Source organism: Tenrec ecaudatus, chromosome 6 (assembly GCF_050624435.1).
Source record: "Tenrec ecaudatus isolate mTenEca1 chromosome 6, mTenEca1.hap1, whole genome shotgun sequence".
Classification (NCBI taxonomy): Eukaryota; Metazoa; Chordata; class Mammalia; order Afrosoricida; family Tenrecidae; genus Tenrec; species Tenrec ecaudatus.
In genome coordinates, this window is record NC_134535.1 from 15,093,873 (window position 1) to 15,165,961 (window position 72,089).

The 72,089-nt window shown below is 45.4% G+C and overlaps 1 protein-coding gene and 1 pseudogene across 4 annotated transcripts; both read right to left on the bottom strand.

Annotated features, from left to right (window-relative positions):
• Positions 1-5,562: 5,562 nt before the first annotated feature.
• Positions 5,563-49,464, bottom strand: HMGXB4 (HMG-box containing 4). Of its 4 annotated transcripts, XM_075551014.1 has the most exons (12): positions 49,386-49,450; positions 48,311-48,870; positions 44,907-45,003; positions 44,105-44,253; positions 43,201-43,279; positions 41,457-42,406; positions 21,888-21,969; positions 19,559-19,623; positions 17,546-17,651; positions 16,948-17,117; positions 8,297-8,419; positions 5,563-7,855 (listed from the first exon to the last, which is right to left on the bottom strand). In XM_075551014.1, the coding sequence occupies exons 3-12, from the start codon at positions 44,935-44,937 to the stop codon at positions 7,811-7,813; spliced, it is 1,800 nt and encodes a 599-aa protein (XP_075407129.1). In that variant the 5' UTR covers positions 44,938-45,003; positions 48,311-48,870; positions 49,386-49,450; the 3' UTR covers positions 5,563-7,810. The 4 variants fall into 4 exon arrangements, with proteins under 4 accessions (XP_075407129.1, XP_075407130.1, XP_075407128.1 ...); XM_075551015.1 differs by lacking the exons at positions 44,907-45,003; positions 48,311-48,870 and adding an exon at positions 42,980-43,094 and having other exon boundaries at positions 49,386-49,464; XM_075551013.1 differs by lacking the exon at positions 48,311-48,870 and having other exon boundaries at positions 49,386-49,455.
• LOC142450536 (ornithine decarboxylase antizyme 1 pseudogene) lies at positions 26,274-29,640 on the bottom strand (annotated as a pseudogene).
• Positions 49,465-72,089: the final 22,625 nt, after the last annotated feature.

Sequence of the window (72,089 nt, forward strand, 5' to 3'; positions counted from 1 at the left end):
AGGTGGCAAGGGGCAAGGGGTTACTCCCCAGTGAGAGGGAGAGCCAACTCAAGAGTTGCAGCATGTTGTCATTTGATGTCATGGGGACTCTTCCGACTGACAGTGACCCCCAGCACACCCGAATGCAGCATAGGATGGCAGAAAGCGTTGCTCTACTCCAGAGCAGGGCCTGGGGCCTCCAAAGAGTGCACTGACATCGACTCCCCCTGATGTTGGAACTAGATCAAGAATTCTTAACGTTTTAACTTGGTGACAGGTGCCCCTGAGAACTTGAATGTCACGAGTACGAGCCTTTCCGAGGAAAAGAAACAATTAGAACATCATGGGAACTCTAGAGTTCCTTTCGGACATAAGTGGACCCTAGTTAAGACTCTCAAAAGGCCTCTTTCAGTTTGGGAAGCTAGTATCTTCCTCTATCATCTGGTTGTATACCTGGGTTCAGAGAGGTTACCTAGTAGATCCCTGGAATGTTGGGTTATGGTTTGTAGTTGGCTTCTAATGACTTACACCCCAAAAGAAAGCAATACCACCGCAGTAGTAGTTTGGGCCCTGCAAGGTGCCTTAGTCTGCCGTTCAGCACATGAGATATTAAAACATGAAAACCTAGTAAATCCGTTCGGCCCAGATGCTGCGGGTGGGGGTAGTGGAAGTTGTACTTGAGAACAGCATCTCTTCCGTGTGGTTGGAGCAGCGTAGTGGTGGCATCCTTACTGGGGTCAGGCACTCTTGTGCTTTGCAGCGTTGTAACAGGAGGTACAAGACTTGTTAATAAAGTCGCTCCCCCACTAGTCTAGCTACTCCATGGGCACTGTTGTCTAGTACAATGACTAAAAAGAAACACTTCACTGCAGTTGAGTCAAATCTGATTCATAGCCACCCTACAGGCCAGAGTGGAGCTGCTCCCATGGGTTCCCAACACTGCGTCTCTTGAAGGGACCCCGTGGCTCCCACTCCAAGCCCTCTCTACCCTGACCCGGCCCTCCCAGCACAGGTAGCATGTAAAAACGTCAATCAGGGCCCTTTCAGAAGTGGTATTTGGATTCTGAGGGGTACATTTAATATGGGCCTGGTGCATGGACTTCACGTCTTTTTCCCATTTTAGCAATCTCACCTTGTCATGGGGACCCCCCAGCGATCTCACCTTGTCATGGACACCCGCCCCCCGTGCTGAGCAGTGCTTTGCTGGCAGCTCTTGCTTCCTTCTGTTTTAGAGTGATTACAGGCAGAAGGAGTGTCACGGCCAAGGACAAGGAAGACAGCTGTATTAAGACGAAATGCCTTCCCGAAGTAGGTTAAGCATGTCTCTGGAGACTGACACTCTGCATACATTTAATCGGCAGAATGCTTTAAGACACTTTCAGATGAAAATATACTTTGCATTCCAAACTTAAAATCAGAAACAACTCATATGTCCCAAAGCAGGAAGTGGAACTGCATCAACTCCCCAGGAATGGAGTGCTACACAGCTAAGACAGCAGAAATGGGAGCGTTGGCTTTGTCAATATGGTGCAGGGGAACATGAGTGGCCAGTTCTGTGTGTAGCACGGCACTTACACATGAGGGTTTCAAGGGTGAGCTAACAAGGCACAAACTCACTGTAGCAGCTGCATAATTTCATGTCAACATGAAGGTGTGTAAGTGTGGGGTGGTATCCAGACTGTTAGGTCACAGACCGATGGTGCCTCCTTGTGGGCCTAGGAAAACCCCCTACCCCCAACCCCCACCCCGCATTCACCTTCCTGTTGGCTGCTCCAATGACTGCCAGAGCCCTATGATGTTTCTAACTGGCCTGCGATCTTCCTCTATCTTTTATCATTCAGGTGGCTGCAGGAGTCTGAAGCGCGACTTATGGATTAGTACCATATTTACAGACTTGAGTTGGACTGGGATCCTTTCTCTCCCCGCCCCCCCCCCCCAACCCCTGGGTGGGTTACAAGCATTTTATTTATTTATTAAGACATCATTCTATTGGGGGCTCTTATAACAACCCCTACATCAATTGTATCAAGCCTATTTGTATCTATGTTGCCATATTACTTTCTAGACATTTAATTTCTATTGAGCCTTTGGTATCAGGTCCCCCTACCCGATCCTTTCTTGATATACCATTCCTTTTGATATAAAGCTCTTTCTTATCCATAGGAGTCCCAGGATTTGTTTCTCTCGTCCACCTGGCCTAACACTCATTCAGTAAAGTTTGTTTCCATTTGATTTTACTTTTATGTGTTCCAGCAGCCCCAAATGCTGCACAACCAGAGTCGGTCTCCATGCTGGCTACCCTGTAGGGCAGAGAATTGCTCCCTCAGGTTTCCAAAACTGTACAGGGGCACGCAGCCTCACCTTTCTCCCATGGAATAGTTGGTGGGTTCAAACCGCTGACATTGTGGTGGAAGGGTCTAATCATTTCTATCCTCGGAAATGTAGTTTATGCTACTGTTATCAGCAATGTCAATTCCAAATACTTTCTTGAGGGTAAAAATGGGAACAATGTGATCTGTTACCATCTTTAAGGAGCCCTGGTGGTTCTGTCTGGTAAGTGCTGAAGTGCTTTAGCTCAAGACTGACAGTTCAAACCCACCTGATGCTGCTCCGGAGAAAGTGGAGGCTGCCTGCTCTGTAAAGATTTATAGCTTTGGGAGCTGTGTTAGTCTGAGTACATTACAGAAACAAATCCACAAACTCATATGTATGAGAGAGTTTTTTATAAAGGGTAAGTGCACATCAAGAAAACATCCCAACCCAGTGCTGCCCAAGCTCACGAGTCAAACATTAACCCATATGTCCAACACCAATCCACAAAGTCCTCCTCCATCTCACAAAACACACGCAATGATGCCGACTGCAGGAGGAAAGCCAAGTCAGTGAATATGTAAGCATCTCAGCACTGGCAGGGGTCTCCACACGGCTGCTCCAGCACCCGGGGCTGCATCGGGGTAGGTCCATGCAGCTTCTCCTTGGGGTTGTCTTGCAGGAAGTGAGCCTTGCAAGCTGAAGCAGGGAACTGGCTAAGGCAGCTGCACCCTGGTCCAACCATCAAAAAGCAAGAGACCCGAGAACTAGAAAGGCAAGGCTCACCAAGCCATTTATCTTTCCGCCCTTCAATTAACCCATGTTTATCAGCCAGGTTGGCACAATAAACTATATTAATCCACCCCTTGCCAATTTGGCACCTGTACATAATTCTTTAGCCTCACAATTGCAATTAAGTGACACCTACACCTTAATCCTATGAATATGTTCCCCCACCTATGAAAGTTTGTAAGCCAACCACTTCATGCCTTTATCCCCCTAATTTTGGGTATCCAATTTATATACTGCCCACTTACATCAACCCAGTTCTCTGAGAAGACAATCATATTTTTCAACACGAAGAGTCTTCATTCCAGTTGGAACCTTGTGAAGTCTACATCCATGAGCAAAGTCACATCCGGACAGGCCATCCATGAAGTCAGCAACAATAAGCATCAGTTCACAGGCTTAAAAGTCTCCATCTGGACGGGTTCTGGTCAACTCAATGTGGGTTGCCTCATTCACCCTCTACAGGGTGCCCATTGGTCGCCTTGCCTTTAGACCATGGGCTCTCACCAATACTCAACAAGCCTAGCTCTCTTGTGCTAGATCATGAACATTAGACCAGTCAACCTGCTCTCGTCTTTTTTCCTGTAAACCAAGTCCACAGCTGTCAGTGGCCAAACTCAACCCGTCTCCTTATTGCCGCATCTCTTCCACTTCCACTCAACAAGTAGATCCAGGTGGTCACCTAGCAAGCCTTTCAGCCTGCTCTCAGGCTCCTTTTAACATTCAGTCCTAGAGGGGAATTTTCTTCATGGTTCCAGATTTTTTCCAGCTTCTGACAAATACCATTAGTTCCTGAGTACTTCAAAGCACTGTGTGGGGCATATCTTTTCAACGCTTTCTTTGCCGGCATAGCCCAAACCCATCTAAAAGTCAAATTTTAACGGCTGAAAGAAAGTGGGCTTACAAACTTTCTATTTTCATACTTCCCATATTTTCCCCAGAAAACAACGGAGTAAAGTGTGGCTTTATCTGACCTCTGGCTAGACAGAAGAAACACTACCATGAGGGAGAGGTCAAGCAAACATCTACTCCCCATCTTATGATTTGTTTCCCCAGTACCCCACTCCCAAGGTACCATATGTGTTTGTCTGGCTACTTTAGAGAAACAAATCCACAGAAACTCATATGTATGACAGAGTTTTATATAAAGGTTAAGTGCACATCAAGAAAACATCCCAACCCAGTGCTGCCCAAGCCCACAAGTCCAACATTAACCCATATGTCCAACACCAGTCCACAAAGTCCTTCTCCATCTCACAAAGCACATGCAATGATGCCGACTGCAGGAGGAAAGCTGAGTCAGTGAATGTGCAAGCATCTCAGCGCTGGCAGGGGTCTCCACACGGCTGCTCCAGCACCCGGGGCTGCATCGGGGTAGGTCCATGCAGCTTCTCCTTGGGGATGTCTTGCAGGAAGTGAGCCGTGCCAGTTGAAGCAGGGAACTGGCTAAGGCAGCTGCACCCTGGTCCGACCATCACAAAGCAAGAGACCCGAGAACTAGAAAAAGTGAGGCTCACAGAGCCATTTATCCCTCTGCCCTTCAATTAACCCCACGTGTGTTTATTGTCCAGGTTGGCACAATGAACTTTAACTATATCAGGAGCCCTAAGTGGAGTCTCTACAAACCAGAAGCAACCTGGTGGCGTGGAGAAAGACCCTAACGTGCATACACGTGTATGTACGGTTTAAGTGTGAAAATGTCCGTTTAGAGTCAAGGCTCTTTCTAGGGGTCACTGTGTTATTGTTCTTGGATTTGCCATTTACTAGTCGTGTGCCCTTCGAAAAAATACTTTTTGCATGTTTCCTCAACTGTGAGGTATGTACCTTGTCAGGCCTTTGGGAGGCTAACGGGATGAAGTCCGCAATTCCATCTATAAGGTAGTCTCTTTCTTGCCGCCTCTCCGTAAAGCAGCTTTGTAACCACTTAACGTCTAGCTGTTTGCATGGAAATTTTTACCTTGAAAGCTCAAACTGCCACACACTCCATGCTCAGAGTGACACTCCACACGCATGGCACGCTGACTGGCTGCGGGCTTTCATGGATGGAGCTTGGAAGCACGAATGGAGTTTATTCAGCACCACTAAGTCAGGCAGGATGGTGCCGCCGCCTGACTTAGAGGCAGTCCGTGCTCACAAGGAGAGTGGTCTCTTCTGGGGTCAGCTCACCACAGTGACATTCTTTGACGTACAATTCCCAGTGGATCAAGCCAGTTCTCAGGTAGAGCCACTGCATTTGAAATTTGCAAGAGAAAATAAAATGGTCCCTCACCCCAGACTCAATGGGGACCAAACAAGGGGTGTACAAGGGATGCGGCACAGGTTAGAAATAAGCCCTCTATTCGGGGCCAATGGCTCCTGCCCCATCTGATCCCCACCCCATCCCCAAATGATGGTACAATGTAGCGTGGAAAATGGAAGCTTTATGAATCCACAATGACTTTGGTTTGCAGCATGGAAAAGATAGCTGAGACTGGACTACAAATATTAAAAATGTGATTTTTTTAATATATAAGTACAAAATTTTATTTCTTTATACAACTGTAATGGGATTTGGATCAAACCACTAGTATTTAAAAAACAAAAATAAAACAATGATATAAAAATTGCAAGAAGGTCTGAATCCAAAGTTTTTCTCTACTAATACCCAATACTACGAGGTAAAGGTTATTATACAAATGTGTACAAATTTTAAATACAAATACAAGAGGGCTGGGGTGAAAAGAGCAAAAACAGGAAGCAAGTGCTCATCAGAATGGCATGGAAGCGGACAGACGCCGGCAGGACTGGTTCTTTTTGTACTAATCCCTGTCTCCAAAGCCCCTCCTTGAGCACCCCGTGTCAAACTGAAAGCTTCCATGGGGCAGACTCGAGGTGTGGACGGAGGGTCTAATCCATAAGTTCCCACACTAATTTGGCCTACTGCCCCTTTAAAAAAAAAATAGAGTGTCTCCCGGGCAAAGGAAAACGTCTGTCCTGTAGCCCCAAATCAAGGATAAAGTGTAGGCGTCTGCTTTTCCAGGTCCCTCGGATCATTGTAGGGCCTCCCAAGAGGCGGTCTCACCGTCTTTGGGAAACACTCGTTTAACCCAAGAAATCAAGATTCCTGCTCCTCTTGATTTCAGTTCCCACACACTCCCGAGGCTTTTGTCTCCCCAGTTAAATCTCAGAGCTGTCGAGCTGAGAAAGGCACTCAGCTGCCAGAAGACTGTTGAGAAATACAGGCCGTGTCGGGACACCCTGATGGGGAGAGGGGAAAGGAAGGAAACAGGACGCCCGCTGGCTGCAGCGTCCCCCAGGGCTGGCTGTGACGTCCGAGTGCCACGCCCAGGCCAGGGGAAGAGACACCCCGCTGCCTCGAGCTGAGCTCCTCAGAGCACCAGCTAACCTCACACCGAATCCAGCACAGTCCTGCCGTGCTCAACTATCTTCTCGCCAACTGGGAAGCAAAAGTCTGGTTTTGGAAATAAGAGGGGCTGGGAATGGCAACATTCTTTTTAATTTTACTTCCTTGACATTATTGAAGGACTTTATAAAAGTCTTCATAAAGATGCAGAAACCCAATATAATAATGATTCTTTTTGAGGCTGAATACCTTAAAATGTAAATGATTGGAGTTTTATAGCAGAGCAGAGGAAGGAAGGGAGGGAGGAAGGAAGAAACGGCAACTCTGTATCTTCCACGTGCTCCTGCTTGTGGAGACTTTGTTATTAAATTATATGTACAGAAATTTACAGGATAAATTAAAGTCGAAGATTTAAAAAGTTAAATACACAAAATTAAAACACATTCCCACGCGCACATAAATAAACCTCCGTGAACATCAAGTACTCTTTTTTCAACTCGTGTGTGGAATGCAAAACAGCTTAACTGCCCACCAGGGGGGGTGTAACATGTACCCAAGATGCCCGCGGGCAGAGCCTGCCCTCATGGCTCCCGCACAACCACGCAGCAAAAGGGGTGACGACTTGGTGGCGAACTAAATGCTGCCGACAAGAGACACCAGCTCTTAGATTATTCTGGGCCAGTTAAGTCCAACTGGTGGTATGGGCAACTTTGCCCTCTCCAAACTGTTGATGCTGCCAGAGCTTCCGTGACCCCTTGGCCTCTAATGAAGCCGCCAAAGGTATCAATGATTACAATGAATTTTGAGACATGGACACATATGTAGTAGGAACTGGAACGGACCCACCTACTCGGCTCCTAGTCATCTCAGTAGCTACAGGATGGGAATGCTTTTATCACCTTCCGCCGAGGTCACTTCAAGCTGCAGGGCTTTATGCCTTAGGTAATGGCCATCTTCCCATAAGTCTTTCCTATTAAATTTTAGACTACAAGACAGGTAAGGCAAATGGTCAGTGATGGGTCTGGAGGTACAACTGACTTTGGGAAAAAAACACCTTTTAGCTGTCCATAAAAGGATATACTCGGCACCCGGAACTAGCCCCCAGCCCCCAAGTTACATTGATTAAGGCAGATGGATCCACCACAGGAGAAAGGAGAACCCCAGCCCAGATTCATTCTAAGGTTTTACTCTTGGCCAAACCTTTGCCATTTCATAAAATTATTAATAACAACATCGTTAAAGTCCTATGTATATATTGTACATTATGTATATACACATATAAAAATTTAAAACCTGCACCGAGACCAGTGAAGGATGTGGAACAGTCACATATACACAGCCAGCCAGCAATGGGGTAGAATCAGGTTTCTGTCCCAGGATTCTTTGCTGTCAGAGTCCAGGCATGATGTAAGCAATGTTGTCTAGAGTGTTCGACTGTAAGGCAAGGAAAAAAGGTTCAGTTGAAGAGTACTTCACCCTGGTTTTCTGAGAACCGTTTCTTCCTTCAAGGGAGAGGGAGGAGGCGAAATCACAGTGGGGAGAAGATCCTGCTGTCTGGCATGCTGGGAGTTTCTCTACCAGCCTTTCCCATTAGTCTCAGGGTTAGAAAACAAAGGGCAGATGGGAATCACAGGCCCCCAGGGCTGGAAGGCTCTTCTCCTTGGGGAGAAGGCGTGCTTTCAAGCTTCCCTGAATGCAAAGCTCGGTTCCTCTGACAACATGGTCGCATTCTAGCGTCAAGTACCATGGGCTGACCTATGAAGGGGCTGCAACCTGGCATGAAGACTCTCAAGCCTTCGCCTGACAGTGCTTCTGGAAAGTCAGGGTTTCTCTTGCTCCCGAGGGACTCAGCCCCAAGATCCAAGGACAACTCACCAAGACTTGCTTGGGACAGCCGTTCAATTCAGGTAGTTGTGTGGTCAGACACGCCAAGGGGCCAAGTGCACAGATGATGGAATCCAGCAGCACGGACAGACTGCCAGACACAGCAACCATTCCCTGAAAGGGGAGCAGGGCAGGGCAGGGGAGGGAATGTAACTGACCCAATGTACTAGGAGGACCGCCCCCCCCCCCAAATTGAATTATTTTCACAGCTATGCATTTAATTTCTTTTTATAAAACCACCCTAACATCTTCAAAGTACTCGCTGTTACACTTCATACATTTGTCAAATCTGGGGTTTCATTCTGGGAAACACTTTTCACTCAGTGTTTGGATGTCTGACAGCACCTCCCTCGTTTGTTTTTTTTCCACCACTTATTTGTCATCAAATCACTGTCCTTTTCATGTTTCTCTTCATTTACAGAAACAAAAAGAAGTCACAGGGAGCGAGGTCAGGTGCGTGGGGCAAGAGAGGCATACTGTTTTCTTTTGCCAAAAACTGGCCCATTGAGATGGCTGCCCGAGCAGGTGCATTGTCGTGGTGGCAAACTGAGTCCCTGCCTGCCACAAGTCAGGCCTTTTTTGTTGCACACTGTTATGCAATCGTTTTAGAACCTCTAAATAGAAAGCTTTATTAACAGTCTGATCTGGTGGAACGAATCCCTTATGAGTCGACATTTTCGTCCGTTTGGGAAGTTGACAGACATCCAGAACCAGGTCATCAATAGATATTTCACCTTTTTTGAAACAAGAGAACCACGTGTACACTTGAGTTTTTCCCATAGTGCTGTCCATGTAAGCTGTGTTCAACATCACAACAGTTTCTGTAGCAATTTTCCCCAAGGAAGAAACAAAATTTAACAGCTGCATGCTGTTTGCTTAAATCAGCCATCACAAAAAACGAGGCTCAAATGAAAGTGCTTTTAGAAAAAAATTCACTGGGACCAAAGGGAACTTTCCCCGGCAACACCACTGGTTGCACTAACTCAGAGTATGCTGCTCGATGCTTGGCTAGCAGGAATAAAGTGTATTATAAAAGTTGTTTTGGGGGGTACCTCCTCGTATTTACAGGTTTCTTTTTATAGCCCTAAACCACATTACCCACTGGCAGTCACCTAACCTCTCTCCTGGAAGGTTCTGTTGCATCGAGCCACCTCTGACTGATCACAGCCCTGTGTACAACAGAAGGCAGCCCTGCCCGGTGCTGGGCACTCCCAGTCACTGTTATCTTCCTCTTCCTCTTCCTCTTCACTGACCCCTCCGAGAGGCTGACTGAGGAAGACCACAATGATGTGGAAGGAGGAAAGCCTTCGAGACGTTTAGTTGCCAATGGCGTACGACTCGACATGAGAAGAAAAAGCTGCAAGCAACAATGCGTGACTGGAATTTGGAACGTACGAAGTGTAAGTACAAGGAAACTGGAAGTTGTCAAAAAATGAGATGCATAAAAATGGTTATTCTACTGTTCCTGGCCATTTTGAATAAAACAATAATAATAAGGTTTACTATGCTGGGAATGATGGATTCAAGCGGAATGGTGTTGTACTCATCGTCAAAAAGATAGATCTTGAAATGTACACTGCTGTCTGACAGGATCATGTCTACTGGAATACAAGGAAGTCCAAGCAATCCAACTATCAGTGGAAATTATGGGCCAACAGCAAAAGCAGGTGATGCACAAACTGAAGAACTCTACTGTCGTCAGCCTGCAATTGATCAAACATGCAGACAAGATGCATAGATAATTATTGACAAATAGAACGGAAAAGTTGGGAAAAAGAGGAAGAAGCTGTGGTTGGAAAATATAACCTTGACAGAAACGAATCAGAGATTGCACAACAGAATTTTTCATGACCAATGACAACTCTTCGCACATACATTTTTGAACAACACAAATGGTTAATTACACACATGGACTTCTCCGGACGAAATACACAGAAATTAAACAAACTGGCTACATCTGTGGAAGAGACAGTGGAGAGAAGCACACATCAGGAGCCCAAACGGGCCAGGGCCGACTGTAGAATGGTTCTTCAATTGCTCGTATGTAAGATCAGATTGAAGCTGAGGGAAATTAAAACAAGTCCACTAGAGCCAAAATATGACCTTAGGTCTGTCACATCTGAATTTGCAGATCATCTCAAGGAACACGAATGACAGAAGACCTTATGAGCTGTGGGAGGACATCAAGAAATTTCATACTTCACATGGACAGCAGAAGGCCACGCAAAGGACAGGAAAGAAAGTAAAAAAGTGGGTGTCAGAAGAGACTCCACAACTTGCTCTTAATGGGAGGAGTGGTGACATGAAAGAACTGCACAAAAATGGAGAAAACTTCAAAGGGCAGCTCGAGAAGACAAAGTAACTATTCTAATGAAATCTGCACAGCCGAGAGGGGAACCAAAGGAAAGAACACACTCAGCACGTCGTGCAGGGAAGAGATTCAGGGTAAAACTCAAGCCTGAGTTGCAATCTTGAAGGACTCTACGGGCAAAATACTGCCTGATGCAGGAAGCTTCAAAAGAAGATGGCAAGAATTCACAGTCCCTGCGCCACAAAGGACTACTTGACATTCCACAATTTCAAGAAGTAGCATATGAGCAAGGACCAACGGTTCTGAAGGAAGAGTTCACACTGCACTGAAAGCATCAGCCAACAACCAGGTTCCAGGTATTGATAAAACACCAATGGAAATGTTTCAAAAGCTGAAGAAGCACTGGAAGCACACACTCATCTGTGCCAGGAGATTTGGAAGACAGCTACTTGGCCAACTGACCGGAAGAGATCCTTATTTGTGCCCATTCCAAAGAAAGGTGACTCATAAGAATGCTCAAATTACAGATCAATAGCAATGACATCACATGCAAGTAAAATTCTGCTGAAGATCATCCAACAATGGTTGCAGCAGTACATTGACAGGGAGATGCCACAGGTCCCGCTTGGATTCAGAAGAGGACTGGGCATCATTGCTGATGTCAGATGGATCTTGGCTGAAAGCAGAGACTACCATGTTCACTTGTTTTATTGACTGTGTCAAGGCAATGGACTGTGTGAATCATAACCAACTATGGATAGCCTTGAGAAACGTGGGGATTCCCCAACATTTCATCGTGCCCCTCTGAACTCATACACGGATGAAGAGGCAGTGGTGAATGGAAAAAGGGAAGACTACATGGTTTAAGATCAGGAGAGGTGTGCATGCTGAGCAAATCATCAGAGAAGCTGGCTTCGATGAAGAAGTGGCATCAGGATTCGAGGAAGACTGAAATCCTCACAAGTGGACCAATAGGTAACATTAAGACAAATGGAGAGTTGCAGTTGTCAGGGGTTTTGCTTGCTTGGGTCCAAAATCAATGCTCAAGGAAGCAACAATCAAGAGATCAAGACACGTTGCCCTGGGTAAATGCGCTGCACAGGACCTCTCTCTCTCTTAGGAACAGTTTTATGGGCACATAATTTACATATCATACAATTCAGTAGTTTAATCACTCAGTTATACCAAGGAGAGTTGGGCAATCATCACCATATCAATTTTAGAACATCCGCCCCACCCCCCATGGTTGAATCGTCTTTACAATGTGTTGTGGAGTCAGTCAGTTCCAGGGCTCCCTCCCTGCTCCTGCCTTCCTTTTTTAGTTCCTGAAACCCCCTTTCCCCTCCCTGCCCCTCACCCCGACCCCTACATCAACACTTGTGTTTGGTGTTAGCCTTGTTTCCAGTCCTGTGCCTCACAAGCTGGGAAACCCAACAGAAACAATAAAAACAAAATAGAAATAGGGTGGTAAGGATATAATAATAATAAAAAGACCAAAATACAAATAATGAGTAAGACAGATAAGACCCACCATTAACATCAAAAAAGCCAGGGAACCTGATTAGACCAGAGGATGCAGAGAGGTGCAGTAGGGATCTGGAAACACAGGGAGTCTAGGACGGATGAACCCCTCAGGACCAGTGGTGAGAGTAGGCGACACCGGGAGGGAAGGGGGTGTAGAAAGGGGGAACCGATCTCAGGAATCTACATGTAACCTCATCTCTGGGGGATGAGCAACAGGAAAGTGGGTGAGGGGAGACGCCGGGCAGTGTAAGATAGGATAGAGTAATAATTTATAAGTTATTAAGGGTTTGTGAGGGAGAGGGAGGGGAAAAAGGAAAATGAGCTGATTCCAGGAACTCAAGTGGAAGGCGAATTTTGAGAATGATGAGGGCAACGAATGTATAAGGGTGCTTTACTCAATTAATGTATGTATGGATTGAGATAAGAGTTGTATGAGCCCCAATAAAATGATTTATTAAAAAAAAGTCAGGAAAGAAATTTCTGTCATGGAACAACGAAGAGGTACTTGCACCCAGAACCAATTCAGGTAAGGTCTATAGGGAGGTCATCTGGCCAAGTACTGAGTTTGAATGAGCACATTCAAGATTACCATGGTCTCTGCCTGACAGTAAGGGTGTGACTCTTGGCTGCGGCTAGTAGAGCTGCCAGAAGCTCAGTCTGCCGGGATCCTCTGCAGATGGGTTTTGGGCTCTCACTGTCCTCCACAGCTTTCCACAAATCATAGGACCTCTTTAGCGTACTGCAAACCACGGATGTTCCTTTGAGGATTGTGGTGCGCCTGACCCAGGCCAGGTGTTTTCAAGTGCCTCACATGCATGTGAAAGTTGGACACTGAATGAGGAAAACCAAAGAAGACCGATGCTTTTGAAAATTGTGCTGCTGAAGAATATTCAAAGTACCATGGACTGCTAAAGGGACAAACCAATCTGTCTTAGAAGAAGTAAAGCCAGAGTGCTCCTTAGAGGCAAGGATGGCAAGACTTCATCTTGCATACTTTGGCCATGTGGTGAGAAGAGCCCAGTCCCTGGAGAAGGACAGCATGTTTGATAAAGGAGAGGGAAAGGCCCCCAAGGAGATGGATTAACACAACCGTGCGACAATGGCTCAACCATAAGAACTGTCAGGATGGCATGGAACTGATTCTGGGGCACCAACACCAACTCCCTAGAGAAGGGCATCCTGCGTGGTAAAGTAGGCCAGCACAGAGAACCTCAGTGAGATGAAGTTACACAGTAGTGCCCCAACAGGCCCCAACATAGCAACGATGGTGAACGTGGTACAGGACTGTGCAAGGTTTTGTTCTGTTGGACATAAGGTTGCTGAGTTATAATGGACTGGCTGGCACCGAGTGAAAACGAGACACAAAGTGTGATTAAAATAAGGGTTGGACTCAAGTGATTTCAGTAAGGATATGAGCAGGGTGGATAAGGGGAACCAGAGTAAAAGTGTGACTTGGCTCATACACTCTTGCAAGGCTGCGCCTCAAGAAAAAGCCCACACTAATCCTGGTGCCGAGGTGGTTACTAGTTAGGCGGCTAACTGCCAGCCATGGGGAAAAGGAAGGCTTTTCTACTCCTGTAAGCAGTGTAGTTTTGGTAACCCGCAGGAGCAATTGCATCCTGTCCTGTAGGGTGGCTTTAACTTGGAATGGACTCAACGGCAGTGAGTCTGTTTTTTGGTTTAATCCTGACTCATTAGCATATGGGGTTATGGCTTAGAACATATAAAAAAGGATAATTACGTGATTGCAAAATGGAGAGCATCTGCACAGTACTGCCTAGCTTAACCCTTCATGTTCTCCAATCGACCTTTAACCACTTAAGGCAGCACCTCCTACAGAATGAGAGTCCAGGACCATGCAGTCAATGCTGGTTCAAAGCAACCCTGCATAGGGTCTCTGAGGCTGTAAATCTTGAGGGAATCAGCCAGCCTTCCCTTTCTCGTGCAGAGTAACAGGTGGCTTTGAACTGTCAACCTTGTGGTTGCAGCACAAGAGGGTTGGAAATGGGGCAAACTAGACTCTTCATATCGGCAGCTTTCAGGGACTCGATCTTTCGGTGAGCAAATGGTACAGATCACCGTTCCCTAAAGTGTGGCATGCATTTCCAATTGGTACATCAATGAACACGAACTATTTCTCATAGTTATGTATCCATTGTGACACACCAGAAAAAGTTCCCTGGAATATGACACTTGTGATATTAAGGATATTTTTGTGCATGCACAGGCAGGTTGATTTAGATAAAAATACAAAAGCAATGAAAGAGTTTAAGTGGCATGAGCAAATTGCCAAATTGTGAGGATGTATCTAAATGACTAAAGTTCTAAAAAAAGCAAACCAGCAGGGTCAGGCAGTGACTGCTAATGGGTATGGGTTCTTTTGTCGCAGGGGGTGGATGTGTAGTGATAAAATGGTTCTAGAACTAGACAGTGGCGACGGATCCATGTTCTGTGAATACACTATTGTCGTTAGGTGCCACTGAGTCAGATCCAATCACAGTGACCATATGGTACGTGCAAGACAATGGAACAGTGCCTGGTCCTGCGGCATCCACTCGATTGTCGCCTACACTGCAGCGGCGAGGTGCCAGTCCACCTTGATGAGGGCCTTCCTCTTCTTGCTGACCCTTCGTTTACCAAGTAGGATGTCTGTCTCCAGGGGCTGGGTCCTCCCGGCAATGTGACAGGGGTGAAGTTAAGCCATCCTCACTTCTAAGGAGCACTCTCTGGCTGTACTTCTTCCAAGACATAGATTTATTTATTCTTCTGGAAGTCCATGGTATATGCAATATTCTTCCACAACACCGTAATTCAAAGGCACCGATTCTTCAATCTTCCTTATTGACATGCAGATGAGGCTTGAGTCAAGGGTGTCTTTTTTTACTTCTTTAAAGAGTGTCTTATAACATGGCTTGGGTGAGAAGAATCTTTGTCCCCAAAGTGAAATCTTTGCTTTTGAATATTTTAAAGAGGACTTCTGTAGCAGATGCCCCACAAGGAACACATTCTTTCTTTGATTTCTTGACTGCCACTCGCATGGCACTGCTCGTGTATCCAAGTAAATGGAATCCTCGACAACTTCAGTAGGTTTTACACATGGTATGAGTTAATACAGTGGTTAAAAAAACAAAGTGGAGTAGAAAATCTGAGACGCTTTCTGTTATGGTTATGAAGTATAAGTAACTCACTCAGAGAAGCTGGTTTGTTTTAAACGGTTAAATATATGTACTACGGGACTTGCAACACATTTGTGGGAAAATGATAGTATTTCTTAACTCCATTTCCCCGCAAACTTTCTGAAACCCTCCTGTGCGTATACAAAGCTGTGTAAGTACGCACACATATCTTTAGACACATCTGTCGTACACAGGGTTGCTGTGAATCAAAACCAAAAGATGGCACCTAGCAACACAGATGGCAAACTATGTACACACACACACACTTTCCAGCTAGACTGCAAACTTCCTGTTTATACTTTGCTAGTCACATTTTCTATTCCCCAAATTCTTGGAATAATACCTACGTACTCAACAAATATTTGCTAAACTAAATAGGAATATCAGAGAAAATCTGATATATGGAAAGTGTTTAAAAGAAATAATTTTTACTTCTAACTTGCTAGGAAATATGGGAAGGGCTAAGTATAAAAAATGAATAAAAATCAAACCAGATACAGTGTCAGGTCTTGAGGCCTTTGGTATTTTATTTGTTGGGTAACAGCCGATAAAAGGTGAAATAGCTAAAAATGGCTTCTGGGAGGGTGTAGTCTCTCTTTGCTGAAATGTTCTATTAGAACCACTGGAAAGCTAGATGACTTCACCACTGGGTTAGCCACAGGGGTCATCTGGATAGAAATTGAATATGGAAATAGAAATGGAACATGACAGCTTTGTAGGTTAAGTGATTTTGAAATTGAACTTTAAAAAGACAAAGATCTCCCCAGGGCACAAAACCCAATATAATTCGAGTGCAGAGACCAACAAAGAACTTGAGAATCCCAACTTCCCCATATTTGTTACATATTTTCTTTTTAATCATTTTATTGGGGGCTCATACAACTCTTATCACTCTTATCCATACATACATCAATTGTGTCAAGCACATTTGTACATTCGTTGCCATTATCATTCTCAAAACATTTGCCCTCTACTTAAGCCCCTGGCATCAGCTCCTCATTTCCCCCTTCCCTCCCTGCTTCACCCTCACTCATGAACCCTTGATAATTTGTAAATTATTGATATGTCATATCTTACACTGTCCGACGTCTCCCTTCACCAACTTTTCTGTTGACTGCCCCACAGGGAAGAGGTTATATGTAGATCCCTGTCATCGGTTTCTCCTTTCCACCCCACCATCGCCACTCTCACCACTGGTCCTGAAGGGATCATCGGTTTGCTACCTATTTTTAAAGAGGTAGAGGAACTCTTAACCTGACCTACACAATCTAGTCTGTTTACCTAAAATCTTGCTGTAAATGCACAGACAGGTCCATCTCTTAGAAGTTCAAGCGATCCAAATTGCCCTAGGATTTTTATTCATCATTTCCATGCTCCCCCACCTTTTAATAAAAGGATTTTGAGTGTGTGTGTGGAGCAGCATTTCAAGAGGCTAGTACTAGTGTAAATTTGAGAACCAGCAGGTCGATCCCAAATCTGCAGATGTTTCTTATGACCATGTGGCTTCTTCATCAGTGTGCCCTGAGCACCTGGCTGCACTGCCATGCATAGCCTCCATGAGTGCCTATGAGGTGAGTACGCGAATCTGTCATCTAAGGGCCTGGACTCGCCCCACTGACCGCTGTCCTTACCTCAGTTTCCTGCAGGCGGTGGCCAATGAGGCTGAGGGACTCCCCCAACAGCTGGAGGTGAGCAGCAACATCAATGGGCTCTGTTTCTGGGGCTTTGGCTGGTGAGGTTGGGAAAAGCATAGTGCTGGGTGGGGACTTCTTTTGGGGTGACAGCACTCCTGTCGAAGAAGCTGAGAAGAGAGGGACAAAACACACCAAATTTACCTGTGGTCGTCAACACCACAAAAATGTTCTTGCTAAAGTTTCTTTTTTTTCAGTGACTGACACCAGACTTGTGTGCCAAATCAGCCTATGACCTAGTTTTGTATGGTCTATAAGCGAAGAACGGTTTTGCTCTCTTAAGGAGTTGGAAAGCAAAATCACCCCCAGAGAAAACAACAGAGAAGAATGCATGACAGAAACTTGGGTGTGGCCCCCAAAGCCTAGAATAATTTGTATCTGGCCCTTCACAGTTTGGCTATCTCTGACCTCCATTTCCCAAATGTGATCATCACTTGGTGACCTGTAGCACTCAGGAACATTCCTGGGGGTCAAGATGTGCTTCTCCTAGAAGCTGCAGACCTCCAGGGGCATTGAAGGTGGAGGGACTCTGGCCTACCTTTCACTTTCATGGAGCCTTCGGAGCCGCATGCTTTTCTCTTCACGGTGGTCGCTTCTGCTTTGTTCTGCTTGTGCTGCAGGTATTGCGCTTTCTGCTTCCAAACCTGCAGTTGGGTCAGGAGCCAGTAATTTAAAAGGGCAAAGCAGTAAGAGGGAAGGCGGGCATGGGAGTGTGGAAGAGAATGCGTGCAGCCTGAGCTCTCCACAGGGCTTGGAAGAATGGCTCTAGTTAGAGAGAGAGCTCAACAGTTCTGAGAGAGAGATAACATCAAATGTACATGCTCCAGATGGAAGGCTATCCTCACAGCATTTCTCCCCCCTCCGCCCCCTAAAGTGCTACTTTAAAGATGCCTTGTACAAGTGCCTGGCTGCTCGCTGTGCAGCCGGAGACTACCCATCTCTGAGTGTAAACAAGTTTTCTTGTCTTCCCTGCTCAAAGGGCGGATGACCCCCTTCTGCTGCCTGCTTCTGATGCTGGTTGTGGGTTGTCCCTCCAATGAGCTTAGGGACATCCAAGAGTTAAGCCAATGCCCACCGTGTTACTTATGTGACTGATGGGGGCTTGCTAGTCCCAGGATGATATAAACCAGCTGAAAAATACATTTGCTCTCCTGATCCTGACATCGGGAAAGGTGAGCCCCCGCCCTCAGTCCCTGCTCTTTCTGTCTCTTTATTTCCCCTAATTGCACCATCGCTCCCGGGACTGCTTGGCTGTGGGGCTAGACCCCCTCCCCCCCAGAAGACCAAAATGAACAGCACAGGAGAGCAGGCAGGGTGTTACAACTGTTTAAGCTGAAGGCTACTGAAGAAGCTTCAGAGATTACGCCCACTCTTCTCGAACTACAGACACCTGTCAAAGCCGTGATACAACAGTGGCATTGACTTTGACATCACTCTAGGCTGAGCCTCAGGGACAATGGTGTTAAGCAATCGGTGGCAAACTAAAAGGCTGGCAATCACACCCAGCCAGCAGCTCCGTGGAAGAATGACCTGGCTGCCCGCCCTGGGAGGAGTACAGACTAGACTAGAGCAGGGGTCCTCAAACTTTTTAAACAGGGGGCCAGTTCACTGTCCCTCAGACCCATTGGAGGGCTGGACTATAGTTTAAAAAAAACAAACTATGACCAAATTCCTATGCACACTGCACATATCTTATTTTGAATAAAAACCAAAACAGGGCAAAAACACTGGGTGGGCCGGATAAATGTCCTCGAAAGGCTGCATGTGGCCCACGGGCCGCAGCTTGAGCACCCCTGGCCTAGAGAACCATCTGGAGCAGCTGTACTCTTGTCACATGAAGTTGGAAGGAGATGACACCGTGTGACCGAAGAACAAGGTTGAAATGCAAAATCATGGAGTAAACATCTGATTTCAGTACAACGTCCACATGGTTTAAATATGTCCTCTCACCTGTTGCTTGGGAGAGTGACAATGACATGGAAGCTAGAAACTAAGGGCTAACTATGCAGGCATTTCACCAGTTGAGCTACACCTTAAAGCAAGATGGTAATTCTAATCCTGAGACCATAATTCTAGTGCTCTATGATCCAGCTGGAAAGTGACTGTAAATGATTCTTCCAGGACTCTATTCCTTCCTGCTTTGCTAGCTCTGGGTGGTCGGGTACATTGTGTGTAACCTCGTCAATTCACCTCTATGGTTTTATTGCTCGAAGCGGCGATCGAGTGTTTCCCAGGCCTCAGACTACAGCCTCTGTACCAGACGGCTCTCATTCTGAATTTTCTTTCAACAGCACTCTAATCACTGCCCAGTTAAGTCATCTTTAGGCTCAAATGTATGGTTGTTGGGATAAAAAAAACCTAGACTAGTTTAGAAAAGAGAGGATCTCTGCTGCTAAGTTCTGCCCAGGGTGAGCTGGCACAGTGCCCTGGGCCACAGAGCCCATTTTCGTTGGCACTCTCCCTATTTTCAGTACTGTCTGTCTACAGGAGAATCATGCCCTTTGAAGGCGTACAGCAATGGTTCACAGTGCTGGTCAGGAGGCGTACCTACCAGTTTATCCTTCTCTGGCAATTGCTTCCACACCTCAGCCAATTTTTTACTTAGTTCCCCGAAATCTGGAGTAAAAGAGTAAAAAAGAAAACTGATATAATACATGGTTAACTATCAACAAAACACCAGTTTGATGAGAAGCAAAGACTGGAAAAGGTTTTTGAAGCTCATATTTAAGTAGCAGAAGATTCTCTCAAAAATGCCAATCCAAATGGACCCCATCCCCTTTCTTCTGATTCTTTCCTGCCTGAAAGGAGCTGCACTGTGACCATGAGCCAGGTTCCTGTTCCCACACACCTGCTTGCTAGGCGTGATTCCTCACACACTCTGCTTCCTCAGAATAGGGCTGATGAATTTAAGTAAAAGTGAATATGTATGGTAGAACTTAATAAAAATAAAGATGATGTTAGGGGCCTGCCAAATTTTAGAGTAACGGGAAAAATAACCCCCACAAACCCATAAAAACACATAAAACATAAGAAGCCCATTAAAAAACAAACTCACTGTCATCGAGTCTATGTTGGTTCCTAATGATCCTATAGGACAAGGTAGACCTGCCATTGTGAGTTTCCAAGATCATGTAACTATGGGAGTAGAAAGCCTCTTCTTCCTCCCAAGGACTAGCAGATGATTTTGAACTGCAGACCTCTTGGATCACAGTCCAACAAATAACCACTCCACTACCAGGACCCTGAATGATCCGAACGGAAGAATTCCTCTATACCAGCTAGAGACCAATCTTGCAGATCTGTCCGGTGAGCACCCTTCCAGTATTTGCATAGTGACTGTGTGCTTCAGAAAGCACATCTTCATCTTTTGACTACTGCACATTTGCCTCCTAACAAGCTCAGTAGTGGACTAGACAGCTATTTTACACAGCAGGCAAAAGACTCCCGCAGAAGGTAAGTGACTGTCCAAGGGGGGCGTGCTGCAGTGTTTTCTCACTTCACTAGCTTCGAGCACAAAGCAAAAACATGAGGGCTTTCCTAAAAGATCATGGAGACAATTCCATTCTCCATAAACTTTGTGAAGGCTCCTGGTATAACACGAGTGAGCTTGGCTGCAACTCTAACCCGGGGGAAGTTTAAGGGAAAGGTCAATTGTGGAGTCATGGAAAATAACAGCAGCCGACGTTCCGATGACAGGTAATCACACAGAGCTGCATCTTTATGCACATTCATGATGAGCTACAGGAGCCCAGCGGAGCACTGGTCAAAGTGCCTGGCTGCTAACTGAAAGGATGGCTACTCAAATGCAGGGAGGATGGAGCAGGTCCGCTTCTGTATGAATGAATGTCTTGGAAATCCGATGGTTTGCCTACATTGCCCCATAGGGTCACTCAGTCAGAAATGACTTGATGGCAATTAAAAAAAATGTTTTATTAAACGCATAAACTACACTTCAGAAAATTCAGATTTATATGAACCTTCCTCATTTGATCAGTTTAAGAGCTGCAAAGAGAAAACTTTACACTTTTAGAATGATGTAAACAGGCCGAGGAAAGGAATGAGTTTTGTATTCTTCTAATGCAAAAGGCAGACAGTGCTGCTGATTGAGCGATTTAGTTAATATACTGTACACAGTCCAATATATCTATTCACATACACTTCCGTAGTTCAGTCCCCTCAAGGAGTTACACAATCATCAGTGCTGTCAACTCCCCATCTCCCCCCGCCCCACCCTCCTTGTACCGTTACTTCTTTTACTCTTTCTGCCAGACTACCTACCCTAACTTTCATGGACTGAACAATCTTACACATACAAATGAGCAGGTGTGACTCCAACATGATTAATAAGTAAAACAAATAAATACTTTGATCGTAAGGGGAGGAAATATTGAGTAACTAGAGGATGGTTATGTGGTTCATCAGTGCACACCACACCCTGGATTTACCATCCCTTCTGAGAGGGACGGCCCAATACTTTGCAGACGGGCTTTGGGTCTCTGTTGTGTCCATGCCCCTTCACGTTGAGTTGGCTGTGTGTTTTTGAACATCTAACACCTCTTCCTGTTGACACCACATCATCGATCACACATGCTAGTGTGCTTCTTCCATGTGGAATTTGTTGCTTCCCTGTTAGTTACAAGCCTTTAAGACCTCAGATGCTATACCTTTTGATAGCTGGTCACCATCAGCTTTCTCACATTTGCTTATGCACTCATTTTGTCTTCAGCGATTGTGTCAGGAAGGTAATATAAAATGCCACATTACTAGTACAAACCATTCTTGTACTGAGGCAAGGTTTAGGTGGAAGCCCAAAGTCCATCTGCTTCCTTGTTACATATGCACCGCTGAGGGAGAGAAAAATAAGTTGGAAGTGTCCTTACCTATACCTGGATGATCAGCCACAATGGTTACTCGATATTCTTTGCAAAACACCTGGTAGGCAGACATGTTCTTCTTTTTTGGCTAGTGTCAGGTCGAAAAGAGAAAAGAGTAAAACAGATGAGAACACCTGCTACCCAGCAACCCTGATATCTAATGATAAAACTGTAAGGATTCCAATACTTTTTCATCAAGGAAAAGAATTCCAAACTACTGACTAGCTTTCTTAAAAGGTAACTAATTTGTAATGTACACTATTTATCACTCAAGAGACGAATGTCTGCTTTATTCTAGAAGGTAAAAACCCTACGCTAAGTTCTTTGTGGATTTCTCAGGTTGTTGCAGCCACATGAGTATTGGTTATCAGGAGATGACCTGGTCATCCTGGTGGTGCCGCACTCATTCTGCCTACACACACCGCTGGGCACCAAGCACTAAGATCTGTGCCTCTCCCAGGCACACCCACTCTTTTCACTTCTCAAAGCCGTAGAACTGCCACTTCCCCGTAAATGTTGCTGCCTGAAAGTCAGGAACCAAAGCCGCGCTCCTGTCTCCTGGGTTTGATTTATAATCTTGTCACTTCTCCGACGACGCTCTTTGGCTGCCACTCGCAGCTTATCATTAATCCACGTTCTTTGGCTCAAGGTGGGAAGTACATAAATAACTGAGGATACTTTTTGGTAGTCAACTCAAGATGAACCTCCTCGATTTTAACATTAAACAGCTTGGTCAGTATGACTTAAAACAGGTTTGTTTTTCACTGTATGTTGACACATTCGAAAAGCAAAGACTAATTTTTGAGAAACAAAAATATGTTTTCGGTCAGTTCAATGATTTTTACAAATTATCCACAGACGGGGTAGGGGTGGGGGAGAGTCAGTTTTCCTTCCCAGAAAGATGCATCAGGTATCCTCTGTCTAAACCTCTTGTTTTGCCGACGAGAAAAAAGCAGCTCTGAAACACAGTGGCCAGCTGAGGATCGGACAACTCAGCCAGTTACGGCACCAACACAGCTACAACGGGGCTGTGTGGTGTGCATGTTAGGCTTGCAGAGGGCCACAAGAAGAAAACAGGTTGCTTTCATCTAGACAAAGTTACCATCGAAAAAAAGGAAAGTTTTATCCTTTTATAATCAGTATCTGATACAATGAGATTTTTGTTCTGTAAGGTTTTCCTTAAAAATCCAACTGGAAGCATCAAAATATGACCTCTCGTCAGTCTCTCAGCCCCTTCCAAAGTGACTCTTCTCTGGTCCTGTAGTTCTCATGATGTCAGTATTTGCCACTTTGAACCTTGCCAGGCACTATGAGCAGAGCCCTGACACTAAATCCAAGCTGTGATCTCACTGTGAAAGGAAACTACAGACCAACAGCACTCACGAACACAGATGGAAAAATCCTCAACAAAATCCTAACCCACAGAATCCAACGACAAACCGCGTGCAAACATGGTACTCTGGCCCTTTTGCCTTCAGAGTAAGATCTCATGACACAGCCTACACCCGACAAATGCACAGTCTTGTCCCTACGTGAGAGTTGCACGTTGTTTTGAACCAGTCTCATCCCACCCCTTGCTTCACCTGACTTCCTTCTTTTTGTCTTTTACTTGCTTCCATTACAAAAGTTATCTGCAAAGGACCAAGCTTCACGGAGGCTAAGGATGAGAAAAGGCTAGTTTAATCAAAATTGCATGTCACTGTTTTAAAAATGGTTATCGGGTTGATTTACTAAAGTACACAATGGAAGAATTCTCTGTAGAAGGCTGCAAACTCTCAACTGTAGGGACAATTGTACTGGTAAACACTGAGGCAGGATATATGTGTGACACCTTTCACTGCCCACTGGCTATAACTTTGCAAGGAGTTTAACAATGCTTTCTCAGGCACTATTACTATGAAGGATAATGCTACTTACAAGGTTGTATTTACAGCTGTAATAAAAAATTTAAAAATGGAATTTTATGCTGAAATGGCAAATGTTTTGTTATATATTTAGCACAATTTTAAGTTATTAAATTCTCATAACCAAAAAATTAAACCAATCCAACCGAGTTATTAAATCTTTCAAATGATTGAAATCACAACTCTTGGACTATATATGAATGCTAGATTCAAATTCATACCGGAGAAAGGGATTTCCCTACAGCTTATAAAGGACTTTATTCAATTGTGTGGAAAGGAAATTTGATTTTATGAGGCACCTTACAGGGTATGTGTGTGTATTAGCATGAGGGGTTAAAAAATGAGGCTCTGGAGGCAACATTTTATTCTAAGGCAGTTAGATAAGCTGCTTGGGGTGGAGAGAAATATATGAAATCTAAAGTTGAAAGGCATATCCTATCTTGTCCCAGTTCCACCGTGTATTAAATGGTGAATATACTGTATATAATTGAGTATAAGCTGACGCGAATATCTGCTGAGGCACCTAATTTTACCACAAAAACTGCATTAGAAATGTGCTGCTGAAAAACTCAGCTTACACTCGAGTATATTCTGTGGACAGCTGCTCTGAGACATGATGCCAAAGGGCTTCAAAGACGAAGAAGGAAAAGCAGAGCCTGAAAAACGGGGAGAAGAATCCAAAAGCTGTACAGACAAAAAGTAACCAGGAAAGGGGACTTCCAGACAGTTCAGTTCTTAGTAAATATCTGTTGAGAATCACTATGTGCCAGACGTGGGGACTACAGCCTGGAATCAGACCCACCCTCTAACAGATAAGATCGATACCTACGTCGCTGTAGTAAGATGGAGGCCGTGACCTGACTCGTACTGGGCACTGTGGGAACTGATGACAGGACACCTCAGCTAGTTAGGGAGTAAAGGAACATTCCCTGGGAAAAGTGACTTTTTACTTCTACTGGAGAGCTGGGGAGGCTTAGCCAGTGAAGAGAGGTTATCAGTATTTTGGGCAAAGGGAAGAAGATGTGGCCACAGTCCCAAGAGGGAGAGGGGCAGAAGTGAGAGAGAAGTAGGTAGGGCCCAGACTGGGCCTGCATCCTAGAAGCAATCCGGGTATTTGAAGCAGAGAAGCCCAGCGTCAGGAGTCCCGGTGTAGTGCAGTGAGGGGGCAGCAGGCTGGAGAAAGCCAGAGAGCATGCAGAGGGAAAGCAGCAGCGTGATGAGAGGTAAATCGGGGGCAAAGGGCTAGCGCACGACCACGGCTGTGGTTAGAATCCCAGCCCTGCTCTCTACTAGTTCCATCCAGTACTTCAATTCCTTGAGCCTTAGTTTCCTTGTAGCAGAAATTTGGGTAAGGCCACTTAACTCAGAGGTATAAAGGAATCAAATAGGGGTGGGCCTGCCTTAGTCACCTAATCCTAGTACTTCTGTTGTGAGCAGAACCCCATGGTGGTCCCTCTGACCCGTCGTGGCATACTTGTCTTGTGTACGCATCCCTCTTCTCGACGGGCTCACTTCCATGATGCTGCTACATATATGGCAAAAGGGATTGGGCAGATGTAATTAAGGTTCCTAATAAATTGAACCCTAGTTAGAATTAAAGCGAGATTATCCTGAATGGGTGTGACTATGGTTAGCCCTTAAAAGAGTCAAGCAACAATAGATACTCACTGTTGTCCCTGAACAAAAAAGGGTGTGAGTTCTACAACCACACGGAACTGAAAGCTGACAACACCCTGTGAGCCTGGAGGCGGCCCACCCCTTGGATGAGAACCCCGGCTGGTAGATGCCACGAGTTCAGTCCAGAGAAACACTGAGCAGCGTCCGACCCAGACTGCTGACCTACCCAAGTGAGGGACAGTAAACGGACGCTGGTTTTCACTGTGATCATCTGTCATAGAAACAAATCTGAACTCCCTTCTAGTCCCTCTGTATTTTTCAAAATAGAAAGATGTGGCCTCAGAAACCAATATAAGTTTTTTAAAACAATAGAAATAGTGAACAGGTTTAAACTGTTTGACCCAAACCAGACAAAGAAAACAGCAAGACCTTAAAAAAATTATTCATAAAGCAAAATTCCCAGTCTTAGTATTCTTTGGGGGAAATCCAGCCTGTCAGAGATGCTACTGAGGTGGGTTCTGGGGGCGCAGCTCCCTTAATAATTCACATGCAGTTTCATGCCCCGCCCCCCAAACACTGCACATGTTCTAGCGGGTGTGGACTCCCTTCAAAGCCTTTTATTGGACGTAAGTTGCAGGGAGTGGCAGTACACACACAATTAGTTCCTGGAATTTTCTACTTGGCCATCTGAGAGAGCGCGTGGTGGCCTGACTGGCATGGAGTGGGTGGCCTGCCACTCTAGGAACGCGCACTGGTTTCCCCAGTTTCCTGCATGTCTCCTGTCCTTGACAGTACCTGCGGTGCACACGACACCAAAGGGGAGTCTGGTGTGTCACGCTAACACAATTTTAAGGTAGTATGGCTCTGCCTATTTTTTTTTTTAATTTGGAGTGGGCGTTTATTTGCACAATTACAACATGCGGACACACCTGGGAAGAGGGGGCAGCTGGGGCACCCCAGCCCACCCACAGGGACTCAGCCGCCGGGCAAGGCCATGGGACAGGCCTGCCTCTGCAGATGGTGGGGCTGGTGGCGGCATGGCTACTCCTCCTCCGAGGAGTCCTTCTCCAGTGTGTAGACCATTAAGCAGGCGTCGGGTCTCTTGGGGACAAGGGGATGCCCCGTCCCACAATCTCAAAGCCCAGAAAGCCGAAGGTACGGAGCAAGGCGGCTCTGTCATCTCTGTTCTTGTGGAAGCAAATGAAGACGAGATCCACGCGGAGCTGCTCCTCGGCAAACTCGAGCAGCACGGCGAGGCTGTCTTTGCTCCCCTCGGGCAGGGCAGCACCTGGCATCTCGATGTAGAGGCTGCCGCCGCTCACCACAACCCTCCAGTGACATGTTTGGACTCCGTGAACCTGGACTGGACATTAAGAATCCTAGTCTTGTCATTAGACGCTAGTTCCTGTTACTGTCAGCCGATTATCCGAGTAAAATAACTTGGCTGAAAGATTGTGATCCCTCTGACTATCCCCTCGCCCACCTGGGATCTTCAGGGGTGGGTGAGGGGCATCAGGAACACCACCGAGGCCCTGGACCCAGGTTACTACAGCAACTGAGGGGGAGCCTGGAACTCTCGCTGCTGCGGCCGCCGCGCTGTGCAGGCTAAGGAGCGGCAAGGTGCGGCAGGGGTGGACGTGGCGCTGGGTTTATCCCCTTCCTTCTCTCTGGAGAAGCAGTGGCTGTCGAGGATCCGCTGCAGGGAGGATTTCACATCCGGCCGCTGGGATCTGAAACCAGGAAAACCTCCGCTGCGCCTCTCCGCGCCGCCGCCGCTCGCCGGCTCTGCCTATTTTTAAAATGCATTCCTCTTCCTTCATCTGGGGCTGAGTTGTAATCTATACTGAGGGCTATAATCTTTGATCTGCATCAACGAGTGCTTCAAATCCTCCTCACTTTCAGTAAGCAAGGTTATGTCATCTGCATACCACACGTAGTTAATAAGCTTTCCGCCAATCCTGATGCCACACTCCTCATATAATTCAGCTTCTCTGATTTGCTCAGCATGTTGATTGAAGTATGGTGAGAGGATACAATCTTGATGCACACCTTTCCTGATCTTAAACCGTATTCCCTAATTCTGTTCACAGAACTGCCTCCTGATCCATGTACAAGTTCCTCATAAGCACAAAGATGTGTTCTGGAATTCCCATTTTTCTCAAGGTTATCCACAGTTTACTATCGCCCACACAGTCGAATGCCTGTGCAGAGTCAATGATACACAAGTAAATATTTTTCAAGTATTCTGTGCTTTTAGCCAAGATACATCTGACGTCAGCAATGATATCCCTTGCTCCATGTCCTCTTCTGACTACATCCTTGACCTCTGGCAGTTCCCTTCAATGTACTGTTGCAACCATTGTTGGATGATCTTCAGCAAAATTTTACTTGTGTGTGATACCATTCTATACTTTGAGCATTCTGTTGGGTCACATTTGTTTGGAATGGGCACAAATATAATCTCTTTCAGTCAGATGGCCAGGCAACTATCTTGCACATTTCCTGGCACAGGTGAGAGAGTACTTCCAGGGCTTCTTCAGCTTTCTGAAACATCTCAATGGGTGAAATTCTGTCAATTCTTGAAGCCTTGTTTGTGGCTAATGCGTTCAGTGCAGCTTGACCTTCTTCCTTTTGCTCATATGCTACCTCCTGAAATGGTGGATGTTTCTTTTTGAAACACTGACTCTGTATTCCTTCCATCTTCTCTTGATGCTTCCTGCATCATTCAACAGTTTGCCTATAAAATCCTTCAAAATAGAATCCTCCAAAATTGCAATCCGAGACTTGGATTTTTCTTGAGTTGTTTCAGTTTCAGATATGCTAACCATGCTCTTCCCTTTTGATTTTCTAATTCTAGGTCTCTAAACATTTCATGATAATATTTGGCTTTGTCATCTCGAGCTGCCCTTTGAAATTAGCTACTTTATGATTAATAGCAAGTTTCAGAGTTTCTTCCAACATACATTTTGATCTTTTCTCTTTCCTTCATAATTACCATTTGCTTTCTTTACGAATGATGGTTTTGGTATCCTCCCATAGCCCATCAGGTCTTCTCTCATCAGTATTCAATGGGTCAAATCTGTTCCTGAGATGTTCTGGAAATTCAGGTGCAATGATTAAAGGTCATATTTTGGCTCCTGTGAACTTGTTTTCATTTTCTTCAGCTTCATCCTGAACTTACATATACATGTTTGATGGTCTGTTTCAGTCAGTCCCTGGTCTGGTTTTAGCTGCTATTGAGCTTCTTCATAGTATTTTCCCACAGATGTAATCAATTTGATTTCTGTGTATTCCATCTGAGGAAGTCCACGTGTATACTTGCCCGTTGTGTAGTTGAAAAAAAAAAAGCTTGCTATTAACAAGTCGTTGGTTTTGCAAAATCTTTTCATGCAATCCCCCAGCTTCATTTCTATCACCAAGTCCATATTTTCCAACTACTGTTCCTTCCTCTTGTTTCCAGCTTCTGCATTCTAATCACCAATAACTATCAATGCATTTTGATTGCAAGTGTGATCAATTTCTGACTGAAGTCATTTGTAGAATTCTTCCATTTAACCACTACCTTTTGTGGTTAGTGCATAAATCTGAATAATAGTTGTATTGATAGAATTTTTTTGAAGGTGGATAGATATAATCTGGCACAGAAAACATTATACTCAAAGATGGGTTTACAACTATCCTTTCTGACAACAAATGCCATGCCATTCTTTTTAACTGTGTTATCCCCGCATAGTTACTCATGATATTCTGATTCCAAATGGCCAAGACAAAAAAAAAAAAAAGGAAAAAAAGGCCAATACCAGTCCATCCCAGCTCACTTAATACCTAGGATATCAGTCTTCATGTGTTCTATTTCTTTCTTTCTTTTTTTCCCTTCAAATACTGGTATTTGAAATACCAGTGACATTGCTTCCAGCATCACACAAGCCACCTCAGTATGACAAACTGAGACAAGTGGTGGGAAGTGGGCCTATAATTATACAATTACACTTTCTCCAGTGTTTTAAATTCTACACCATTGGCTAAATTAATGACACTATCACTAGTGCCCCAAGGGGATGATTTACAAAGTTCGCTATCATAAATGATAAAGATGTCTCTAAAGTGAACCAGACACATAAGTATACGGGGGACTAGTCTCTTACAACCAAATGGGGCCAAGGGGGTGGTTGTGTAATTGAGGGGTAAATTAAAGAGGCATCAGACAAGATAAAGCATGCAAGACTCACCTCCGCCATGGCTTCAGGAACCAGGTCTCAGTACAAAAAGCACACAATGTGTTTTCACGAGCTCATATAATCTCAGGCACACAAGCCATAGTAAGCACATACTTAACAGGAGGGGCTGTATTATAGGCATACACGTAACAGTAGGGAATGAGCTATGGGTAGGTGCGCCATAGGAAGGGAGGCACTGGAGACATACTTGTGACAGGAAGGTACATCCGTGACAAGATGGGTGAGTTCTCAAGTCAAGCCTAACCCTGGTCACCTGAGTTGGCTTGACCTTAGATATCTTTGAGCTCTTCTCGGGGAACAATCTATGATCCATATCAGATGGGATTGGGCCCTCCTTAGGGTGGGACAGACAATAGGGTCTGATTGCTTTTGATGGGAGGCAGTCTTCAAGCAGTTGACCTTCAAGAGTACAGTAAATGACCATGTGTTTGCAAACAGCACCTTAAATTTGGCATGATTCTGGTGGGCCCTTGAGGGGAATGACTTTTACTTAGGTGGAGAATGTGACTGGAACACATCTCCAACTTGCGAACAGAAAGGTTCCCCTCCAGGGATCCAGCCTTCCAGACTCCTTAACGTATAGCGTTGAGAGTTTGTCTGGATACACTCTCTTGTCAGTTTTCAGTTTCCCACATATAAACACCGTAGATGTAGGAATGGATTCTTTCTTATGACATGACCCTGTTCAATGCTCACTCTCATGAAGAGATCACTGAAGACATGGGTGTGGTGAAGAAATCAGATGGTGCCACCAGATGCCTGTCAGAAAGAGTAGGGTCTAGAGCAGCAGTTCTCAACCTGAGTCCCGACCCCTTTGGGGGTCGAATGATTCACAGGGGTTGCCTGATTCATAACAGTAGTAAAATTAGAGATGAAGCAGCAACAAAAATAATTTTATAGTTGGGGGTCACCACAACATGAGGAACTGTATTAAAGGGTCATGGCATTAGGAAGGTTGAGAACCACTGGTCTAGAGTGTAAAGGCTTGTCTTAAAATAAGCAGCCACCTAAGCGGGGCATCAACTAAGTCTACACGGAAGGAAGAACCACACCAGCCTGAGTAATACAAAGATTGTAAATAATAATATCCAAATCTGAAAAAGGAACGGTTATCAGAGCTTAAATTGTGAACACTTCCGTTTGGGTTTGCAGGTTAAGGATGGCAGTGGAAGCCCAAAATCTGTTGGCAGGCTCCCCACAGGACTCAGCCTCGGTGAACCCCTCTGACTGTAGTTGAGGGAGGAGAGCATCCTTGAGAAGTCGATTGTGGCAGATGTAGCTAGGTTAAAATGCAATGCTTTATCATTTGATCTCCCTTTGGCCTCCTTTAAGGTTGGTTCAGTTTTGAATATTCTTTCTTTTTGATTAAGGCCATTCTTTCTCTGTTTTGTTTAGTCATTGTTGCTTCCTGTTTGCATTCTGGATGGTTTTCTATATAAGAAATCCTGGGTAAGTAGACCTATAGACAGTAACTAGACTGTTAGTTGCCTAGGGGCAATGGCAGGGGAAAGTAAGGGGAAACGGAGAGCTAACAACACTGCATATGAAAGCAAATTGTTCTGAAACGGATGGTGGTGACATTTGCACAAATCTTCTTAATATGACTGAACAATCAAGTTGTATGTGAAGTACATGTCAACAAAACTATATAAAAACAGTATCATCATCACCATAACCATTATACCAACCACACTTCTGCATTGACTGAATGAGATCCCTAAACCCAAATTGGCTAATAGACAGGGAGGGTGGTACCAGGTAAGTCAGGTCTTCAAACCAAAGCTTTTACTTTACCCATTATGAATGGAAATCTTTGTAAAATGTTGCCTAAATTTCTATCATAAATACCACCACTAAATAAGAATCTAAATAGTTTTCTGCATGGTAGAAAGCACAAGAATTCTGCAACCAGAGCTTAAATTCTTGCTCTTGTTCTAAACAGGTACGTGTCCTATGACAGCTTATTTCACTTCTTTCAGTTTATTTCTGTGAAATGGGGATGTCAATACCCATATCTCACTGGGTTATATTCAGGTTTACTGCAGATAAAACACAATAGCACCTGGAGCATACTAAGGTCTATAAACAGAGTGACTGCTCTTTATTGTTACTGAGAACTACCCTGAAGGAAAATGACCCAACACGTCCTGTCCCCTGAATTCTTCCTCAGCTCTACCTCTCTCTCCTGGCAGGCGGGCTGGCCTTACAGGCCTTTCTGCCTTCTTTCAACCTTCTGCTGGCTTCACTGAAGCCATAATCTAAGTGTTCTTGACTCAGTACACGTGCGCTCTGGAGAACACGGCTTGTGTGCGCACACACTTTATCCGCTGACTAATGCCCACTCTTCATGTCTACCTGGTACTATCTGCCCAGCTATTATGAATTCATTTAGGTGTTTTCTCACCCATACTCCAGGTTTCCCTTGTGCTCCACGTTCCCTCAGCACTTTGCACGCGCGCGCGTGTGACTACACGAGCCCTGGAATGCTTTGAGAGCAGAGCCTGTCTCTTATTCCGATTTGTATCCTTAGCACTTGGCCAGGGCCTGCACAATATAGGTTTGGGGTAAACATGCACTGAATGAGAAACAGTGTCCAAGGTTAATGTGTGGTGAGGTCTACTTTTGTGTTCATTTGCACAATTTTACTTGATTTTAGGAGCAAATAACTGGTGTCTGGCAGCAAATGTCCCTCCCTTCCTTTCCAGGGGTCCTGAGGAGCTGGAGAGAACTCTCTGATACCATTCTTCTTTTTGTTCCAGAGAGACCCTGCTTCCTTTCTTAACTGCTTTCCAAAGGGATGAGATATGGCAGTTTGGTTCCTAAAAGGCCAGGCGCTATCTTAAAAACAAAAAAATACAATCAGGAACAATAATGTGCTAAAATGCCTGATACACGGAGAGCAGGTGACAAATGCGAACTGCTAGCTTTTAACACTCATTGATGGTGTTCAGTTTCAGTTTTGCTAGGTAGAACTCATCACCAGTCTCATCTCCCTGGTTCAGCCTTTGGCTAAGATGAAATGCACATGTTCTGGAAGCACACGTTACTGAAGGCAATGCCTCTGGAATGGCAACGTGACAGATTTCTTGAGTGTAAGTGGATCTGCTTTCGTAGAACTATCTTGGGCTCTTGCATAAAATCAAATGCCTTCACTCCAATGGGATGATTTTTCCTACTCCTCAGAAGCAGGGCTCAAATCAAACCGGTCCAAACCAAAACCTAATACTGACAATGTTACCTTTCCTTATTAGTGGAAATTGTGAACCAAGAAGAGCTTCTAGACCCTACTGCTTTCACTTCCACTAACTCGCTGGCCAATCTGGATTCTACCTGTCTCCACTACAGATGGACTCCTTGATCTCTCCAGCACGAGACCAGGCTATTCCAAAATGATTTTTCTCTGGCTTCTTCAATACCCCTGCACTCTCTTCTATCTCCAGTGCCTCAATGCAAGTGTTCCAAAAGGGTTTGCTCTGGGCTTGATTCTCCTGTCTACTATATATTTCATTTACTGCAATCAATGCCCAAGTTTAAATTCTATTTCCAGCTGCTCTGCTGAGTTTTGGGTCTTGTTTCCCCTGACCTCTGGAAACCCCTACCTAGAGGTTATTTATACAACATTTATTGAAAGCTCACTAATGTGCCAATCATAGTTTTTGAACTTTGTTGATTCGTGGTTCCTCTGTGGCTACTCATGTTGTCGTTGTTAGGTACCAGCGAGTGGACAGTGATGCACAGCGAGCCTATACACGACAGAATGAAACAGTGTCCAGTGCTGAGCCATCCTCAGAGTTGTTCCTATGCCTGAGATCGCCGTTGCAACCACTGTGTCAATCCACCTTGTCGAGGGCTTTCCTCTGTCACACTACGTCTCCACTTACCAAGAATGATGTCCTCCTCCAGGGAGACCAGTCCCTAACAACATGTCCAAAGTAAGCAATCAGAAAACTGAGCTTTGCAGAGATACGACATTATTGAAAGGAATATAATGTGACAAGATGTTGAAACTGTGAACTTCTTTCAGCCAGTAGTTCAAGAGAATCTGAAAGATGTCAAGTTATCACTGCATCCCTTTGCTGTGGCACCCAGAGAGCCTAGGCATCATGAAGCCCTAAGCACGTTTCTATGCATTTCCTCATTTAATCTTTAACAAGCCTATTCTCAACTTATGGAACGGTTATGTAACTTGCCCCACAGCACACAGCTTTGGAGTGGCAGACCCGGGTTTTAAACCTATGTGGTCTGGCTCCACAGTCCACATGCTTAACTTAACCACTTATTGTTTTTAGGTGCCATTGAGCTTGTTCCAATTTATAGTGACCCTATGGTTACGTGTTGATTGCTAATCACAAGGTCAGCAGTTTGAAACCACCAGTGGCTCCTCAGAGGAAAGAGATGGAGCTTTTAGTCTTGTAAAGAGTTCTAGTCTCAGAAACCCACAAGGGCAGTTCTACACTATCTTAAAAGGTTACTATGCGTCAGCACTGACTCAGTGGCAGTGAGGTTTTCTTTTGGCTTATGTACAACAAATTAATGCCTGGTCCTGTGCCATCCCCACAATTATTGCTGTGTCACTCCATTTCATTGAGGGTCTTCCTCTTTTTCACCGACCCTCTACTGTGCATGAGGCTCTTTCCCAGGGACTGGTCTCCACTACTAACATGTCCAAAGTAAGTGAGATACAGTCTTGCCATTGTTGCCTTTTAAGGAGCATTCAGGATGGCTCATTGCTGGAACAACCCACGGTATATCCAATGTCCTTTCCCAACACAGCAATTCAAAGGCATCAATTGTCCTGGAGTCTTCCTTCTTCACGGTTATCTTTCACTTGAGTAAGAGGAGACTACAAATTCCATGACTTGGATCAGGCTCGCCTTAGTCTTCAAAGTGTTATCTTTAGAACACATTAAAGCTATCTCTTGCAGCAGATTTGCCCAGGAAATACATCATTGGATTTCCTGAATACTGCTTCCATGAGGATTGTGGATTTGAATGAAATGAAATCCTTTTCAACTTTAATCTTTACTCTGTTGATTTCGATGTTGCTTAGTGTGAGGATTTGTTTCATGTTGAGGTACAACCCCCTCCCAGAGGCTGCAGTCTTTGATTTCCATCGCAAGTGCTGCAAGTCTGCTTGGTTTTCAGCAGGGAGAGTTGTGTCATTTGTGTATCACACGAGGTTAATGAGTCTTCCACCAATCCTGATGCCACCTCTTTCTTCATATGGTCCAGCCTCTTGGATTCTTTGCTCAGCATACAGACTGAATAAGTACTTTGACACCCACTTTTCCAGATTTAAGCCATAGAGTAGTTCATTCTGTTTCAATAGTGGTCTCCTGGTCTATGTACTGTGTCTGTATAAGTACAATGAAGTGTTTTGGAATTCTCATTTTTTTACAATGTTGTCTATAGTATATTTGATCTACACAGGCAAATGTATTTGTATAGTCAATAAAACTCAAGTAAATGTCTTCCAGTATTCCCTATTTTTAATCAAGATCTAACATCAGCAATGATATTTCTCATTCCACAAGTTCTTCCGAATCTGACCTGAATTTCTGAAAATTCTCTACTATAGCAGTTTAAAAGTTATCTTCAGAAAACTGTATTTGCATTTACTATTAATGACACTGTTTGATAATTTCACATTCTGTGGGATCACCTTTTTTTCCGAATGGGCACAAGTATGGATCTCTTCGAGGCTTTTGGCCACATTGTGGTCGTCTCATTTTCTTGGCATTGACAAGTGAGGAGTGAGCGCTTTTGGTATTGTATACACTTTATTGAAATATCTGAACTAGTATTTTGCCTTCTTTTTTGTCAAGGGCAGCTTGGACTTCTTAAGACCATGGGCTATGATCACACACTACTCGTGAAATGCTTAAATGTGGACCAATTCTTTTTAGTACAGTGACGGTGCATTTTCTTGTGATGTGTTGTTCAACAATTTGCCCACAGAATCCTTCAATATAGCAACTAGAGTCTTGAATATTTTCAGCTTGAGAAATGCTCAGTGTTTTTCTTTTTTGACTTTTATTTTTCCCTTTGATTTTTTAACTGCAAGTCTTTTGCACATTTCATTATAATATTTTACTTTTGTCCTCTTGAGATGCCCTTTGAAATCTTGAGGTTTCTTTTAAAAACCATTTCTTCTATTTGCTTTAACTACTCCATGTTTAAGAATAAGGTTCTAAGTTTCTTCTGATATCTATTTTGGTCTTATTTAAAAATTGTCTCTTTTTAATGACTTTAATGAATGAGGTCACCCCATTTAGCCATGCTGGTTGTAGGGTACTTGTCCCTCAAAACCTAAACTTATGGAAACCAATCACAAGGATCCACATATAACTCCTTCCCAGGGGGACGGACAAGAGAAAAGTGGGTCAAGGGAGATATCGCACAGTATAAGACATGGGAAAAAATTATAAATTATCAAGGGCTCATGAGGGAGGAAGGGCGGGGGAGGGAGGGAAAAATGAGGAGCTGATAGCAAGGGCTCAAGTAGAAAGAAAATGTTTTGAAAATGATGATGGCAACAAATGTACAAGTGTGCTTGACGCAAATGGTGTATATATGGATTGTGATAAGAGCTGTATGAGGCGCCAATAAAATGATTAAAATCAAATAAGTAAAAGCAACACACACACACACCCCTAAACTTATTTTCTGTCCCCAAATCAGCTACTTTTCTCAACTTCTCTATTTTGATAATCCTGGTCATAGAATTTGAAGACTACCTGATGAGGCCTCCAGCATCCCATCTAGCTGTCTCTCCAGCCTCAGCTCACTCTAGGTCCGCGAATGTGACTCTTAGCCAGACTGTTTGACTTTTAGAAAGGTCAACAAAACGCTGTAACCATGTAGCTTCCATCCTCTTGCATGAGCTTTATCTTTTGAATAATCTGATTTAATAATAGTAAGAAAGATCACAGAACCTGGGTTTTTTCAACAGCCACAATCACTAGAATGAAAAGATACATCTTTAAAGAAACTTCCTTTTGAGAAAACAAAGTACCATATATACTTGAGTATAAGCCAACCCGAATATCAGCCGAGGCACCTAATTTTACCACAAAACTGCATAACAAAGTGTGCTGAAAAACTCAGCTTATACATGAGCATAAATGGTAGTTTTCAGTATGAATTTACTGAAAATAATTTGCACCAAACAGGTATGAATCAGAATTAACTTGACAGAACATAAAACAACACATTTTCTGTATTTGTGGCAAACTTAATATTGCTATTGGCATCACTACCATGTTCCTTCACAAAGTCTTTCATTTCAAACATGAACTAGTTTATTACAAATTAATTTATTTCTAAAATATTGAAAGAATAGCCCAAATCCTCCAATCAGGTGTGGGGCCTGTGGTTTATTCTTTTTTATAAGGTTAAGGACTATATTCCAGTTACCAAAATAGACGAGTGATATGGGCAACCGCCTGTCTCCACTCTCAAACACAGAGGCATGCCAGAAAAAAACAGAAAACATTTTAATCCATGAGTAACCCTGAAACCGAGGAAAGGGAATCATCAGGTGCCAGAAACCAGAGGAAACGAAGTGGAAGGTAATGCTAAGGAGATCAGTGAGACGCTGGAACCATAATATACCTTAACACAGGAAGGGGCTGAGGGCTTTAAGTCTGGGGTCTGAGCTACACATATATAAAGGCGAGACTGGCCTGTATAATTCTGAGAGAGTTCACATGAGATGGGACATAGGAACCAGAAAAAAAATCCCACCCCCCTTCCAGCCTAAGAAAGGCTGTCTTTTGCATCAGACCATGAGGTGAAAAGTTAAGCTTGAGAAACTGGCATAGCAAATGTGTATGACATCAAATTCACATCACCAGGTGGTACTGTGACCTTGAGATTGGAAAACTGACACAAAAACTGGTAAAAAATTAAAAACATACGGTTCTTGGTAGAAGCAAACACAAAACTATGGGGAACTCCTGTAACTCCATGGGGCACTCAACAAGCTCCGCTGAAGCTGTGCTTATAGTTAAAAGGAACTGTAGACCCAAGGACCTGAAACATCCGAAGAGTCTGCAGACACAGGAAATCAAAGGATCGGTGCTTCAAGAACTAGAAATAATAAATCAAAACCAAAAGAGACTTAAAAATAAGTATGCTTAAAATAGTCAAATAGCTGAGGAATTGAACCAGACATTTCCTGGACAGTGTTTATAAATTTTTGAAAAACTAAACAAGAAATTCTAGAAACTACACAGAAGATACTTAAAATAAGAACAAGATCAATGGGTAGGTTGAAGAAATCTAGATATGTATCAGTGGAGAGAATTAGCAAATCAGGAGATATGGAGGACCGACTGAGAAGGTGTAACATCTCAAGAAAGAGACACCAGATAGAAAAGGAGATCTGATTTGAACAACACGACTAAACAATTAGCAGAATAAAAATTTTCATTGTCCAGACTGTTGTTAAAAACAAACAAAAACACAGAGAAAATCTTAACTACTATCAATCTATTCCACCAATTTACCTGCCCACCTTCACATACATGAGAAGACAAACTGATGGAGGGCTTCTCATTAGCAATAATAAATACTAGCCACTGAAATAACATCTTCAAAGTACCCACTAGAATAACTATCAACTTATGGAGGATGGAAAAACAGAGTGACTTTAGCCTTTGTTATGTGAAGTATTCTGTGTTAGAAATTTAAGGGTAGCTACAGGAAAAATCGAAGCAGAATATATCAATCTGAAGAAAGAAAACCATGTTCCAATAGTGAGAAGGAAAGCAGAAAAGCAGCAGCCCAAACAAAAATCCTGGTAAGTAGGAAAGAATACCACGTAAATGGATTAAACCATGCAGTCTAGCTGACTGAAGACATACACTCCAGCTATCTGCTACTTACACGAGACAAATGTAAAGCAAACAAAACTTTGCTGTTGAGTTGGCTGTGACTCAGAGCAACCCCACTGTATCATATGCTTCATAGAATTTTCCATAGCTGGCTTTTCAGAAGTAGATTCCCAGGCTTTTCTTCAGAGGTGCCACTGGGTGAACTTGAACTTCCACCAACATTCTGACTTGCAGCTGAGGGAATGGGATGTGTACAAAGATAACTAATGAAGGAAGAAAAGTGGAGAGAGCAATGCTATGGGAGGGCCAAAGTTACTTTTGCTGGGAGCAGGATGTGTGAGATGTCCTTTTTTTAAAGATGTCTTATACTAAGGAAAGATGTAGCATCTGATTATGGCTTGAAGAGAAGGCAAGCTTCAACATGTGAGAAGGGGGAAAGGTCGCTGCAAAAAGACAAGCAGAGGAATGAGGTAGGAGTGCCTGGGAAACATACCTAGTGCACCCTCCATAAAGAGAACAGAAGGTAAAGCTGGCGAGGGAGGGTTAGGGCTAAATCATGGGCGATTGTAAATACTTGGCCAAGCATGTGGGGATGAGTCTGCACTAGGCAGACTATGTGGGGTTAAGTGTGAGGAAATGAGCAGAGAGCGAGACAGACACGATCATGGTCCTTTTGGAGCTTATGGTGTCACATAAACTTCAGGATCTGAAGATGCTGAACAGAGATCTGTCATTGAGATGGTGCTTAAAGGAGCCCAGTGTGGCACTAATGGTCCAGAACTGCATGGGGGAAAGAAAGAAGCATAAAGGAGGCCATGAGAAGTGGCTTACTCGCTCGGATAACCACAGGTCAGCAGGTTGAATCCACCAGCCGCTCCATCTTTCTACTCCCATAAAGAAGCATAGAAACTCATAGGGACAGTTCTACTCTGTAATAGAAGACACAAAAGCTAGAAAGTTATTAATAGGGAAGAACCTCAGGTTTAACACCTGACTGGAAAGTTGGATGGGAACGGGGAAGAAAAATGTAAAAGTCAGCCTTAAGACTGGAAGAAAATCCAATCAGTGGTTGGCTCTGGGGATGGAGACTGACAGGGTAAGTGTAAAAGAGAGCTCTCTGGGACAAGGTCTACAGCTAATAGATGCTGTGTTCACAGGTGTGTGCATTAGTCAGACCTCATGAAACGGTAGAGTTCAGATTTTCATATTAAACCATAAGAAAATTTTACTTAAAACAAAACACATCTCACCTGGAGCACCAAAAAAAACCAAAACAAAATAAAAACAAACAAACAAAAAAAACAAAACACAAAAAAACAGCAAAGAAAACCTCTAGAAACAAATAATGAATGCTAGTTAATGATATACAAGCTGATGTGTTTAGAAATGGAGTGTATTGACACCTACAACTTACCGTATATACTGGAGTATAAGCTGACCTGATTATCAGCTGAGGCACCTAATTTTACTACAAAACTGCATTAAAAATGTGCTGAAAAACTCGGCTGATACACAAGTATATACGGTACTTTGGAATGCATTAAGGTGAGCTAACTGATGGACAGAGACTATCAAGCAAATATAACAAAAAGTTAAATAATCTCAACGGCAGGCATATGGCGTTCGTAGGTACAATTCTTTGTACCTGAAAAATTCTGTAATAAACAGTTGAGAAAAATCATATGGTTTTGAGTTTAGGCTGACCAGAAATATGGGAGATGAAGAGAGACAGGCTTAGGGCTCGGAATGACATGCTCCAACTGTGACACACTGCTTTGAGGTCCCAAAGACATCTACGCAGAAATGTTTACCAGGCAGTTAGAAACCCCACTAGTCTGAGACACTGGACGAGAGCTCAGTTGGTTTACACCGCCATTCCTTAAGTGCCCTCCAGCCCTCACACAAGCCCTTCCTCCTCTTCAAGGCCCAGCTGAAAAGGCTTGCTTTCACCCGTCCACCTCCAGCAACGTAAGATTAATCTATGGCACTGTCAGACACCATTAGTGTGGGAATTTGGAGGGCAAACACAGAAACCACACATACCAAAACCACTCCAGTGAAAGAGTGCTCAAAGAAACAAATGAATCAAAATTGACTCAGAATCGATCTTGTTCTATCTTGCACTCCACTGCAGAGTGCAATGAGATTCCTACTCTCAAGTGGCTTCTAGACTTAATTTTCTCCTTAGCTTCTCGTGCAGCTACGATGTGATGCTTCCTTTTGCAGAATAAGAAAGAGCTGTCCTCCGGTGGCCCACTATGATTGATGCTTCCTTCTTCCTACTATTCATAATTTCCATATTTCTACCAAAGTGCCTACCTTAGCACGCCTTGATAACGGGGCAAGGATTTTGTGTTTTCATAGGAAACTTAATGGCACAGTTGTCCTCCCATGTATGACAGGTCCTCTAGCGGGACGCGAGGTCTCACATGGAGGTGGTTAACTCTCATTCCCGACTCCCCAGTGGACAGTGAAGCCACTGAGGCCTAGAGTCCCAGCGGCTCCCTTGTGCCCCTCTTGGCACCGAGCTCAGCATGGGGCTGCGCGATTGGCACGCACTCCGTGGTGCAAGAACAAACGCTTGGCCCTCACGAGAGCACAGGAAAAGTACCCAAAGCCAGGAGCAAGCCCTCAGCTTATTCCATTGAACTGGTCATAAAACCTGATTTTAAAAGCCAATTTCTCAAAATGTCCTTAAAGAACACCTTCTCCTATGTCTCAACTGCCCCACGGAAGACAGCATTGCTGAGTGACAGAAACTAGGTTTGGCCCCTTCTGAGAATTCTAAGTATCAGTCAGAGCAAGCCAAGGCATTCCTAAACTTTTCCTTGGTGAAGTGATGAGGAACTAGCAATATTCTATACTATATGATTCTACTTGCCTCTGGGCCCACCTCCTTCACCCCCCTACTTCCAATGGCTCACCTTGGAGGTGTGACTCCAAGTCTACTCACACTTTTAAAAGAGGTTTAAATTTTACCTTCTCTCCCCTTTCTCTCTCTCTGTCCTTTTCCTCTCTTTTCTTTTTCTTCTCACTGTGCCCGTCTGTGTGGAGGCTGGGGAGTGGCGGAGGAGGGGCAGCTGCTCCACTGTAGGGCACACTGGGAGGAGGGGCAGGTGCCAGGGGGACCTCACCCCCTGCTGCCATGGGAAGGCCTGAGCTTCTCTTGGACTTGGAGTGCCGCCTCTCTTTATGCTTGTCCTTGTCCTTCTTCTTTTTGCTCTTCTTTGACTTTTTTTTCTTCTTGATTTCCCGGTAGGAGTCATCTATTACTAGCTCCCCAGCTTCTAGCTCCCCACCTGAGGACGAGTCCGACTCCACTAGAATAGGTTCAATCCCTGACAGATCGAGGTTGGTATTGTGGGACTCGGGGAACTGGGAGGCCTCGGGCGCTTCCGGGCCAGGAGACGAGTGTGGGTCTGAGGATGACTTGTGCTTCTTCCGGGCCGATTTCAGGAAGCTCTGCAACTCGTGCCCCAGGAGTAGAGCACCTTGCTCATCTCGAGCTGACTTCCTGGAGGACTTTTTCCCAGCTGCCTGCTGGGAGGGGCACTGGAAGGGCTCCTCCTCGACGGAGCTGCTGCCTTTCTCCTTTGGGGAGAGAATGAGCTTCATCTTCAAGCCATCAGGCTCCCGGAGGGTCAGGGTCTCTGTGTTCACATACAGGGGCTTCATTTTTTTTGATTTGTGGGCACCTCCATCCTCCAGGGGCAGCTCCCCACTACTTCCGCTTCCTTTCTTCCTGTGCTGATCCTTCCTACTTTCGGGATGGCTGGAAGAACTAGAGGACTTCTCCCCTGTCTTTTTGGAAGGCTTGGCGGCTGCGGCCAGTGGGGAAGTGATGGCCTTCAGCAGGTCCATAGCTGTATCGGCAGGCTGCGGACTGGGCTTTTTCTTTTTCTTCTGTGACGATTCCAAAGATGAAAGGTCTGTAAATAAGCAAGACAAGCAATGTCAATAATGGCAGGAAGCAACTTGCAACACATTTGCACTCGCTCTCACCCGAAACACCCAACTAACAAGAGGACCAGACCAACAGGAATGATGTCAGGGGAGGTCCTTCCCTTCAGCGGGTGCCTAACAGTCTGTGGCGAAGCTCAGGTGATTCTTTGTCTTGGCAGGTCCTGCCTCGGCTCCAGGGGACAGTCCTCACCACTAAAGTTATTTCTTTTCACTAATCTTCCCAAGCTACCAAGGAGAGGATGCCCAGAAGGGCGGGCTATCGCTGTAAGAGGAAGGGGCCTGACAATCTAGCCGAGACTGCCAGCGGACCTACAGCTGTTTCCGTGCTTGGGACAACTTCATTCTGGCCGAGGGCGGTCTCTTCAGCTAGGTGCCTACCGCAGCTCAGAGACAACTGGCTTATGAGTGGAGAGACACTGGATGGAGAGGCAACCCACACAGGTGTAGGCCAGAGGGCCCAAGGACTACGTATGGTAAAGGAATGCTAGATAATGGGCATAAGATAAGTGGATATTCGGGGGGGATAAGGAACCTGGTACCTGGTGTATCACAAATGAAGACTGTTCTTCTATGCTGAATCCTCCAAAATACCAGCCCTCCACCTCTCTCCTCCTTCACACCGGTTTATCGGCACTCAGAACAAGAACCACTGTCCTGTTAAATAGGCCACTGAGTCAGCAACATCTGGATCCCTTCCCCTTCCCCTGACTCCAAGAGCCAGTGATGTGCTGCTCCCCCTGTCGCCCTCTCCCACCCTTACCTCCATAGTAGTAGTCATCAGAGGAGTGCTTCCGCTTCTTCTTGTGCGTGTCCGTCCCCAAGAAGTAAAGGTCACTGTCCTGGAATTAAAGAGGGACACCTGCTGAGTAAACGAGGAGGGGAACGCCGAGTGGGACTGTTGTGCTTTGACTTTTAACTCTGTCAGACACAACTCTGCTCACGGCCAGGAGTCAATTCTGAACCGCCCCTGCGTGTTTCCGAGAACGTAACTTTTCATCGGAGAAGCCAGCCTCATCTTTCTCCTGAGAAGCTGGAGTTGCAAAATGCTGACCTTGAGCTTAGTAGCCCGTTACACCACCAGGGCGCCTTGTAAAACACAAGCAATAATAAAATAGATGTAAAAATTTAAGGGAAAAAACCCTGTGCTTTTAAAAAGAAATGTCCTTTTTCACATATTAAGAAATACAAGAGGCCCTCAGGACCAATAATGAATAGCAACACTAGGAGGGTAAGGGGAAGGTGAGGGGAGCAAGGGGGACCGATCACAATGATCTACATATAAACCCCTCCCGGGGGGATGGACAACAGAAAAGTGGGTGAAGGGAGACATTGGTCAGTGTAAGACCAATTTATCAAGGGTTCATGAGAGAGGAAGGAGGGGGAGTGAGGGAAATGAGCTGATACCCAGGGCTCAAGTAGAAAGAAAATGTTTTGAAAATGATGGCAACATATGTGTAAATGTGCTTGACACAATGGAAGCATGTATGGACTGAGAAGAACCGTACAAACTCCCAATAAAATGATTTTAAGAAAGAGAAATACAAGAGGGCTTCAAAGGGTTCATAGAAACAAGCGCCACTATCTTCCAACCACATCTTTCCACGAGCTTTCTGTAGCCCCCTCGTGGTTAAAAACATTCCCAGTTCAAAGGTTCAGAGCCTTACCTTTAGCTTCTTCTTGGAAGAATTCCTGACCTGAGCAGCAATTTCTTCCTCTTCCCTTAGGAAATCTTTGTAAGAACGTTTCTTTTCTCGCTGGCTCCGGCCAGCTGCCAGCCCTATGTCCTCCAAGCTGTGATCACCGTCAAAGCAATCTGAGGAACGGGGGTTCATTTGGGAAAAGAAATGAGAGTCAAGTTAAGTAAGGATCAGAGCAGCATGCTCATACCGAATGCCACGGTTCCTGATTTCTAAAGGAAAGCACTGATCCAGTACGTCCACTGCAGTACAGGCTAGGTCCAAGGGGGCAAGAATGTATTTCTTGATGGAAGGCTGCAGGTACAAGAACCGAACCCGAAGAAGCACTGCTTCCACACTATGCAAGGCCCAATGTGCATCCTCAGACACGGTTTCTTAGTTGTGATTTGGTGGGTGGCCACGGACTTGCAGAGGTGAAGCTGGGAAGGATAAGGATTCATGTGCTGCGCTGGGCTGCGGGAGTCCAGTATGTGATGCCTATCCTCAGATTCCTGCACACTGGAGCTGGCAAGGACCAAGAGTGCTGCCGGGGATCACCCCCATATGCTAGACTGCTGTTGCAGACTCACAGGCTGGAACCCCTGTCTTGTTTTTCGTTTCCATGGGCCCAGCCTGGGGGTGTCGTGGAGGACGAGTATCATTAATAGCGCTCTGGACCATCACCTGGGAGTCCAAGCTGTGGTGCCCAGTCCTGGTCACTTATGTCCACGGGCTGCAAGGGTAGCAGAGGATACCCCCTTTGGAATGCTTCTCAGATTAAGGGTCATACCTTCTGTCTTCACGGAGTCATCATAAGCCATGGCGGTCCTGCAGGGCCTTTGAGAATGTCACTGTGCCCCGGCTCCTTCCCGTCTACTGGACCAGGTCTGAGAAACAAAGAAGGAAAACCCTTCTGTCACGTGAATGCACTGTGGAGAAGTAACCTTGCAGGTGGAATGTGTGCTGATCCAAGGGCCGACTGGAAGGGCAGCGAGAAATAAAGGAGTGTCTCGTCACCTCCTCATTCTGTTTGTCAGTCGCGTGGGGAGGAAACTTCAGGAAGCATACTAGGCTTAGCTTTGAATCAAGAGTTACGGGTGGGGCTTGGGAAAGTATATAAAATACCTCCCCTCTAAAAACACTTTGCAACTACAGAGCGTTTCTGAAATGCCGACAAGAGTGATCACACGGAGACAGAGCAAAAACAGACACTGGACACTCTGGTTACCCAACACACGCACAGGCCATGCAGGTTATAGAGGGACACAGACCACGACATCACACTGGGTGGAATGGTGACACAAGATGAGATTTCCATTTAAATAGGCATGCTGACATTATAGGGGTATGAATGACCTTTAGAACATTCTTCCCCCCACCTGTATTTTATGGGGCTAAGACTTTGCTCCAATTCCCATGAGTAAAAAAGCAGATGAACTTCTGACACTAGTTGGCTATGTAGCTTGCAACACTTATCAAACAGCTTTTTATATAGTTTTGATTAGATGAAAGTCTGGGTGAGGTAAAAATATGGGAGACTTGCTATTTGTCTACAATTTTTTATGATTTTCACTAATTAGAAGAATTACTATGATTTTAATGCTATATAGTATTAAATGTGTTAAAATTATTATATTTTACACTCGGGTACATATCAATTCTTACTTTGAAGATAACAAGTGATAGAAACTGCTCTTCAAATGTCTCAAGTCCTGCAGGAATGGTCTTTTAGATAAACTTAAAATTTTTTTTTTACAAAATAGACTGAAGATGCTCTCTTCCAGCCAGGAAAATGTTTAGAAGTTGACTGATGGGTCATATATTTGTTTTATTTCCCCTTCATTATTATAGCAGGACTTACTTCAACAGGGCATTAATAACTAATCCCTTGAGGTAGGTGTGGATGGTACTGAAGTGTAAAACTTCTGTCAAAGTATGGATTCTATTAACCAGGGAAAGTTGCTTGAGTTAAATGAAACATTTAAAAGATTTATTTGTGCAAGTCAGATACAATAGCAGGCACAGAGAAGCCTATATTGAAAACAGGAGGAAAACAAAGATTAGAAGAGTGATTTACAAGAGTAAGAAACAAAACATTAAAAAAAAAAAAAGCAGCAGCAACTACCCATCCTTACGCAGTGGCATTCAGAATGGTCTTGGTCAGAAGAACAACAGCTGGAAGTGAACCAGAGGAACAGGACTGTCTAAAGGTAAACCTGCGACTTCCTTGCTCAAGGGAAGCTTTCATAGGAAGTGAAGGAGCTAGAAATGTATGGGCAGGCCTCAAGTAGAAAGATACATTGTAGCTAGTTTTCCATAGTCCAGCATTAAGTATCCAACTTTCTCCAATGGATACTGCTGACTTTCCATTCTATCCATTCAAGTGCTGCAGTTCAAAACTGAGTGGAGGGCAGGGCAGAGGGCGGAGCATAGAGGAAAGTCACAGGATAGTAGACCCAGTTATTTGGAAATTGTATGTCCTTTCATTGGCACCAATATATTGAATTTTTAAGGAAAACAACATTGATTTCTGTATGCAAATAATGCCAAGAAATAGTAAATTTTGAGGCTTAATGCTCTTCATGACAAACAAATTTTAATGCTCTTCATGACAAATGCTTAATAAGGGGGAGGGGGAATTCTTACTCACAACATAAATATGGCAGCCAATCTGTCAATGACAAATCGCAGTTCTACATGTCAGGCCAAGGAGTTTCTTTCCCTTTGGTAACTCTCTCAGAATAGGATGAGAGAAATCAGGAACTGTGACTGCCTGGACTCAGAAAAGGCGCTTGTGGTTGAAACACAGCCAGTGGACTGTTAACGTTGTGGGAGGAAAATATTCTGAGCTGTTGCTCACGGGGCACAGGGCAAGACAGAAACGGGGGCCAGGTTAGCATTAGGTCTTAGACCTTGGTCCGTCACTGTTCCGTTTTTCTTGAAAATCAACTGAAAAGGATTTTATAAATGACAATATTAAATCACCCTATAGAAAAATGGGAGAGGCCTATAGGCAAGTCCAATTCACTGAAGAATTGGGGCAGCTAACAGCTTGAAAAAGAGAAACCCAATACAAGGGTCTCTATCAGTCACTGCTGGGGAAGGCCTATGAGCCCTTAATGTCTAGTTCCTTTAAACTCAGGATATTATTGTAGCACAAGCTCTAACTTTGGTTGCTGACTCATGAAAGAAAGGTAAGACATCTCAAGCAACAGCGTGGAAGAAAGGCAGTTGAGGGCGCAGTTAAAGAAGATCAGATTAGTGCCTGATACTCCTTCCAAGCCGCAAACATGACCCAGGAGAAATCTGTGGTTCAAGGGTTGGCAGTTAGTGGAGATGAAAATTCTTAGGTTTGATTTTCACATGAGAAAACACAAAGGCCATAATTACATTCGATGTTGGCAAATCTTAAACAGGTGTTAAAACCCGTTTTCCTGAGTTCCATAATCTGAAAGAGTTGTTAAAGTTCAACTTTGCCAACGTCAGGAGGTGGGGTCAGTTTTACAAAAGGCTTGTCTCAGTGTGCTGAGAAATGACAAAATAACTTCATTATTTAACAGTTTGTGAAAGTAGGAAACATGTCATTATAAATATATTCATACATATGTGTATGAATATGCAAATTGTGGCACATCTCTTGGGTGCTTTTTTAACCCCTTCAGGACAAGGAAAGGGAAAGGCGGGCCTGCTCTTCTTCTTACAGAAGAATTTATAACTTTTCTGGAACAGGCTCTGGGGATGCTCACTTTGGGGAAAAGCTAAAATCCCTCAGCTAGGGTGCTTGAAAGATACAAATGATAAATACTGGGGCGGGGGGTGTGCAAAAAAAGTTTGAGAAGGGGATCTTTTCAGGTGACCGAAGCCCCACTGATCACGAACACGTTTTGTTTCTTTGTGCAGAATGAAGACTACTGAAGGAGAAGGAACCAAGTCAGCCGCCCAGAGACAACAGGGTCCAGTCAGGGAGGTGCGCTTTGTCCCAGGTTCCACGGTCTCTTCTCCCAATGTTCTTTCCAGGAACGACTCAGATCGCCGGTGGAAAGGGGAAGGTGCGCATCCAGTGGTTGCCAGTTTTCCGACTGATTGGTGCCGAAGGTGTGCGCCGCTTCTAGATTCGAACAGGTGAAGCCTTTTTGCGCCTCCAGTCTTGGACCCAACTCAGCATTCTTGCCATTCCCTTCTTGCGGGACCTACCTCTGTACCTGCAGCACTCACAGCCCCTGCCAGCTCCGGGGGCCGGCGGAGGAGCCTGGGCTGGGGGGCTGGATCTTCTCAGGGCCCCGCAAGGAAGCGGACCCACGGCCACCGCACACGTGGGCTGACAACACACATCCTACAGAGCCGGGATACACGTTGACAAGCCCGGTCCACTCCTGGCCCGCGGCTTTTCTGCTGGACTCCGTGGTGCGTGCGTGCGTGTGTTAAATTTTTTTATGTTGGAATTTTATTCTTTCCGGGAGGGGTTATCCCCAGCCAGCAGCTCGGGCATCGGGCTGGAGGGAGATGGCGATTTCTTCTGCTTCGCAGGGTTTAAAATGAAGAGAATCGACAAGCAACCGCTGCGAGGGGACGCGGGCCCGCACCCGAGGAGAGCGCGCCAAGGCACGCTCCAACTGGGGCGCACGCAAAGAATACACACGATACCGGGTCATGGATATACAAAGAGCCCCCCAGGACCCCGGTCTCGGCGGTCCCCCACGGAAAGCCAACGGGACTCCCGGCGGGTTGGCAGCAACAGCTAGTGCAACAAAGCTCTGCAAAGAGGAAAAGAAGAGAGCGCCTCGCATCCTCTCCTGCCAGCCGAGGACCCAGCCCTCCCGCCGCGCCGGCCGCGGGCCCCTTGCCCCGTGACAGCGCCGGGACCCCGCATCCCGCGTCCAGCCCCGCGGTCCCCACGCCGGTGCCCGCGTCCTCGGCGGCCGCGCCGAGCCCCCGAGGGCGGGGACGGCGGGCAGGGGGAGGGGCGGCCCGGCCCGCAGGTCCCCGGGGCGGCCGCACGCCCCCTCCCGGCCCCGCAGCTTTCCCGCCTTCCCAGTTTGAACAGCGCCCGCCCGCCTCCCTCCTTCGGCCCGCGCCAGCCCATTCCCGGGGGCGGGCTGCGGCCGCTACTCCAGTCCCCGGCTTGGCCCCCGGGCTAGGCCGCGGCGGGCCTGGGGCGCGCCCGGGGCGGTGTCGCGGGCCCAGGACGGCGGGTGGCGGCCGGGCGGGGCCGCTGCCGTCTCCGGGTGGGGGCCCAGCCCGGCCTCGTGGGGGCTCCGCTCGCCGCTACCTTCACTCGGCTCGCTCGGATCCCGCCTCAGCGCCGCCGACCGCCGCCATCTTGGAGAAGGAGAGAAAAGCGCGAGCGGCCAGGCAGCCTCAGTCGATCCCAGAGCGCAGGCTCCGACTCGGGTGGGGGAATCCCGCCCGAGAAGGAGCGCCGAGCATATCGAATGAAGCGCTGAACTTGCTGCGCTTCGAAAGAGTTAGAGGAATCTACTCGGTGCTAGGAGGCTTGGGCTAGAAGCTTTACGGACTATCATGTATTTCCACGATATCTCTGCGACGTGGACTTGATCGAATAGTTTTGCAGCTATTGGCCCGGAGATAGTAGGCGACTTGTCCAAGGACACTACACAACTACTCAGGTCGTTGCAGTAGGGGAGCAAGACTCTTTCTTTCCCCAGTGCATTACCTATTCCCCCCAAAGACTACGCTATTTCCTCCCAGATATTTTTAAGTCGTTTTTTATCACTTTTTATCACAGTTATTCACTTCTGAGATTCATGCAGATTAGTAGCCGTGATGATGGGTATTTGGAATTTGGAGTCCACGTTTGGGTGTTCGGCATAGCTGCAGTGGAGGTGGGAGGCTCAGAGAACACATCTTTGCAAAAAATGTACTGTAAATAATTCTCATGGTGGCCCATATGCATTTAAATTATTTGCTCTTAAAACCAGAAACAGTCTGCAGAAAGATGAAGAGATGTAACGTTTAGGAGAGAATTTTCTGCCTCAGAAAACTGGGCCACTGAGTTGCAATTACAGTGCGCAGATTTTGGTTCAATATGTAGAAGAACTTAATTTAAAATAATTTTTAAAAAGCAGTTTGATACTTAGTATAAGGCAGAGAGCTCTTTGTCACGATACTCCAAACCAAACTCACTGCCATTGAGTCAAGGCGACTCATAGTGGCCCTGTGGGACAAGGTAGAGTTACCCCTACGGGTTTCTGAAACTATAACTCTTTTTAAAAAATCATTTTATTGGGGGCTCATACAACTCTTATCACAATCCATACACACATCCACCGTGTCAAGCACATTTGTACTTTTGCTGCCATCATAATTTAAAAAACATTTTCTTTTTGCTTGAGCCCTTGGTATCAGCTCATTTCCCCCTCCCTCCCCCACCTTCCCTCCTTCATGAACCCTTGATAATTTATAAATGATTATTTTTTCATGTCTTACACTGACTGATGTCTCCCTTTACCCACTTTTCTGTTGTCTATCCCTCTGGGAGGGGGTTATATGTAGATCATTGTAATTGGTTTCCCCTTTCTCCCCCCACCTTCCCCAAGACTATAACTCTTCATTGGAGTAGAAAGCCTCATATTTCTCCCCCAGAGCAGCTGGTGGTTTCAAACTGCTCACCTTAGAGTTAGCAGCCCAACGAGTAACCACTATGCCAGCAGAGGACTCCAAGCAATGTTTGCATTACTGTAGAGGAGAGCAGTTAGAAATATAGAATAGCCTCTCGATTTGTGGATGAAACCCAGGAAACTGTGCAACATTCTTTTTCTGTACACATGGGCATTTTCCTGGCCTTTTCAGCTCCATCAAGACTAAGAACTCACATCCTAGCAGTTTTTTCCATCTGGAATTGGTTGGGTGCTTGGGAATTGTCTAAGGTGTGTTCTCTAGAGAGGCAAAGACTGTGACGTTTATATATGTACTTTGGACACTGTGTTAGACTGGATCCGCTAGAGCAAAACCATTGACTCTTGTATGTGGATGTACATAGAAAGAAATTCATATCAAGAAATGGCTCATGCAGTTGTAGAAGTGGGTAAGTCCAGTCTGATTCATGTCTGTAGGTCAGATGTAAGCTGGAGGCTTCTCTTGACTCCTGTAGCTACAAGGGTTGATGAATAGGAAGCAGGGGAGCACAGGCTGGTGGATGATGAGCTGATGAAATCTTGCGATTCGCTGAATGAATCCAATCCAGGTCAGCAGCCAATGATGGTTCCTGGAATGGACAGGTGATATAAGGAACCTCCGTGATACATGGAACCTCCAATGGAAGCTCCATCAATCGTATCAAGACTGTGACCAGCTTAAGGAGGTGGCACCCCACCCTCCTATTCCTCCCATAACTGCTTCACAGAAGATCGCATCAGCTACACCCTGCTAGATCCCATCTTGAGAGAATCCTGGGCCACTCAAGCTGCCAGAAAACCCAACAATCACAGACATGTTAGGAGAGAGCAGTCCCTGGCGAAGACATCAGGCCTGGTAAAGTAGAAGGGCTGCATAAGAAAGGAAAACCCTCGATTAGGTGGATTGACAGGGGCTGTGACAATGGCAAGTGGCTCAAACACAGCAACAATTTTGAGGACAGTGTTCTGTTCCGTTGAAAACAGGGTCATCAGACTTCCTCTGACACACTTGGACATGTTATCAGGAGAGACCAGTCTGTGGAGAAAGAAATCAGGCTTGGTAACGTGGAGGGGCAGGAAGAGGAGGAAGGCCCTCCAGGAGATGGACGGACACAGAGGCTGCAACAATGGGCTCAGGCATGGGGACAGTTGTGAGGACGGCTCAGGACTGGGCAGTATTTTGTTCTGTAGTGCACAGGCCACTGTGAGTTGGAACCGATTTGCACTTAACAACAAGAGCAACATCGAGAGAGGTTATATATTCAAGGCAAAGGAGCCCTGGTAGGGTAGTGGTTAATCATTGGGCTGCAATCCACATGGTTGGCAGTTTGAAACCAGCAGCAGCTCCTCTGGAGAAAGGCTGGGCTTTCTACTCCCCTAAACAGGTATAGTCTTGGAAAACCACAGAGGGGATCGACTATGAGTCAGCACTGACTCAATAGCAGTGAGTTTGGTTTTGGTCTTATATCAAGGGCCTGGCTCAGCTGTAGAGCCACATACATTCCAAGTCTGGAGGCCTCTTTAGATTTGCAGCTGCAGGGAGGGATGAACACAAGATGGATTGGGAGGTCAGCGAGCAGACAGGCTCCTGGGTGCAGAGGTGAAGGTTGCCAGGTAGGAAGGCCAGCTACTGACAACTGCCGGGGAATTGATAGGCAAGGCGCCCGACCACTGGCTCAAGTCCAAGGAATCTGAGATTGGACCATGAGCCAGATGTGGAGCCAGGCCCAGCAAAAAGCAAGGGAGTTTTTAACAGCATGGAAACAGGTCACACCCCCAGGAAATGGCCTTTCAGTTGGTTGATTCCCCAGAGAAGATCTCATCATGGAAGTGATCACATTATGTTAGATCTTATCATTGGGGGGGGGGGGGGGGAAATGACCAAGTCTTAACTGCTCCAAATGTTCAGAATCAACCTCCCCTGTCACTGGGATGGTTTACTGTTCACTTTACAGACCTAGAAACGGGGACCAAGAGAAGCCAAGTGGTTTGGATCAGACACCATGCTAATTAGTGCTCAGATGAGGACTAGAAATCACATGATCAAACTTGTGGTTCAGGGCTCTCCCCAACCCCCACCCCCCACCTCGGTACTGGGTAGAAGATCAGATTCCACTTCCTGCCTCCTCCAACGGAAATGCTGAAAGGGTAAAGCACCTGAGACAAAGTTGTTGAATTTATTCCTAAAACGAAATTGCAACTGATAGATAAAATTGCAACTAATAAATAGAGCTAGTATGAATTCCTTTCCCTCAGCCTCACCTTGGCTTCCAACGACAGGCCAGTGACGTTCACCATAAGGTATGAGGTTTTTCTTTCTAGGACATCTTGCCTGAATCCAGGCCTCTGGGGTATTTAAGAGCCTTAAGCATTTTATTTCCCTGTTGTTCTTAAGTACCTTGGCTGCACTGGCAGGATGTTTTAAATTGTTTAATTTGTAAGTGTGGTTATTGTTTTAAATTTCAAGTGTAAATGGAAGCACCAGATCCATTGCATCGAGTTGACTTCAATTTGTGGTGGCCTTGGAGGGTAGGTTGAACTGCCCTATAGAGTGTCCAAGGCTGTCAACGCTGCAAGGTTAAGGTCACCACCAATCAGAATCCACTTGATGGCAGTGGGTTTGCTTTTATGCACTCAAGGGACAGGTGGACGTGTGTGCAATCATTAAGCACTTATCTGCTTACCAAAAGATTGGCGGTTCTGGTGTAGTCGATGATCCGTTGGGCTGCTAACAGAAAGGTCTACGGTTCAAACCCACCATCTACTCTCTGAAAGACGTACAGCCTCAGAAACCCAAAGGGATAATTCTACTCTATCCTTATAGGGTTCTTACAAGATGAAATCCACTGGATTGCAGTGGGTTTGATTAACCTTACAGACACACTGTCAGGACTCAAGCCATCTTCACAATCATTGCTATGTTTTAGCTCACTGTTGCAGCCACTGTGCCAATCTATGTCACTGAGGGTCTTACCCTTTCGCATGGACCCTCCACTGTACCGAGCATGATTTCCTTCTCCAGGCTCTGGTCTCTCTTGATAACATCCCCAAAGTACAGGGGACCCGAGTCTCGCCAGCCTTATCTTTGGCTGGACTTCCTCTAAGACAGATGTGTTTGTTCTCAGGCCATCACGGCACTTTCAATATTCTTCCCCAGCACCGACATCCCAAGGCAGACTTGCTCTGGCAGTCTTCCTGGTCCAGTTTTCATGCTCATCGGAGGTGAGTGAAAAAATACCATGGCTTGAGCAAGGCCCCCTCTAGTCGTTAAAGTGACCCACGTTGTGTGTGTGTGTGTGTGTGTGATCATCTCTATATGAAATCCTAGAGACTGACGAGAGGAATGGTTTCTTCGGGCCTTGGCAGGGGAGCTTGGGGGTCACAGGGAACTAATCATGCTGAGCATAAAAGGGAAGGAAGGACATGTTCTAAGATGGACTGTGGTGAGCGTTGCACAACCTTTTAAAAAACCTTTTACACTGTTGAATGGTATGGTATGTGCATTATATGCCGTTAACACAGTTTCTAAAAAGCTACACCCAGCGTGATTCTGACTGTAGGACATGCTGGAGAAAGCAACAGTGTTTTTCAGGAAAGTCAAAAAGGTCAGTGGTTGCCAGGAGGGGGAGGGGGAGGGGTAGATGGGGAAGCACAGGGGATTTCAGGGGGATGGAGCCGCTCTGTGTCATGCGGTAATGACGGACACGTGCTATTACGCATGTGTCAGAGTCCATAGACTACAATACACAGAGTGGACGGAAAACTCTGGACTGCATTCAGCAGTGCTGTATTAGCATTCGTATCGCCAGCTGTAACTAGCATGTCACGTAAGCATCAGATATTCACAATAGGCGAAAGTATACAGAGGGAAGAGAGGGCGCCCCGTTCTCTCTGTAGTCTGGACAGCTTTTCCCCTCTGTAAATGAAAAACGGCTCTAAAACATCCTCTATGAACAAATCACCAGGCATGCCAAGAAACAAGAAAATACGACACCGAATGAAGATTAAAAAAATAAATCAATCAGTATCCCAAACAGATCCAGCCCCAGAAAAGACCCGGATGATAGAATCCGTAGACAAGGACGTTAAAAGAGCCATTCTAGCTAGATTCCATGTGTTCAAGGAGGTAGAGGCGTGCTAGGTAACGATGTGAACGAGGATATAGACATATGTAGGTAAAGACATAGTCGGACATGCTCAAGAAGTCTGTCCAATCCTGAGAAGCTCTACTTCCCTGTTTTCTTCTGCTAAGCACAGGGAAAAGAGTAGGACATTGCATGTAACACAAGGACACCGAACGGGGTTCTCTAGAGAGACAAACCAGATTGCTAGTAATTATATATAAATATATTTATAAAGATAGATATATAATTCAAGAAATAAATCGTTAAATAATATACAGATAGATAATACAAGAAATTAACAGTTAAATTATAAAGCAGTGAGACACTAGCAGTCCTTCAAGTTTTGAGAGCTGCCAGGTGCCAGTCCCATTTCTGTAGAGAGAGCTGGGCTATATATACCCAGGCAGCAAACTGCAGGGCAGGTCCCCAACTGTCATCAACTGTCGGTCCCCAGCTCCAGAGATGAACATTCCAATCTTGTGGGCTTAAAGGGACCTCACCTTACAAGCGACACAGTCCACAGGCTAGGCATCCCACAGGTAGTGTACCCCTTTAAACTGAGGCACAGAACAACCAAGGCGAGGCTCACCGAGCCATTTATCCCTCTGCCCTTCAGTTAATCCTACTTGTGTTTATCGGCCAGGCTGGCACAATAAACTATAGCAAGGGCTGAGAAGAAGGCAGATTGACTAGGGAAGTCAGGATCTACAGAATGGCATAATGGTGAGTCCTTTAGGTTCACCCCCCACCCCCCCACCCCCACCCCTGCCTCATATCCAGAACAGCGTACCGGAGAATCCAGCGCCCTGGAAACAAAGACAAAGACCCAAAGTTACAACGGCAGCAAAAAACCATACCCCAACAAGGGCCTGCTCTCTATGGCCACAGGGCCCCCCAGCCAGCCAGAGTTGCTGTTCTCTACCGTTGAGCTCGCTCCCAGCATAGGATGATCGCTTACACAATGTTCACCCCCACGGTTGGCTGTGGATCGCATCATTGTCAGCCATGGGTGTTCCCTGACTGATCTAGGAACGTCGATTTTCTTCCTAGTCCGTCTTAGTTTGGACGCTTTGCTGAAACCTACCCAGTGACACACAGCTTCATCCAATAGACGGTGGTAGCCCAGCGCCAAGTATATTGGTTGGGTATCAAACTCGGGTTGGCTTCATGGAAGGAGAGAATTCTACTATGGAATCCCAAGTCCTTCATAGGAAGGCAGAGAACTTTGAGAAAATAATTCTGTATCCTAATCAAACACCCTGGAAAATACTGTAATTCCATCCCACCCATGTCAGCATAGTCAAGTGGCCTCACCAGGGATCCTCAACCCCACCCCCTACCCCAATTAGTAGTTGAGAAGGTTGAGTGGGCAGGTGGAAGGTTCATCCCTGTTGGGCAGCAATAAGCACCCCTGCCCCAATGGCGGTATTAGCAGAGACTACCCTGGTGGCACAGTGGCTAAGCACTCGCTTGCTAACAGACAGGTCCGTGGTTCAAATCTACTAGTCACTCTGGAGAGAAAGATGTGGCAGTATACTTTGCAAAGAGTTCGACTTGGGAGACCCTATGAAACCATTCTACCCTCTCTTATAGGGTCACTATGCATTGGAACTGACTTGATGGCTACAGGACATGACAGCCTCACCTTCTTTGGACACCTGGTGATGCTGAGATGCATGTGCTGGTGTCAGAGGGGTGCCATGAGGTGGGAGGCTGTACCCCAGTGCTCAGCGGTAGCAAAATCACCCTCCACTCTTGGTGTGAATGAGGCTGTGCAGGGAGGAGTAACAAGGCACTCCTGCAATCCCCAGGGGGGTGGGTGGTGGGTGGAAAGATCCCTGGAAGCCTCCGGGGAGGCCAGCACTCCCACCCAGAACTAATGAGGAGCATCCTTCTCAGGTGTCAGTGGTCGCTGAGTGGGCAATTTGAACTTCTACGCCCAGCGTGGCAATAACGAGACGATGCCCTTCCTTGCTCTGTGCAAAATCAGCTAAAACAGAAGGTTTTTGTTTGTTTGTTAGTTTTAAGCTTTTAAAAGGTGAATTGGATGAAGGTTTATAGGGCGGATCATTTTTCCGTTCACCAAGTCATACACATTTTGTTTCACGTCATTGCTGTCAGTCTCCGTGTCCTATCACATCTCTCTTCCTCTCCACGTTTCCTTTTCCATTCCTCCTTTTTCAACCCTTCTGAACTCTGTCCTTGGGCAGATGTTGCCTTTTTGGTTGAAAATGGTTGTTTATGTTAAGATGGGTGTACCTCACTCATGTCGTTGTTCCCCTGATAACCAAAAAACCCAAATTCACTGCCATTGAGTTGATGCCGGCTGGTCGCAACCCTGTAGGACAGGGCAGAGCTGCTCCTGTGAGTTTCCCAGTGTGTGACTCTTTACAGGAGTAGAAAGTCCCGTCCTTTACCCCGAGGCGTGGCTGGTGGCTTTGAATTGCTGATCTTATGGTTAGCGTGTAACCACTATGGGGACACCAGGGGGGCTCCTTATTGACCCGTCCTCAGTATGGAGTCCTGGAGGTGAGTTCACTTCCAGACCTGAAGGGTGGCTAAGAGCTACAGACTCAGGAGGCCCAAGAGTCTCTATCTAACTGGTAACTCTATCTAGCCAGGAAGCCTGATCTTTTTGTGTGCTTGTTTTATGATTTTGAGTTTTCCTCCACGTTTTCCTCCCAGGACCAAATGCTATGGTGCTTGAAGCTATGCCACCGGTATTTCAAATGACAGCAGGGCCATCCAATGTGAACAGGGTTCAGCAGAATTTCCGGACTAAGAACAGACTGCAAAGAAGGAATAGGTTGTCCACTCCTGAGGAAATAGCCACTGAAAACCTTACAAATAGAGCCGAACATGGTCAGATACTGAACACCTCATGAATCGCAGCAGATACAGTGCCAAAAGATGAGCCTCTCAGGTGGGATCAAAACTCTCAAACTCACTGCCATCGAGTCAAGGTTGACCCATAGCAACCCTATATGTCAGAGTAGAGCTTCCTCTGTGGGTTTCCAAGACTGTAACTTTTTACTTGAGTAGAAAGCCTCATCTTTGCCCCAAAGAGGGGCTGCTCATTTCGATCTGCTGACCTTGCAGTTATCAGTCCAACCAACATGTAACCACGTAGATTTTGGGCTTTCACTCTCATCCATAGTCTTCTGAAAACTGGGTACTCAGAATTTAAGGCTCAAAGTGGATAGCTGCATTCAAAATAATACTGAGGAAGAGCTTGTCTTCTCAGAGTCAACTCAACCAGAGTGACATGGATGGAGGAAGATGGGAAGAAACAGTGGGAAACATCTATTAATATTTAGAACTTGGAGTCTACAAAGTATGAATCCAGGAGAACTGGCAGTCATCAAAAATGAAATGTTCACATAAAGATCAATATCTGAGGCATTTGTGAGCTGAAATGGGCTGGTATTGGTTATTTTGAATTAGACAATCATATGGTTTGCTGGACTGTAAATGACAAATTCAAGAGTAATGGTGTCACATTCATGGTCAAAAGGACATTTCAGGATCTTGAAGTATATAGCTGTCTGTGCTAGGATTGTATTGACATGCATACAAGGAAATTGAGTCAATACAACTATCATTCAAATTTATGCACCAACCACTAAAGCTAGCAAGGAAGAAATGGAACAATTCTAGCAATGTTATCATTACTGCATCTTGACTGAAGATTCAGCCTGAAATCTTTGAAACATGCAGTCAAGATGCATTAATAATATTAACAACTCAAATGAAAAAGTTAGAAACAAAGAACAATGGTTGGAAAATATAACCTTCGTGATAGAAACAAAGGTGGAGATTGCGTGATAGAATTTCACAAGACCGAGCTGGCCCCAATCCCAATTACGTGGACAGCCGCCCCTCCCCCCAGAAGAATTCACTTCAGAGGACAGCACTGAAGATAGTGCTCAGGGGAGGGACATGTCTGACCAGAGCACACGGGAGCAAACGAAGGGGGAGGAAGAGAGAGCGGAGCACATCCTGGCCCACCAAGCCTTGAGGAAGATATTCCCGCTCAGAGCAGCCAATCCACAGAGAAGACCATAGGGCCAGCCCCACTATGAGACACGATATCCCTCAGTGACCCATAGCCCTACAGGGGACAACACTGTAGACACAGTGTGGGAATTGCACCCGATCTGACCCCACCACACTGAGGAAAACACTAAGGGCGTGTAACAGAACAGCAAGGGAGCAGAGCAAGGAAGTCCTGAAGGAGTACCAAAAAATAGACTTTTGGGCCAGGGTGTGGCACCCCATCAGACTCAACCGGAAAACACTCCTAAAAGTCAACAAACAGACATTGAACTATTTATAGGGCTTTCTTTTTTTTGTTGCTATTTTGTTTTGCTCTGTCTTGTTTCTGTGCATATTATTATCTCTGCAGGTCTATCTAGATAAGATAGGCTGGATAGAACAATCTGGAAGAGAAAACAATGGGGCTGATGGTTCTGGGGTGGGGGGTGGGGACATGGGAGAGGGAGAGGTGGGGGAAAGGAAGTGGTATTAACAAACCCATGGACAAGGGAACAACAAGTGATCCAAAATCAGTGGCGAGGAGGGTGTAAGAGACCTGGTAGGGCTTGATCAAGGGCAATGTAACTGAGAGGAATTACTGAAACCCAAATGAAGGCTGAACTTGATAGTGGGGCAAGAGGAAAGTAAAAGGAAATAGAGGAGAGAAGTAGGAGGCAAAGGGCATTATAGAGGTCTAATTACAGGCATGTACATATGTAAATATATTTATATATGATGGGGAAATAGATCTATGCGCATATATTCATAGGTTTATTATTACGTTCACAAATGGACATTGGGTCTCCACTCAAGTACTCCCTCAATGCAAGAACAGTTTGTTCTATCATGGCATTCCATGATGATCACCTTCCTGACATGATCACTGAAGACAAAGTGGGTGCATAAGCAAATGTGGTGAAGAAAGCTGATGGTGCCTGGCTATGAAAAGATATGGTGTCTGGCGTCTTAAAACCTTGAAGGTAAACAAGTGGCCATCTAGTTGAGAAGAACAAAAGCCACATGGAAGAAGCACACCAGCCTGTGTGATCACGAGGTGTCGAAGGGATGAGGTATCAGGCATCAAAGAACAAAAAATCATATCATTGAGAATGAGGGGGAGTGGGGACCCAAGGCCCATCTGTAGGCAATTGGACATCCCCCTACAGAAGGGTCATGGGGAGATGAGCCAGCAGGGTGCAGTATAGCACCTATGAAACATACAACTTTCCTCTAGTTCCTAAATGTTTCCTCCCCCCGACTATCATGATACCAATTTTACCTTACAAATCCAGCTAGACCAAAGGATGTACACTGGTACAGATAAGAGCTGAAAACACAGGGAATCCGGGACAGATAAGGCCCTCAGGACCAATATTGAGGGTAGCGATACCAGGAGGGGAAGGGGAAGGTGGGGTAGAAAGGGGAAACCAATCAAAATGAACTACATATAACACCCTTTCTGAGGGACGGGCAACAGAAAAGTGGGTGAAGGGAGACATCAGACAGTATAAGACATGAAAAAATAATTTATCAAGGGTTTGTGAGGGAGGGTGGGAGAGGGAGAGGAAAAAATGAGTTGCTGATACCAAGGACTGAAGTAGAACACAAATGTTTCGAGAATGATGATAGCAACAAATGTACAGATGTGCTTGACACAATGGATGTATGTATGGATTATGATAAATTATATGAACCCCCAATAAAATGATTAAAAAAAAGAATTTCTCAAAACCAAGGACTTTTTAAAATTGGAAATACTCTTTTTTAAACAACACAAACCAAAGAAAATGACACAAACCATGGCGATCCATGTGGACAGGCAGGATACACAGGAATCAAACTGGCTATGTCTGTGGCAGGTGATTTCAGGTTGAAATTGAAAAAAATTAAAACAAGTCCAAAGAGGGAAAATATGACCTTGACTCGATCCCACCTTAATTTTGAGAACGCCTTAAGAATAGACTTGATGCACTGAACTCTAATGAGAGAAGACCTGATGTAAAGACCAGCACTCATGAAGAAAGCAAAAGGTCATTAAAAATTTAGGAGAGAAAGCGAAGACCAAAGGGGTGTCAGGAGAGTCTCTGAAACTCACTCTTGTACATGGAGTAGCTAACGCAAATGGTAGAAATGATGAAGGGAAAGAGCTGAACAGAAAATTTCAAAGGGCAGCGTGAGAGGACAAAGTATTATAAAGACATGCGCAGAGACTCGGAGTTAGAAAACCACAAAGGAAAACACGTTCAGCATACATCAACCCGAAAGAACTGAAGAGAAAATTCAAGCCTTGAGGTGCAATATTGAAAGATGCTATGTGTGAAACATTGAATGACCCAGGAAGCCTCAAAAGAGGATGGAAGGAATACACAGAGTCACTGTGCCCCAAAGTACTAGTCATCTTCATTCAACCATTTCAACAGTTTAGCGAGTTGGGATGCCAAAGGTACGGTCAGCAGTTCGAAACCACCAGCCACTTCACAGGGGATAGATTTTCTATCCCCATAAGGAGTTACAGTGTTTGAAACCCATCGGGCCAGTTCTACCTTGTTCCAGAGGGCTACTGTGAATCAGAGTAGATCCGGTGGCAGTGAGTTGGCAAAGATTATCGAAAGCACTGTGGACTTCCAGAAGAACAAACCAATTTGTCTTGGAAGAAGCACTACCAGAGTGCTCCTTAAAAGAGAGGATGGCGAGATTTGTCTCAGGTACTTACAAAACAAAGTTTTTTGTTTTTTTAAAAAAACATTTTATTAGGGGCTCATACAACTCTTATCACAATCCATACATATATATACATCAACTGTATAAAGCACATCCGTACATTCTTTGCCCTAATCATTTTCAAAGCATTTGCTCCCCACTTAAGCCCTTTGCATCAGGTCCTCTTTAAAAAAAAAGTTTTGTTGACAATTCACTGGTTTGAATATATTTAAATGAGTTATGGAATCATCACCACATTCAATTTTAGAACAGTTTCTTCATTTTTGGTATTCATTGTTATCAGCTCTACTGTTTTCCCTAACCTCCCCTGCCACAACCTTCAGAATGCTTAATCTAGCTACTGACTCTCTAGATTTACTTATTCTGGATTTCAAATAAACATTTTTACAAAAAATAAAAACAATCCCAACAACAACAACAAAATAAAACACAGAAAAAACTCCAAAAGAAAGTAGAAAATAATAAAAAGCAGAACAAATTAAAAATGGGTCAAAAGGGAAGACAAATGAGGTCCAAATTTGACCTAACAATGTCTGCATTTATTCACTTCCTGATGCACTCTGAGGACAAGACCATGCACATCCCTGGCGAATGGTCCGAGGAAACTCAGTAGTGGCTTAATCCCTGCAAATAGATTTTGGGCTTCCACTGTCATCGTAGTCTTCTGAAAGCCGGGTACTCAGAATTTAAGCTCTCATACAATTCTCTTCTCTGATCTTGGATTTTATTACTGACAATCATTGGATCACATGGGCTGGTGTGCTCCTTTTGTGTGGGCTGAGCTGACACCTCACTTAGATGGCTGTTTGTTTTAAGATAAGCTTTGTACCCAGGCTTTCAGTGATTGCTTCGTAAGGGTAGGTATCATCGTCTGTGTGCTTTGGACAGTTATCAGGAGAGACAAGTTCCTAGTACAGGACATCCTGCTTGATAAAATAGAAGGTTAGTGAAAACGCGGAAGACTCTCAAGGACCTGAACCGACACAATAGCTGCAACAACGGACTCCAGCAATAATTATGGTGAGGACAAGGCCATGTTGTCTTCTGTTGTCTGTGTTGTTATGGGTCTGAAGCGGCTTGATGACAGCTAACAACAACAACAACAGCCGGAAAGAACTGTCTTGTTAGATTCGTATACACAGTGAAACTAACCTGAATGAAGAGAAAAATCTAGACATTTTCAGATGAAGGAAATGAAGCTCATTTGCCACCAATGGACCTGCCCTAAATGAATGGCTGAAGGAATTTCTGTCAACAGAAAAGAAAGGCTAAGAGAAAGAGTCTTGAGACATCAAGTGGGGAAATGAAGACTGCAGTAAGAAAGAACTGGGCAAATTGGGTAAATGCATTAGACTCTCCTTTACCCTGCGGTCTTCACAAGGATGTTGGATAGTTGAAGCAAAAGGTATAGCCTCGTCTGATGTGTTTGTGGATGTAGAGGCCATTCTTGTCTTCAGCATACCGTATATACTCGTGTATAAACCGAGTTTTCCAGCACAGTTTTTGTGGTAAAATTAACTGCCCGGCTGATATTCGTGTCGACTTATAATCGAGTATATACGGTAATTAGGGAGAAGGAGGGCGGGTAAAAGGATGTAAATGGAGATAAGGCTTCTGGTAAAATAAGCTGGTGAAATAGTAATACCAATGGTGTGATAAGTTATGCATATTTAATACAATACTTGGAGGAGCCATGAATAAAGATACACAAAGGTATACTAAAACTAGAGAGAAATCAAGTAGAATTCTAGAAAATTCTCAAACCGCCTCACACAAAGATAGGGGAGAAAATGGAGAAATGAAAAGCGGAGAACAAACAGAGCGAAAAAGAGGCAGACAAATCCTAACATGTTTGTAACTTATTAAAATGATAAATGAGCAAGCTACTGAGGGATTTGATAAGTAGCTTAGTTGTGTAATGCAAAATGGATGATCTGACTATCGTGATCCCAACTCTATCTTGCAAGTCTGGCTAGATCAGAGGATGTACACTGGTACAGCTAGGAACTGGAAACACAGGGAATCCAGGGCAGATGATCCCTTCAGGACCAGTGATGTGAGTGGTGATACTGGGAGGGTGGAGGGGGGTGGGAGGGGGAACTGATTACAAGGATCTACATGTGACCTCCTCCTTGGGGGATGGACAACAGAAAAGTGGGTGAAGGGAGACGTTGAACAGGACAAGATATGACAAAATAATAATTTATAAATTATCAAGGGTTCATGAGGGAGTGGAGAGTGGGGAGGGAGGGGAAAAATGAGGACCTGATGCCAGGGGCTTAAGTGGAGAGCAAATGTTTTGAGAATGATGAGGGCAATGAATGTACAGATGTGCTTTACACAATTTATGTATGTATGAGCCCCTAATAAAATGAGTTGTATAAGCCCCTAATAAAATGATTAAAAGAAAAAAGAGAAAAATGGATGATCTGAAATGTAAGAGCCAAAAAAAACCAACAAAAACCCAAATTCATGTCCCCTCAGCACTTCTAATTCATGGAAGCCCCAAAGGGACAGAGTAGAACTGATCCCATGGGTTTCTGAAATCGTAAATCTTTATAGGAATAGAAAGCACTGTCTTCCCCTCATCCAATTATCTATTAAACTATTATTAAAAATTAAAATGAAGACTATTTTGGAAATGTGAAAAAGCATACTTGAGATTAAACATCGTTAAGAATAACCCGAGTTATATGACACTTATAAGAAACTCCTTAGACACAGGGATGGCGAGACTTGGTCTCCCATACTTTGCACATGTCATCAGGAGACACCAGTCCCTGGAGAAGGACATCCTGCTTGGTAAAGTGGAGGGGCGGTGAAAGAGAGGAAGGCCCTCCAGGAGATGGACGGACACAGTGGCTGCAGCGATGGGCCCAGGCATGGGGACAATTGCGAGGATGGCCCAGGTCCAGGTGGCGTTTCATTGTGTTGTGCGTAGAGTTGCTATGGGTCGCAACAGACATGATGGTACATAACAACAACAAAGTCACTTCCAATATGATGTGTTCTTGGCAGAGTGGTTATGCATTAGGCTATTACAGTGGAGCAGTCAGAATCCACCAGCTGCTCCGTGGGAGAAAGACAAGATAGAGCTTGTCTTCTGTGAAGAGTTACTGTCTCAGACACCCACAGGGGCAGTCCTGTCCTGTCGTGTAGGGTTACTGTGAGCCTGGATCAACTTGATGGCAGTAGAGTTTGGCTATTTTTGGTTTAGTCAGTGTTCGATGCCATCACGTTGGCTCAGACTAACATCGACCCTACGTGTCACAGAGTGAAACACTGCCTGAGCCTGTGCCATCTCATGGTCTTTTATAGGCTCGAGCTCGTCGCTGTAGCTGCCGTGTCCATCTATTTCATCGAGGATCTTTCTCTTCTTAATTGACTCTCTAGTTTCCCAAGCATATCTCACTCACTGCCATCTAGTCTATTCTGACTCATAGTGACCCCATGGGACACAAGAGTAGACCATCTTTCTCCCATTACCAAACGTATATGTCAGTTGAAAGTAAGAGGATGACAAAAGACAAATCATGCAATATTAACAAAAGGAAATTAGGAAGGATTGTGTGACTATCAAGTAAAGTAAACAGTGTTGTTTTGTTAGACGCCACTGAGTCTATTTCAGCCTATAAGTTCCCATGTGCCAGAGGGGAGCTGCCCCATAGGGTTCTCTTGCCTATAATCTTTCCAGGATCAGGTTGTAGGTCCTTTTCCCACAGAGCTGCTGCGTGGGTTCACATTGCCAGCCCTTTTGGTTATCAGCCAGCTACTTACCCACTGTGTCATTTACAATAAAGAAAATCACCAGAAACAGAGGGATATTATAGAATGATAAAAAGGGCCAATCCACCCAAAATGCACCAATCAATATAGGTGCAAAATACATGGAATAAAAACTGATAGACCGGAAAAGAGAAATAGACGAATTCACAATTACAGCCAGACTTCAACACTCCTTTCTCAGCAAGTGAAAGTAGACAGGAGTTCAGTACAGACTATGTCTCTTTCACAAATACAGTGACTCATCTCAGCAGACCTTATCTGCATTCATTGGACACTCCATCCCAAGCAGCCGAAAGCACGTTATTTCTCCAGTGCCCATGGAATGAATATTAAGACACACCATATCTTAGAATCCCTGCTTGGTGCAGACGGTCATCGAAAGACCGGCCACCCAAATCCATGCAGAAGTGGTTTGGAAGTCAGGTCGGATGGGCTGGCTCTGAACGTTCTCAGGTTTGAGAACTCTGGCGTGCAGTCTGGTGCAGCTTTATGCGCATGCTTGGGGTTCCCATCAGGCACTGTAGGGAGCCCGTGGCAACTGACTAACCGACCACGTGTTGAGGCCATAAAACGAACAACGGAAATTGTGTAGAGCATGTTCATGAATTACTATCCTACAAAAGTTGGCGTGAAGCAGCGAACTAACAGAGAGGTCTGCAGAGCTGGCCCCAACCCCGGCTACCTGGACCCTCTCCCCAGAAGAATGCACTACAGAGGACAACACTGAAGATGCAACCTGGGGAGAGGGGCCAGTCTGCTCAGACCACACGGAGCAAACTAAGAGGGAAGGGGGAGAGAGGGAGAGGGAGGGGGAGGGGGAGGGGGAGAGAGAGAGAGAGAGAGAGAGAGAGAGAGAAAGGAATCACATCCCTGAGAATGACATTACTGTGCAAAGCAGCCAAGGCACAGAGAGGACAGTAGGGCCAGCCCTATCATGAGGCACAGCGTCCCCTCACTGACCCAAAGCACTATGGGGGACAACGCTGGAGACACAGTGCGGGAATTGTGCCTGGTCTGACACCCCACCCCCCTCCCAAACCTGGGAGAAACATGAAAGGAATGCAACAGAGCAGCAAGGGGAGCAAGGCAATGGGATCCCCAAAACTGACTTTGGAGGCAGGGCTTGGCACCTCATCAGACTCGATCAGAAAACATTCATAAGGGTCAACAGACAGACCTGGAACTACTTATAGGCTTTTTTTAGAAGGGAGACATTGGACAGTGTAAGACATGAAAAAATAATAATAATTTATAAATTATCAAGGGTTCGTGAGGGAGGGTGGGGGATGGGGGGAAATGAGGAGTGGATTCCAAGGGCTCAAGTAGAAAGCAGATGTTTTGAGAATGGTGTTGGCCACAATTGTACAGATGTGCCTGACACAGTGGCTGCATGGGTGCATTGCGATAAATGCTCTATGAGGCCCCAATAAAAGGATTAACACATTTTCCCATGTTTACCTCTCTACAATAAGAAGGATAAACAATTCTGAGGAGAAAATCATGAGACCGATGATTCTGGGGCAACACGGGAGAGGGGGAGGTGGGGGAAAGGAAGGGGAGAGCCAGCAAACCCAGGGACACGGGCACAAGGTGATCTAAAATCCGTGGGGAGGAGGCCATAGAACCCCTGGTGGGGTTTGATCAAGTGCAAAGTAGCCAAGAGGAAGTGCTGAGAGCAGAATCAAGGTGGAACATGATGGTGGGACAGGAGAAAAGTAAAAGAGATAGAACACTTCAATTTCTTCCCCCCTCCGGTCAGGAGTTGGCACGTAAATTTGAATTCGAATGGAATTAAGTGGACTTTCCTTGTTCGAAAGGCAGGATTTAAATATGGGGGAGGGGAGGAGGGATGTCCCAAACTTATTGATTGTGGTCATGATTGTACAATTCTTCTTGACATGATTAACAATTGAATTGTATGATATGGATGATGGGCCAATAAAACGGGGAAAAAAGCGAAGGAATAAAGTACTCCTAAAGGTAAAAAAAAGTCAAAGGAGATAGAGGAAAGAAGTAGGAGGCAAAATACATTTATAGAGGTATAAATACAGGCATGCACACATGCAAATATATTTACATATAACGATAGCGATATTGGTCACTGAACATGTATTTATATGTTAAGTATTAAGGTAGCAGATGGACAATGGGCCTCTTCTCATGTCCTCCCTCCATGAAAGAACATTTTGTTCTAATAACCTGGCATCCTGTGATGCTCACCTTCCTGACACGATCACTGAAGTCAAAATAGGTGCATGAGCAAATGTGGTGAAGAAAGCTGATGGTACCCAGCTACTAAAAGATATAGCATCTGGGGTCTGAAAGGCTTGAAGATAAACAAAGCCCACATGGAAGAAGCACATCAGTCTGTGTGGTTTCAACAGGATCAGGTATCAGAAGATCCAAAACAAACAAAAAAATCATATCGATGCAAATGAAGGGGGCGGAATGCAGACCAAAAGTCCCTCGGTAGACAATTGGACATCCCCTTACAGAAGGGTCACAAGGAAGGGACGAGTCAGCCAGGGTGCAGCATAGCACCAGCGAAACACACAACATTCCTCTAGTTCTTTAAAGCTCCCCCCCCACCCCCCACTATCGCGAACCTAATTCTACCTCACAAATCTGGCTAGACCAGAGCATGTACTCTGGTACACATAAGAGCTCTTGACCCATGGAATCCAGGACAGATAATCTTATCCTCAAAAGACACAGGATAATCACTAGGGCTTATGAGAAAGAAGTTAAGACAGTTGAAATCTACACTGGTGCCCAAAAGATCAGGCGGTTGCGTCAAGGAGGTTTTTTCCCCTAAACCATCAGAAAAATGCACCTGCTTGTTCTATGAGCAAGAGCTGTCCTATGAGACCTTCCTTAGGAAAACATCCCCCCTCTGCCCACCATCTCTGACCGTGCCCCTTGAATTTGTTCCCCAAACTCAAAGAACATTTCAAAGGAGCATCATTTGAGTCTCCTATGGCTGTCAGGACTGCCTTTTTTGATGTGGTATAAATCCCAGAGTGCAGGATTCTTCCGGGAAGGGTGCGAGCGAGGGAAACTCCACTTCCAGAAAAGTCTAGCCCTAGCTGGAGGACATCTTGGGAAAGAATAGCTTCCTGCTTTGTTATTTTGTTTAATAAAGGCTTCTATCATTTTGTAGCAGCACGTCTTCATTCAGCGCTGCACTGAGAGGGGTAGAGACGGGGATAAAGTACAGCGAGTGAAAGGTTTGCCCTTGGGGAATTTGGATGTCAGGTTCAGAGGCACGCTTCATACTACCCTTGCAACCTATCTGTAAATCTGAAATGATCTCAAAATACAAAGGTCGAAGGAAAAACAAGGAGAAAATGGCCATTAGCACCATCATCCTGCAGTTCATTCTTTCAGCCATCATTCCTTCAGGCAGCTACCTTTTCTAGAGCCTGCGATACGGCTGAGACATAGGTACAAACAGGGGGAGGGGAGTGAACGGCCATCCCTACCTTTGGAGCTTGCTGAGCAAGATACACACATGCCAGCTCTACCAGCACACTGTCACTGGGCCCTGGGGTGGTCCTTCTGGAGTGCATGGTATTATTGTTGGGTATGGTAGAGTTCATTTTAATAGATAACAGCATCCTGTAGAGTAGAACTTCCCCCATAGGGTTTTCTTAATGTCATTAAAAAATATAGCATGTAATATATATATATGGTTTGGGTGAAAGTTTATTATATATATATGGTTTGGGTGAAAGTTTATAGAGCAAATGAGCTGTCCTTTCAACAATCGAGGCACACTTTGGTTCGCTTTGCTCTCCTCTCAATGTAGCTGTGCCTTCCCGGCTTCCTTCCCGGGTTCCTCATTGCCATTGGTCCTTCTTGCCTTCCGAGCTTTGGTTTTGAAAAGGGCTGTCCTTCTTGGTCTTGCATGGATGATTGCTCCACGGAGCATGGGCCTCACAGGTGTTGTTCACTTTATAGGCTGCCCGTTGTTTGGCTGAAAGGCGATCCCCGCCTGGCAGGGTGAACCCTGTTCTAGGATTGAAAGGCATCTAAGGGGCCTAGTCTTGAGGTTCCACAAGTCTGTCCGACCAGTACATCTGGTCTCCTTCTATGATTTTTGATTTTGTTCTTCCTTGTTCTCCCACTCGGCTCCAGATCCAGTCTAGTGTGGGCTTGGTGGTGGTCGCCGTGGAGCCGGGCACCGTCTCGTTCTTCTGACTGCAGTTTGGTCGTGGCTGATGTTCACATAGTCCGTTCGTCTTTGGGACTAGTCGTTTCCTTGAGCTTTGGATTTTCTTCCTTCTTTGCCCCGGGCCCGGAGAGACCGAGAGCTGTCTCTCAGCTTGTGCTCATCTTTATGGGGGCAGATGGCCAAGTCTTTGTCCACAGAGCTATTGGGTGGGCTTGAACTGCCCACCTTCTGATTAGCCGCTGGACACTTACCCATCGTATCACTAGGGCTCCTTCTTGCATCCATTAGGAGGGTGATTTCTTCCAAAGGGTTGGCTCAGAAGGAGAGAGTTAGGTCAACATTGGTATATTTTCCTTGAAAATGAAAGCATAAGGCACTTACATGTGAGCTATCTTTACCTCATCCTATCACCATTCTCTGAAGTAGGTACTTACATTTCATCCTATTGAGATGCAGCTTATTTACGGGAAAGAAAACTAAAATGCAGAGATGTAAGTTACCCCAAACCAAACCAAACCAAACCAGACCAGACCAGACCAGACCAGACCAGACCAAACCAAACCAAACCAAACCAAACCAAACCAAACCAAACCAAACCAAACCAAACCACTGCAATTGAGTCGATGCTCATGACCTTGGAGACCAGGATAGAACTGCCCCTGTGAGTTTCTGAGGCCATGCCTGCAAGCTACCTTGCCCCAACTCAAAATGCAGATAACTAACTGTACCTCTGGAAGGAGCCTTGGTAATGTGACGGGCTACATAGGCAGCTGTTAATCCCAAGGTCAGTGGTTCAAACCCACAAGTCACTCCATGGGAGAAAGATGAGGCTGTCTGCTCCCATAAAGATGTAAAGTCTGGGGCAATTTTACTCTGGGCTATTGAGTCTGATGGACTGAAGGCAGTGAGTTGAACAAGCACCTCTGGGGCCAATCTTTGAGCCTCTAAAGGTAATACAGCCCCAAGATTGGGGTTGGGTTGAAGTGACAAGAGAAAGTTTTCAAGAAACTGATAGTGCACTTGCCTTCTGGCTTTATAAAGTTTAGGTAGATGTTTCAAAGAAAAGCTCAGGCTTCATAGAGGCTTTCTTGCATCCATCCACTAGAGGGTGATGCTGGCCCAGTTTAGAAATCGTTTTCTCTCTTGGAATTTAGGTGTGGTCAAAAAATGGAATTGCTATAAAAAAAATCCAAGACATTTAAGATGCATGGTCTTTCACCTACACAGACCTCCTTTATGTTTTCACCCAATTTTGCCTTTGTAAACCACCCTCCCCCGCCCCCCTGCACATGAAGGTCCCAGAGACCGTCAGAATGCCATTTACTAGTGGGCTCTGGCTGCCCAACAAACCACCAGCACTCTGCTGGGGAAAGATGGGCAGTCTGCTTGTGGAGAGATGTACAGCCCTGGGACCCCCGTGAGGCCGTTCCACTCCGCCACAAGGTCACTGTGAGCTGGAATTCTCTTGACCGCAACAGGGCTGGTTTTAGGTTTTAGGGTCCTTCTATTCAGATGTTTATTTTAGGGTTCCCACCCTGTCCTTTCAAGAACTCTGGTGGCTGAGTGGGCTATGTCTTAGCTGCTAACCGCAAGGTCCGAGATTCGAATCCACCAGTCACTCCGAGGGACAAAGATGAGGCTGTCTACGGCTGTCAAGATTTACTGTGTTGGAAACCCACAGGGGCAGTTCTACCCTGTCCTATAGGGTCCCTTTGAGTCTGAATGACTGGATCCCGGTGAGTTGAGTTGAGTTATTCTGTTCTTGTTCCCTGCCCTCTGTAAGCTCTCGCTTTATGCCTTTCCCGTCTCTATTGCTACACTCCTTCTCCTGCACTCTGTTCCCTGGCTCCCCTAACATCAGGTTGGGAAGGTCTCCAATCCCCAGCGAGGTGGCTTTCCGGATTTCTACTTTAGAGAAAACCAAGCTAGTGTGGGGAGGGCCCAGTGAGCAGCAGAGACTGTGGGTCGGCCAAGCTTTCCACAGCACTGGCTCCACCTTCTGGGGGGAATCCCTGTCCTTCTAACCCGAGTCACCCCTGCTGCCTGCACTAGCTTCATCCCTACTCCCCACCCCGCATGACTCCTGCCATCCTGGGTTCCAGGCCTCATGAGCCCCTGCAGGTCATGGTATGAGACCGTTGCCTTCTGGTCCAAGATGGCACCATTTCTCATTCTCTATCTGTTACTCTCTTCTCTCGTTTGCAGCGAAGTGTACCCCATACCTTTTGGGGTACTCCGGGGTGCCCACTTCCTCTTCTACCTCCATCCTCATTATTTGCCCGCTGCCGTCTCTCAAGTGCATTGCTGTGCCTGCTGCGGTGGAGGTGGAGTTGATTCCGACTCACAGCACCACCCCCAGGGGACCGAGGGCAACTGTCCCATGAGTTTCCAGGGCAGGACGCTTTCTGCAAGCAGACTGCCCTGTCTTTCTTCTGCGAGTGGCAGATGGGAGGAAACGACTAGGCTTTTACTTAGCGACCTAGTGCCTGAACCATGGG

What these genes read in the sequence shown, in the direction of transcription:
- HMGXB4 (XM_075551013.1), bottom strand. Translation starts at nt 44,937, where the DNA reads ATGGCTTATGATGACTCCGTGAAGACAGAAG. An exon ending in TGACTCCGTGAAGACAGAAG is followed by an intron (nt 44,254 to 44,906) that starts GTATGACCCTTA and finishes CCCGTTCCTCAG; the next exon opens with ATTGCTTTGACGGTGATCAC. An exon ending in TGCCAGAGAAGGATAAACTG is followed by an intron (nt 17,652 to 19,558) that starts GTAGGTACGCCT and finishes ACCCAACTGCAG; the next exon opens with GTTTGGAAGCAGAAAGCGCA.